This window comes from Triturus cristatus, chromosome 11, assembly GCF_964204655.1.
Source record: "Triturus cristatus chromosome 11, aTriCri1.1, whole genome shotgun sequence".
Lineage (NCBI taxonomy): Eukaryota > Metazoa > Chordata > Amphibia > Caudata > Salamandridae > Triturus > Triturus cristatus.
Window position 1 is genome coordinate 98,353,520 of NC_140594.1, and position 72,089 is coordinate 98,425,608.

The 72,089-nt window shown below is 46.6% G+C and overlaps 1 protein-coding gene across 2 annotated transcripts; it reads left to right on the top strand.

Moving 5' to 3' along the window:
• The first annotated feature begins 20,661 nt into the window (after window positions 1-20,661).
• LOC146783308 (chymotrypsin-like elastase family member 1) lies at window positions 20,662-49,339 on the top strand. Of its 2 annotated transcripts, XM_085633559.1 has the most exons (8): window positions 20,663-20,816; window positions 21,379-21,467; window positions 23,183-23,283; window positions 25,895-26,020; window positions 26,699-26,835; window positions 29,616-29,761; window positions 48,119-48,268; window positions 49,175-49,339. In XM_085633559.1, the coding sequence occupies exons 1-8, from the start codon at window positions 20,777-20,779 to the stop codon at window positions 49,190-49,192; spliced, it is 807 nt and encodes a 268-aa protein (XP_085489685.1). In that variant the 5' UTR covers window positions 20,663-20,776; the 3' UTR covers window positions 49,193-49,339. The 2 variants fall into 2 exon arrangements, with proteins under 2 accessions (XP_085489686.1, XP_085489685.1); XM_085633560.1 differs by lacking the exon at window positions 25,895-26,020 and having other exon boundaries at window positions 20,662-20,816.
• The last annotated feature ends 22,750 nt before the right edge of the window (window positions 49,340-72,089 follow it).

Genomic DNA, 72,089 nt, shown 5'->3' on the forward strand with positions numbered 1-72,089 from the left:
GGAAAATACTGAAAATACGCAGCTCGCATAGAAAAAGAACAGGAAAGGAAAGGCCCCCTTTACCCAAAATAGCTCTGTGTCTTCGTCTTAAGTTTCTGCGCTTGATGTATGTACTGTTACGCCCTATCTGGTATTTGTGTGTACGTGAACGTTAAATTTATGTTTTACCCCAGCTTGTGTTTTTGTACGTAAAACTGACCCGTGCTGCTCTATGTTGTGTGTACACCAGGTAGTCTATTATCGTGCACATTTGTCACTCTCTCTCTCTCGTTTTATGTCGTACGTGTACCAAATAACCTACTTGATGCGCACGTCTCTCTCTCTCTCTCTCTCTCTCTCTCTCTCTCTCTCTCTCTCCCTCGCTGAGGGCTCCCTTGCCCTCTTTCTGAATAGATGACGACACGGTACCTCCCCAGTATGTGTATAATTGGCCTAAACACGACATTGTTCGAACAAATTGACAGAAGCAAAACGACCGTATTTTACCACACTACTACCTCTCCTTTCTGTAAAATGATGAAACTTAATTGGCTGAGAAAGAAAGGACAGGTACGACGACTGATGTCTCCCAATCTGGCACTTATCACGGGAACTATATGTCAGTGGTTTTTGTTTTAGAGCTCTAACGACTCCACCTCCATCGCTCAGAATCGCCCCGCCCAATTGCACAGAAATAGAGCGTCTAAGCACCCCGTCCTTCCAGAATAGTCCCAGTTCTGTACTAGCCGTCCCAGGATATTTTAAGCAATACAGCTGATGACCTTGTTTTCTGAAGATACATCGCCTAAAACTGATAAGGGTTACCTATTGTCTCCAGCAAGAAAAATGTTTAGCTTGTGTTCCTCCCCGAAACAGATATTTGCGAGCCCATGACAGTAGCACCTCGCACATTTTCATAAACTTAGCAGTCCCCGGAGAAAAATATGAATCAACAGAGCTTGTGTTAGAAGAACGAGTCTCTACCGGAGAAGCCGGTTCGAATTTTGAAAGACCAGGAAGTTGATAGATGTCAGGCTTCTTGCCACGTTTATAAGGTACAGGAATCAACACCTAGCAGACCAGATGATGGAAATTTGCAGGAACACTCACAAACCTGCACCACAGCAATGGTTAATGAGTTAGTAACATACACCGACATAAGAGTTAATAGACATCCACCATAGAGCGACCGATAAACGTTTCCCCGATTACTTGGGGTTGGGAGAGAGAATGAAGTGTGTAAACGTCTTCCCTACCAGTTCTCTAAGATTTTGTTTCTTGTACTCATTCAAAGATAACATGCGGTCATCGGAGGAGAGGGGTCGGACGTGACGCACAGCCTGGCTGCGGATCATGGACCATCTACGGCCTTGACCAAGGGGGAGCCACGGAGCAAAAAGATACAGGACGAGGCACCATTCTCAGCATGGAAAGCGATAGAAAGAAGGGCTATCCCGAAGCCCCCTGCTCGCTGATCAGCTCGTGCCTGAAGTCCCAGCCCGTCGAGCCCGATTGATGGGCCCAGTGCTAAAAGATTCTGCTCTCCTTGGTCCGCTTTTTGATCCGATCCCACTCCACCCCCTCTTCCCTCGGCCTCCCAAAGCACCCCTATTTTGAACTTGACTTGACAAAAGAAGAATGAGAAGCGGGTACTCCGTCTCAAGGTACCTATGATAAGACCAGTCAAGGGACAGGACAAAACAGGACTGTGATCCAAGAGCAAAGAATGGTCACACCCTGCAACGTGAAAGCCTGGATTTGAGCTGGACCTTAGCTCCACCGCCGGTGCTCAACAGTGCCAACGAAAGAAGAAGAACAATGAGAGCTTACCAGTGATGGCTCACTGCAATAAGACACTGGAAAGAAGAACCCCCTTTTTTTTTACATTACCCCCCCTCCCTGACTCTAACTCATGTTGAGTTGTATTCCTCTCCCAACCACTTTTGAATTGACTATCTTCCAATCAAGTTTCCAAGGTCTTTTATCGGTCACTTCCAACTGCACACTAATAGTTAAGAAACATTAACTTAGTATAAATGACAATTGTATAGCATCAGCCGTACACATGACTATGCTGTTTAGTTTGATCCACACGAAGTCTAGGCCTTAAGTAATGTGCGTAATATTCCTTGTTTTGCCGGACCACTTTTTACGGTATCGTGTTTGTGTTCAAGCGAGCCTCCCTCCACCTATCTCCGGGTCTGACATATGACGCAGCTGATGTAATTTTGTATGCGCTACCTCCTCGCCTATCACATCAACTGCATGTAATTATGTACAATTGTGTCAGATTATTCCTGTCGGTCCTAAGGCTCTGTACTTTGAAAACAGGAACGCATGAAAGCATTTACGATGCCGTGGCTAAGAGGTTAACGAAAGTGGATGTCGGCTAGACAAGCTGGCTAGATATGTTGAAAAGGGAGGACTGTTAAAATCTGGTTTGCGATGTCAACATTATCGGCGCCATCTTGTCCCCTCTCAGGCCCGTACGCTCACTCAAGCAGTAGCCATTTTGAAAGCGCCATGGCCCCTCTGCCCCTCGCCGATCACCAGCGCGTTCCCTAGGCGCTGCAAACATCCCCCGCGCGCCGGCCACCCCCGCTCTCTCATACATGGGCCATAAACCCTCTCCTTCTGCGCGACCCTGCCATGGAACCACATCCCGCGCCTGACCAACACCCCCTTTCATCCCATACATGGTCATACATCCTTTTGGTAACCCCTTCCTCCACGCCTGATCGTCCGAACTGATCCCAGGCCATCACCTAGCCCTGCGGACGCAGTTTATTGCCACTACTGTAAAGGAAACACCTCACATCTAAGGGATTGCAGTAGATCAAGTGCCCCAACCCTTGTGACCCGATCAGTCGCGCACACCCCCGGGAATTGGCGGAATGCCCAGCTGTGTGATAGCCATCTCCTACTGTGGGTGGGGTGGGGACTTCCACTATAGTTATGTGTGGGAGCGGATCCGAGCCAGGGATTCCGAGGATGTTCTTTCATGTATCAAAGCAATCTCAAGAATGTGCCATGTACAATTAACCGATAATAAAACAATAAACCTGTGTATAAGAGGCCAGGCCTCAGAGATGTGGTTAGAGCACCTCGAGAAGATTCCCTGTTGGTCTGATCAGATGTGTTCTCCTCCGGAGAGAATAAACCTTTGTTTCCTGCCTTCCAGTCTCCAGCGCCTGCCTCTTTTGTTGGTTAATCATCGAATGGTATAAGAGGCGATTACCGCCGGGCAATACTTGAAAGGTTATCGACTGAAAATGCCGCTACCATTTAACAAAATGGCATGCGTAGGAATTGGAATGCTCCCAGGGGAGTAACAAAAGAGGTTAAGTGACGTAAGTTTGGGTGCAGCTCTATCTGGTGGTAGGCAGAGGACAAATCCATGACGCTGAAACAACTGGCACCTTTGATGAGGGTGAGGACCTTGTGATTGCGGGGCAGGGGGTGCCTATCCACCCAGATGTTCTCATTAAGGTCCCTGAGGTCCACACAGCCTCATTTCTTTACTAGAAGCTTTGGTGGTGAGAACAATGGGGGCCAACCACTGTGAGCATTCAATGGGTTTAATAACCCCTAAAGACAATAATCTGTCGAGTTCAGTGCGAAGGCAGGCTTGCATCATGTGTGGTATGGGTCTGACTTTGTGTGCTAATGGCTTGGCGTTAGATTTTAACTTTATGGAATGTTGGCAGTCCTTAAGTAAACACAAATCATCAGAAAAAACTTTGGGAAATTCGTTGCATACTTCCATCCCCCCAACTGAAGGATCCACCACTAAAACTTGATCAGGACTGTTAGGATCAAGTTTGATACCCAGTTCCCTCTGGTGTTTCCACCCTAACAGGTTAGATCCTTTTTGGGTGATGTAAATCTTGCCTACCGTGTTCCTGCCCTTAAACCCAATTTCCATGGTAGTCATGCCCAACAAGGGTATGGGATCCCCATTATAACCACCAGGTTGGATGTCAGGGGGCTGTACGGTTTTTTGCCATGAGGGAAAAAGTTGGGAGAATTTCTTGGCATCAACAAGGGTGTATGGGGAACATGAGTCAGCAAAGACAGTAACGGGTTTATTGTCAAGGGTGATGTCACAAGACGGAAATTTGGCTGAATCGTTAGTATCTTTCAGTTGAAAAGTTAACTTGGACTCAGAAGACGATTCTTGTTCAAAAGACAACACAGATTTGGAGTGCTGATGTAGGAGAGTAGGATCTGCTTCACATGGGTAACCCCACTTTTTGCTGGTGTGTCACTGTTTTTCTACCTTAGTCTGGCTGTTGCCCTGCTAATCAAGACCCCAGCCTAGCTGCTTCCTTTCTAAAATGGTTTCCATGTACATTGGGTACATCTCTAATTGGATTCTGGAGTGCCTTATAAGCCCCTAGTATATGGTATACTATGTACCTAGGGAATAGGTACCTCAGAGGCCTACCAGGGGCTGAAGCATGGATTATGCCACCCCTGGGAAGCACTCCAAAATAACACCACAGGTCTGCTACTGCAGCCTGGGTAAGGTGGTGCCTGCACCCCTTACTGTGGTATAGGCTACCTATATTACTACCATTGCACACACATATAAAACCTATAAGTTACTGCTATGGCAGGCCTTGACAATCCTGAAGGCAGAGTGCTTGGTTTTTATGTCAGAGGGTGCCCCTGCATGAGCAGAACCCCTCTGCAGCGTTCAGAGTACCTCCTCTGATGCTGTTTGTGGTGCAGCCTGACCATATACTCTTAAGTGCATTATAACCATCTCAGTAAATGCTAACTTTGGACTGGCTGCATGGAAACGTGTTGTGTTTGGTGTCAAACACTTTGTAATACTACCCCCCACCAGTTCTGGCGGCGGGGGTAGCATTCCACCCTTCTAGAGGGAGAGACATGTTCACACTGGTCTACCTGGTAAAGACTTTCTAAAGCCCTGGCATCACAAAATGGATGCCACTGCCACAGACACGCTTCTGGCCTCCTGCTGCTGACCGAAACTCCAGCAGGGGAGGCCTGGACAATAGGTTTCCTGTCCCAGGGAGGTGTAACCACCTCCCCAGACAGGCAGATGTGTATTGGGGCTGGGCAGGAGCACTCTCTGGTGTTTTGAAGTCCTGCACTGGGGGCACACTTGGTGTCCCTGTGCATAGTACAGTTCAAACCGGTTGCAAGGGCTACCTGCCCCTGATCTGGCACGAAACTGGACAAACGAAATGGGTGTAACCACCCCTCTTTCCAAACCCTCCCATAGGTGGGTCTCCAGAGTATGTCCAACCCCCTAACTTTGTATAAGTATGGGAACCCAGTCCTTGAGACTTTAGATTACCCTGGACAAAACTCTGCAACATATATCCTGGACCTTCGACTTTCTATTTTCGCTAGAACACTGAAGAAATCTCCCTTGGGGTCAAGGAGTAACTCCCCTGCTTGGCTGGCACCAAAGAAGCAACTGTCCGGTCTGCAACTCTGAAGTTCCCGCTGGACGCTGAAGGCCTTGCATCACCAGTGGTGAATTTCCAGACTTCCCCGAGGCTACCCTGAGTCCACAGCAAAGCTGAGGCCCGTGGCTATCGTGGGTGTCGTGGAACCGTGACCCCTGGACACCGTGATCTTTTGCCGAACCATCAACTTCCTGGTATTCCTTGAAGTTGGGCTTTGGGCTTCGAGTAGCCCCAGCCTTACGCACCTCTAGCACTGAAGATCTCTGGCCTCCACTCCCCGAGTGACCCGTGGACCTGTTTCAAGTGCGACCACTCGAGGCTCGTTTGCAATCACTAGCCCGTTGGCTAGTGGGTCCCCACAAAGGCAACTCCTCTCCTGATTGGGCTTTCCTGGTTGCTCCAGACGTGCCCTTACTTACCCTCGCTGGGTGAGTCCCCCAGTCTTGCTGGTCTGCACTGATGTCCTTTTTCTATTTCCACGTGACTTGCCGTTGCCAAGGCTTGTTGGGTCCATCCTGGTCGCCGACACCGCAGAACTCAACAGACTTTGTGGGACAGCTAGAATCCAGCTCCTGGTTGTCATCAACACCTCCTGTACCTCGTGGCTGAAGAGTCAATACACCAGTCAACTCACCTGAAGCACCCAACATATGTGGGCATTGGACTATCGTGCCCCTGGTCACTGGTAAGTGACCCAGACTCTGTTCCCTCTGCTTTCAGGTTCCTTCTATCCTCAATCCAGGCTTGGATCTCTTCGGACACTTCTCGTCTTCACTGCAGCAGCACTTCTTTGCCAGCTTCCATTGAAAACAGCGACGCGACCCAACACCAAAAGACACCTATGCATACGGCTTCCTTGGGTGAGGTAACTCAAGTGCTCCAGTGCTCCCGTGGGTGTGGGCCCTAGACACCTCTAAGTCCAAAAGGGTTCGCTTGTAGTCATCCTCTAAGTGTCCTTAAACAATTAATTTTCACCCGCGACTGTCCCCATAGAAGTTAACGGCGATTCGCGGCTGTGTTCTCCCATTGCACGCGTCCCCCGTGAGTCCCCTGTGGCACTGCCTTGGGTGGTTCCTTATGGTCGAAGCACATCTACAGGTTCTAGGCCTTGTGTCTAGTTCAGTCGTGGTTCTTATACCACTTTATTGGTATATGGTTTGGTACGCCCCTAGGGCCCAAAAGTGTATTTGTGCTTTTATTGTTGAATACTGACTTGTAACTTAAGTACTTCGAACTCCAGCCTCATAAAGAGACTAGAGGGGTGTGTTTTATCTTAAATACATATATTTTAAATATATACCTGGTGTGGTTGTCCTTTCATTTGGTCATTCAAGAGATTATAGACGTAAAACAAGCTGCTTTACATTCCTTCAAGACTTAGCCTGAAGGTTGCTCTCCATAGCTACCACTCGGATAGCTTTTAATAAAGGTCGTCTTTAACCTATCACCATAAGGGGTTTGTTTGGACTGGTACAAGGTGCCCACTTTAATTAGTGGACAGCATATACCAGGCCAACTACTCACAGCTGATCATTACAAACCCTGGACAAATGTCCCCTTTTCCCACATTTGTGGCAAATGACAGAACAAGCTTGATATATAGGGCTGTTGGCAAGGTGGCTTGGGCTCCCACACCAATAACACTTGAGTTTGGTACCAGGAGGTAATGTGTTAGCCGGCTTATTTCTGTTATCTTCACCTGTATCAGGTTTGCTAATGGCATTGACCTCCGTGGATTTGCCCCCTCCTCCTTTCATTGCAACCATACAATCTGCTGTGTACTCAATCCCCACCACTATGTCTATGGCTTCTTTGAAGTCAGGGTTGGCCACCAGAAGCCTCTCCTGTATCTTGGGATTGTTTGTGCATCTAATTAACTGGTCCCTAATTAGGGACTCTTGAAGAGACTCAAACTCACATGTGTTTGCTAGGCTCTTTAATGCAGCAATAAATGGTTTAATTTTCTCACTTTTCCCCTGTGTCCTTGAAAAGAACTTATGCCTCTCTAACACCACATTTATTTTCTTGCTGAAGTGTTTTCTAATTTATTAGCAGCCACCAAATACACATTTTCATCCTCATCACTATCACTTCCTCCATCTGCATTGACTGAAATATCATCATAAACTTTACGACCCTCAATGCCTAAGTTGTGCAATAGGGTGTGTAGTTTACGTAAATGAGAACATTTCTCTCCACCAATAGCAATTAGGTAAGACTCTAATAATCCAAACCATTGCTTCCATGGCAGTACCGGAAGGAAGGGTGGGGGTTGCGACATGTTGGCAGCTGCCATGCTAGCAACCGGGGACAATTTTATAATGTAGAGGTTAAACGTACAGTAGAATGGTATGCAGCATACAGGGAAAAATGGAACACAAGCCTAGAGTAATAGTCACTTGAATTAGTACAAGACTGTATACAGTAAAAATCAAATTACATGACAAACCCACTGTAGTAATCAGGCCAGGATCCAGGAAGTAGTTTCAAGCAGATTTATTGAGGTTGGTTACAAGATGTAGTTCAGATGAAGTAAGCCAGTGTTAAACCAGTAATTAGCCCCACCAGGAGCAGCCTTCCAGGTGCTCAGCCCTTCTCCAACTGTCCATTCCCACTCCCAACATTCCACCAGCATCACACTGTCAGCATTCCACTGGCACATCTTAACCATACCAGACCAGGATACTACACCCACCCAGCACAAGAACAATACTGTGCACACTGCAATTGTAGAGGAACAGTATGGTGAAGTCAGAGAAATTGTGAAGAGCTGAGCCTGTCAGCGTGAAAAGACAGGCAGGAACTACGGTGAAAATAACTGTGCACCTCAGTGTGACAATACAAATGTAAGGCTGTGCCCGTCAGCGTGAGATGACAGGCAGGACTGTAGTGCCCTTAGCTGTGCCCATCAGCGAAACAACACAGATGAAAGGAAATAGTGGGACTCCCCTTGAGTGAAAAGCACAAACGAACAGCTGTGCTCGTCAGCGTGAGGCGAGAAGCCTGAGGAGGGTTGAAGCAAAAAAAAACTGGCATGCTGAATAGATTGGAATTAAAGGAAATCAGTTGGCAAGCTGTGCTTGTCAGCGTCAACGAAGTGAGTAAATCTGTTGGACTGGGTTGATTAGCATTGAAGGAAATCATGCAGGAGGAATCAATGGAGTGCTTGTTGTACCTGAGGAGCTGTGCCTGAAGGTTGGCAGGCAGGAAAGGAAGGAGCTTCTCTATTAAGAAAAATTCCCAAATGAAGGTCTCACAATGAAAAGTATACTCGTAAAGTTGTGTGCCATAGTACCCCCAGGGGCACCCCGCTTACCCCCCTCCCCCAAATTAGGTTACCCAAAGAAGACACAAGAAACAGTTGTAGATGGGTAACAAATGCTGCAGGATTTATTACATAATTCCAGGATATGTAATAGGTGGGTTATCTTACGGGCGATCCAAGGGCAGGCGGCCATCTACTTCACCTGCCCCGCCTGATGAGCCGGGCAGCACGGGAACGACCCGCAGGTGCTGCCCCCCAAGTGATTCTTTTTCGATCACGTGCCGTTGAGATTCTACTCACACCCCCCCTCTCGGGGCGGAGCGTCGCATAGCAAACCCCCGGTTGTTCAGGCCCACAACCGCCCACAGGCCTAGCGGGGCGCCGACCGGCTTCCGGGACCTCTCTGGAGGCTCCTCGTTTTGGCTCAGGCACCACGTGGTGCCGCGCAGAGGTACCCTTTGTACCGGCCTGCTTCCAGATCGCCCTGTAACTCCGCCTGCAACGAAAAGAAAAACATTAAAACGTTCAGCCAAAAACCCCACCCCACCACACCACGCCGGGTAAGCGGTAGGGAGGGTAAAAGGGCGAGGTGGGCGACAAAGAGGTCGCCAGTGAGGGTGGGGGAAGGCTAAATAGCCTTCCCCTCACACCTGGGCCCGGAAGTGACGCGCCTTTCGCGTCACTTCCGGCCCCCGACACGGAGGGGGGCACGATCAGGAACCCTGCCCCCGCCCCCCCCGAAGTATGGAGTGGGGAGGGGTGACCGGGGCCCCGGGGCCACTAAGGCGCCGACCGCCGAGTGGCCCCCTGCGGGGGCCGCGGTCAGCGGCATAGATCAATGTGCATGACTTCACTGAGGACGGGCGGTGCAAACACCACTTCCCACGCTTTAGGGGCGAAAAAAATACTAGTACCATAAAGCTCAGCGCAGCTGAAAATTAGGTAAAAACAATATGACTGCTGAACTAAGATAGGCGGAGATAAGGGTTAAACACCTCTCACTCAGGTCTGGTAGCAAACTGGAAGGCAGCAAAGAACCAGCAGAGTCACGCTGCCACCTAGTGGAAAGAGAGCGTAAACGTGCCAAAATTCTCCTGAGCTGAAGAGCTAGTCAGCTGCACCGGTCATCAGCTGAATGAATGCGTCAGAGCTCCCAAATCAAGCTCTAGCCTTCAGTCAGAAGCCCCTTGTAAATAAATACGAGCAGGCACAACGATGAAAAACTAATGAGGAAGCACCACCTCAATGAAAATACTCCTGTGCTAAACGTGTGCGCTGACGGCAGATTTTCAGTCAGAAGCCACACGCTATGAACCAAAGTCACGCTCCTCCAAAGAATCAAAACCCAAGTCCAAAGTCAATAATCCACACAGACGGCAGATAATAAGTCAGACGCCTCACGCTTGTAATTAATTATACAACGCTCCCCCGGAGCTGGCGCTGTCGAACTATCAATGTCAAGGAACACAACAGCCACGGCAGCTGGGGCTATGTGAGGAAGCTTCAACTAGGCAGAGGCGGATGCAGGACATCCTCAAAAAACACAAAAAGGCACAGCAAAGCCGGATGAAGAGGCCAGGCTGGAGGAACAGGCTGTAGAAGTGAGGGAGGTTACTCACTTGTATTTAGTAGAAACTGAACAGCTGACCTGGAGTAAGCGTTGGGGGTGGTGGTGAACCGTCCCCACCCGGTGAATCGTCGCCAGTGTTAAAATGAAGAGGAAATGCAGGTAAGCGTGGAACTCTTCTTTATTAGTCTCAACACCACCGCAGGTTCCAGTCAGCTGGAGTGCGCTGTGGAATGTTGGCACACAGAGGACAGGACAGTACCAACTGGGACAGGGAGGAGAGGGAGGTCCGGAATGTACCGTGAAAAGGAGATTACAACAGCCCTCTTTTCAGTCTCACCCCCAAAATGTTTGCCTTCACTCCTCCTACTTTCTGAACCCATTATGTTGGCTTTAAGGACTCTGTGCAATTTACCACTGCTAATCAAAGCTAAAGGGCTTGGTCTCTCTCCTTTAAACTTGGAAATATTGGCTTACACCCAAGAAGCACATTTAATATTTACCTGCAAGTTCCTAGTAAAGTGGTACTGCAAAATAAATGCTACAAATGGGCCAGCCACTTATTGCGCCTCGCACTTAAATAGCCTTTTAAAACATGTCTCAGACCTGCCCGTGCAGCCTATGTACGGTTTTAAACTGCCAATTCGACCTGGCCAAGCAAGCCTTTTGCCAGGCCTAAATTATCCTTTTTAATCAATCACACGTAGGGTAGGCCATAAGCAGCCCCTAAGGCAGACCACAGTGTACTTAAAAAGTTGGACAAGAACTTTAAAATTTTAAATGCAGCCTGTATCCTGGGTCACATGGCTAGGGGTAGTTGGCCTTTGTGTATTCCTCCCACACAGTGATATAAAGGGGGGGACTAGGAGTTGTCAGGATGACCTAACTTGTCAGGATGAGAGGAGGGAGCTGTCACATACCCCACTTGCACTTCAAAGGGCTGCCCTACAAACTCACAAGGGACTTCACACTAATCTATTGTGATCCCGAACGCCTTGGAGCCAGGGCAGGGAAGTAAATTCCAGAACGAGGTGTGGAGAGAGGGAAGGAGGTAATTGGGGCGAAGGGGGTGGGGTCTAGAGGTTTCTCCCACTTCGAAGCTGGCACAGGTATAAATGTTGGACCCTCAGACCAACTCTTACGAAAACACCTGGACCAACAGAATCTACACATGAAGGACTGCCCAGCTGCTTGAGGCCTTCCTTGCTGTTTGAACCTAGGACTACCAGTGTGACTCCAAGGGTCAGTTCACTGACCTCCTGTCCTGAGTGACAGGGACAAAGCAGGCTCCTGACCGGCAGCTTCATCAGAACTAACTCAGAATGAAGCATCCAGAGGCAAGTCAATGCAATGCATCTCCAGATTCAGCCCAGTGGCTTCATTGGAACTAGTGCAAGGCATCTTGACACAAGTCCTTGCATTGCCAGCTCCAGCCCGGGGTCTTCACCGGAACAGACACATCTCAATGCTAGTCCTTGCATTGCCAGCTCCAGGCCTGTGGTTTCATTAGAACCGATGCAGCGTGCTGCATCTGGATGGTGTAAATATGGCCTTGGGTTTCCAGCAGTTCCTTACGAAAAAGCCAAATCTCCAGCTTTTTTGCTGAACGCCTTGTCACTGGAGGCGCACAAATGAACAGCGCTAGAGGATTCCACAGGGTGGAGGCCAGAGATGAGAAGGACAAGTGGTCACCTTCTTTAATCTTAACCCCTTCAGTGCCCATGACGAGCTGGACTCGTCATGGGCCGCGGTTGCGCTGTGCCCATGACGAGTCCAGCTCGTCATAGACCCCGCCCGCTAATGCAACGGTCGGCACAGGGCGGGGAAAGGGGCGGGCACTGAAGGGGTTAAACTTTATGAACATAAGATTAAAGGATCTTAATATGTTTGGCAAGGGAAGATATCAGTGTTCTGAAAGTAAGTAGGCTGTTTCAGAGGCGGCTTGACGTGTCACACACAGGGGCATATTTATCAATGTTTCATGCAGTGGAATGCAGCAAGCCACCTTGCATGGCAGGAATGTGCCGTATTTTACATTATATGGCACATTTCTGACCTTTACTAGAGCTGGTGGGCTTTTTACTGCCTAGCACCAACACAGGCACTCTTGTGTCATGGTGCAAGGGTGCCTGAATTGTGGGCAAGATTGTTTTTGTGAAGCACAAAAACAATTCTGAGAGGCATCTTTCCCTTTCAATGTAGGCTGCAGAATTCAGCACACATAGAAAGAGGAAAGAACGAGGAGTAATAAGTATATTTCTCCTCATTACACCTCACCTGGGAGGCATAGCTTTTTGACGCATTCCCAGGTCTACCAGCAAAGGTTATTCTGGGAATTCACCAAAGTCCATGGGTGGATGCCAGAGAATACCAACGCTCCACCCACGAAATGCCTCCCTGGGGCAGAGTAGCGCAAGGCAAATATTTGCGCAGTCCTGTGTAACTCAAGATTTATCAAGCCATGCAGCGCCATGCAAGTCGGCATTGCATGGCTTGATAAATCTCACTTAGGTTTTGCGTCGCCCTTGCGCACCCTTTCATGCCTTAAGGTCGATGAAAAAACCTTGATAAATCTGCCCCACGGTATCTTGAATTTGATGTACTCTGCTGCAGGCTGCTAGTGTGGAGATATAGGGCCTGATTTAAAAAATGTCTGCGCAATGTAACGCAGAAAGACAACGTGATGTGCAGCATGAAAGAGAGAGGGCAGAATGCAGCACACTTAGAAAGAGGAAACAAAGATAAGAAATAAAGATATTTCTTCTTATTGCACTTCTGGTGGGAAGGCGTGCAGTTCTGCTGTATTTCCAGGTCTATCAGTATTGGTAAATCTGGGAATGCATCCAAATCCATGGGTGGATGCGTGGGAACACCCATGCTCTACCCATGTAACACCCCCAACATGAAGAGTAACGCAAGGCAGCAACTTGAGATGCCTTGGGTTACTCCAGAGTTACCAAGCCATGCTGGCCAACGCAAGGTGACGCTGCATGCTTAGTAAATCACATGCTAGGTTTTGCGTTGCCCGACGTCCCCTTGCCTGGCGCCAGGGCAGCACACAACCTTAATAAATCTGGGCCCGAATGTCTACAGAGGTGCGTTCTCTGCACTTCAGTCCTGCCAATGTACAGGCAACTGCATTTTGCAGTTTCTGTAATCGTAAACTCACATTTTGTTTAGGGAGACAAAAACATGTATCACTGGAGAAATCCAATTATGACGGCATCAGTGCAATCACAGAACTGGCTGACATTTTGGATATGTCAGACTTCAGCAGGAGACTGTTCTAAATGCAATGTTTTTTTCTTTTTTCTGTGTATTGTCTATCAAATGGCGATCGTAAATGTTTTATTATTTGATTATTTATTATTCAAAGCTCGTCAGCCTTTGGCAAGGTTTGCACACAGACATTTTTGTTAAAATAAACATATAGTTTGTTAAGTGGCTGCAGATGAAAATAAACCACCTTTCATCCCTGAATCGGCTCCAATTAAAAATCCTGATGATAACACCCTTCCATCCACCCTCCCCCCGAAGTTACAATGCTCTTGCGTTGCTAGATTCGGACATATGCTCAAATCCGTAGGCAGTGTTACCTGCCACATTACGGACTCTGGGCCTACTACCAAATGCTCTGCTTTAGGTAGCCTTAAGGCAAATGTCTACCATCAGTGTATTTTTTATGTTCTATACATTTTTTATTGGTACGTACTAAGAAAACACATACAAATAAACCAATGTTGCAGATGCTCTGTGATACAAACAGAAGCTGCACACCCGATAAACAGAAACAAGAAACCATATAAAATGGCAATAAAGAAATACCTTCATGAGCACATTTCGTAACTAACAACCATTTCCAATTACGGTACTGTTAGACCTGGCACCATTGGCGTGAGTCTCCCTTTCATTTTTCGCTGTGTCTCCTCTGTTTTTTGCTGGTAATAGATGCTCTGGGTGCTGTGCCACTGCCATTCAGTGCCACAGCGCAAATGCTCCCTGTGTAAAGATGACATGTGAATTGGTGTATCCATGATTGGCTTATTTGGTTTGCCTGTTAGCCCCTAGTAGCGTGGCCTGTGTGTGCCCAGGGCTGGTAAACCAAATGCTGCTGGTGGGCCTACAGCGCTGGTTTGCGCCACCCACAGTAGCAGCTTGTAAAGTGTGTCTCAGACCTGCCACTGCAGTGTCTGTGTGCAGTCCAGAACTGCCATCTTGGCTGTGAAGTGCACCCACTTCCCAGCCCCTGAACCTTCCCTTGGCATCATGTAAGCCAACCCTATGGTAGGGTGCATTGTATGTGTAAGGTAGGACATGCTCTGATGTGTGTAGAATGTCCTGGTAGTGAATTACACCCAATTTCGTTTTTCACTACTGTAAGGCTACCTATTCTACATAGGCCAGAATGGGAGGTTAGGCTATTACATTCTATTGTCCTAACTGACCCCTAGAACATGGTAGAAAAACAAATTTAGTATGCCTGCGCTCAGAATATTAAAATACATCTTTTAGTGAAGTTTATTTTTATATTCTGTGTTTGAAAATACCACTTTTAGAAAGTAGGTATTTTCTTGCCTACGCCTTCCAGTGTGCTCTGCTGTTATGTGTATTGGCTGTCTGGTTTTGGAGGAACAGGGCAGGCTGAGTCAGACCTGGGTTGAAAAAAGAGATCTGCATTGGAGTATGGGGAGGAGTAGATCCTGGACCTGAATAGGGCTGTGCCTGGCAAGGTGAATGCTGGCTCCACCTCCCACTGTGCGTCTGATGGCAGACCCCCTCTTTCTGAAAGGAAGGATGCAGCCTGGTAAACAAAATGCTCCAGGGCTGGGCAGAACTGGTTCTGGCTGGGTTCAGTGACTTGTGACTCTTTAGAATAAAGACTTTTGGGGTATAAATATCTGTGCTGAAACCCCTTCAATTGGTATTGCTCCTGGACAACAAGAACAACCTCTGTCCGCGTAACTGAAGGAATCTGCAGGAGAAGGACTGTCCTTGTGCTTGTGTGCTTTTCCCTGGACTGGCCTGCAGTGGTTACTACTGGACTTGGAAGAAGAGGAAAAGGACTTTTAAGGAACTTTTATTTTTGCTACAGCAATCACCCAAGGGCTAGAAGAGAGCTAACCTCCTGCAGGAGTCTCAGGCACATCTGACCCCACCACCAGCCTCCTGTTTCCTCCCAGCGAGGATTTCTATCTGAAGGTAAGGCTCCTGTGAGTTCCAGGGCCTCAAGTTCTACTGTGGAGAAGAGAGTGCTGAAAACCGTCGCTAACGCCCATTAGCGAGGCGCCGCAGCTGAAGAGCGTAAGGAAAATCATTGCGCTTCTGCCACTGAGTGCTCGCTACCGGAGATCATCGCATCACCTGTCTGCGGGCTGCAAAATGCTCGCTAACCCGAAGATTATCGTATTGCATGTTTGCGGGCCTCAAAGCGCTCGCTAACCAAAGATCATCTCATCCAGTTCATCGCTTCACGACATCGCAGCGCGGACACCGAGCGTTCGCGATTTTCATCGCATCGCATCAGGATCGTCGCTCCCTCGCGGAGCGCCATTTTCTTTCATCGCAACAAGATCGCACACGCAACAGGCTTGGCGCATCATCTTCCCTTGCGGCAAGTATTTCAACGCATCGCCGGCTTAGCGTGGAGAAGTTTGTCACTTTTTCCTGCACACAAATCAGCGCATCATCCTCCCTTGCGGCAATGATTCAACGCATCGCTGGTTAGCGTGAGGAAAATCATCGCTACAACTCCTTAGCGACATTTTTGTTGCTTTGCTACAGAATCCAGGTATCTTGTGAGTAAAAGGGTCGCAGAGACCACTGCCTTGAACTGAACTCCTCTTTGCACACCTTGAACTATTTTTGCAGCATTTTAAGAGTAACCCTGTTTTTCTAGTATGGTGGATTTTTACTGTTATTGGTCTTGTGTTAAGTCTATATATAAAGATACTTATTTTTATAACTACTTGAGTGGTGTCCCTTTGTAGTGTTCTTCACTGTGTTACTGCGTATGGTCATAAATGCTTCACACACTGCCTCTGAGATAAGCCTAGCTGCTCGTGCTACGTTACCACAGGGTTGAGCAGGGGTTATCAAAGGGTGTAGTCTGCTTACTATGACTTAGGAAGAAGGGTCCCTACTTGGACAGTGGCCAGCCATAGCCAACTAGAGACCCCCATTTCTAACAGGTACAGAAACACAAATGTGGAGATTATGGTATATGATGTGGATGTGATCACTGAAAAGATAGTAAGATAGGACTCAATGAGCTTGTAAGAGTTAGTATATCATGCAGGCTCTGTCGTATAATCAAAATAGGTGTAGACAGCTACATAATTTATTATATTCCCAGCTGAAGGCCGTTTTAGATTTACTGCAATTTGTGTACGAGAATACAACAAACTGTGTTGCATGCTGATGAGTTGTGATGTTCACTTTAGTCTGTGCTCTTGTTACTCGTTTCCAAAGATAATGCAGGTCTCTTATTTTTTGCTTAAAGGCCCATCTCATCTTAAGTTCCATTTCTTAGTTCAATTCCTATTTCGAAAAAGTTGCAGAGCCCTGATCCTGCGCTGGTGGAATATATTTCTGCCTTGGCCTGTGTCCTTGAGTTTATCAATAAATCTACATTTAGCCCCTTCAAAAAAGAAAAAATACTCTTATCTGTCACTGCACATACAAGCTGCGCATCACCTGGACCCGTACCCAGGGATGCAGGTGGTGAGGGTCCAATGCATGGGGCGGGATTAACAACTTCCGCACTGGGCCCACTCCCAAACTGCTATGCATGACATTTTACACATATATTTTCCAATAAAGTTTGCCTACACATGTGTCTTGTGTCCTGTGGTACATGTTGGCCGCTGTTTATTTTGCATAACATGTATGAATTACTTTTGCGTTGTAGAACCGTGGTCATATCCCGCTATGACCAGCTGTGCACCAAAATGTACGACCACTGCTGCAAATATGGAAATACCAGTTGGGCCTCACATGTGGAGGTGATGACTCCTGTTCCATTCCTGGTCAAACATTCCCCAGAGCGTATATTTTTGCTCGTATTATTATTATTCTCTATCGTGGTATGATGTACACCCTGTGCAGCAAGCCAGACAACACATGGGCGCTACTTAGATTGCATAAGGCTCCCTTGCAGCCGGCAGTCGTTGGATCATACTACTCGCACCTGCAGTCCAGGTGCCAATTCCCCCTTTCCCCTAGGGAAACCAACCTTCTTAAAACTGCAACAAAGCCTGCCTGCTGGAGCATGCCAAGTATATCCACAATGGTGTGCGCCCTGGTCAGGGGGGTTGCGCTCTAGAAAGCCCACTTATACTTCCTCGCCTTGGCTCTGGCCTCCCATGTAGATGCCAATTCTCTCCCTTTTTTTTCTTTTCTTCTTTATCTATACCAACTGCATACCTTACAAGGTTTCACCTTGCTTGTGTGTGACTTTTCCCAAATTTCAGTGTAATCATAAGAGATATTCACGACCATGAGCAATATATTTGCAAACAAAATGAACCAATGAGCGTGTCATTATATAAACTCCACCCATTTGCGCAGCAGGAACAAAAAATACAAAAAAACTCTAATCATCCTGTCCAGGTTGTCTATGTGCATAGCTGCCAGGATAGCAGATTGCTTATGTGTTATATTTAACAGATTCCATTTCACTCATGAGTGTCCTTCAATTGTCCAGCCTGTGACACTCTCTCACTAGCCATCAGACATCAACATCTGAACAATGAAAAGCTCAAGGAGCCCTGCGACTACTGCAAACAAAAACCTGGCATGAACATGCCTTCTCCTCATATTCTGTATTGTTATCAATTCAAAGTCCCTCTCCTACTCTGCACACGACCTTCTTCAGTCAACAACCCCTCAATTTGGTCATTGCCATGCTTAATGGCCCCTGGCTGTCTTTCCCTGGAATTGAATACAAGTCCATTCGGCAATACCAGGGGTGGCACACTAGGCTAGCCAGACACTGAGTTAACCAAGCATACTTACACTAGACCGACTGTCTGCTTGGTCCCACAGTCCGACCACTCCCTGGACTGCCGACCTAGGGAAGACAATTTACCAGAAGCTACTCCGAGCTTCTAAGAAGGTGGTCAGGAAGAAGTGGCACGGGGCATTCCGAGGATATGTTTATCTTTGGCTGGGGCTCCGGGACTAGGCCTAATTCTATTGCATTAATGCAAACACTTTGAGGTTGCCTCAAATACTTTGAATTAGGCATTCTTAATCAGCACTGCAAAATCGTCCCTTTGACCATGAAAGGTGTTTCGTGATAAGAAATTGCGAACCATGCAAAAGCAGGCTTAAAGGTTCCCCCGCAATTTGCCATCTCTGTTTATCCGCCAATCTACGCTCTCACGCAGGCAATGTATCTAACTTAATGACTTGTTGTGTGGCTCCTTGCATAAACAGAACACTGGTTCGGATTATTCCGCCGCAATTTCAGCCTACGTGGAACAAGCCGTGCTGTTACAGCGAGTTGCGGCCTTAGCTGCTATCCTGACTAAACCAAGTGGGCACATGGCATCCCTAACACCGGTCTTTAAGTGGACCCGGTTCTTGCCTCTTCGTGGCCACATGCCACCAGCTATTGGTTTAGCTCAATCAGAACAAGCTGTGCTGCCACCGAACACCGGCCGACACAGTGAAGGGTTTGGATGCAAAAACCATTGTGGCATGATATGTTGAGAAGTCATTAATTCATGCTCTTCAACATTCAAATGTGCATACGCCTAGGCTTGGACACTGCTAAGGGATAGCACAAATGTTATTGAAAGCACTATTTAATATTTTACACCCGTATGATATTTTGATAGCATCGGTCTGTTCGAACCCTTGCTGAAGTGCCATCAGTGGCCGACACGAGCACACATTCAGAGTAGTTTCACATGACTCACAATGAAATTAGACGAAATAATCATCTTACTCCACGAGGCTGCCCAACACCTAATGCCAAAATCTAGTTCAAATCGCGCATGTTAGCACAGGGGCGGCATCGTTTCTCGGTTTAATTCCCTGTTTATTTTAAATGGAGACTAAGACCTGGGATAGTCACTAAAGCAGCAACTTCTATCTCCTGGAGACCCATGGCAGAGTGCCAACAGCGTCATGGTAAGCACGTCCATTTTAACAAAACTAAAGCCACATCAGAGCCCCTCAGAAACTGCAACTGGGGTGGGGGGCTGTTCGATTTTAAAATCCCATTCTTGCTATACACACTTTCCATGCTATATTAGGTCAGCAGTGTGCGGCTAAATAGACACTATTTGTATTCACGTTATGCAATCCACTGAGCTATTCCTGCAACATGCAAGCTTTAGTTAGCAAGTGTGACTCCATTTTGTATTTCATAATTCCTATTAGTCTGTGCCTGGACTAGGCCTCATTATTTGTACTGCTTGCCTCAGCAGAACACTGTATTTAGTTATTATCTTCTTTCCTGTCCAAGGCTGCACTAAGGAATAGTCCATTCTGCCCTTGCATACCTATCCGAGTGTGTAGTTCTGCTCCCACGTTAGGACATGCTGAGACCCAGCACAGTGGCCTTGAGCCACAGATAAGCCTGTACCCATCTGGCAGGTGGTAGCCATCCTTCTGTGCCTCCTTTGTTCATGTTCAACCTAAGCCGGTAACTTTCCACTGTGGGCGTGGTTGGAGGCTCTTGGGAGGAATGATTATGCGTTGTAGACTGTTGGGGGGTGGCAGTCCCTCGGCAGACATCTTAGGGTGCAGGTCAGATTGAACTCCTCTGCAAAGTATTGATAATACATTTATGTTTGTATTCACTACTGTCTGACCGACTCTTCATTTTTCAGAAGGTGAACAAGAGGTTTGTAAGATAACCCGGGAGGCCCCTAAGGGTCACATCCTTCAGGGCGGAGGTGATCCGAGCACAGGCAGGAGCACTCATTTTAGGGAGAGTGCCACCAACTTTCTCAGTTCACATTCTTGTAACAATCTGCACACACAAGTGTAAAATGACGGTAGGGCTGCACTGTCCCACTATGGTCGCACTGTAGTGTGCTTCAGAAGGTGCAGCCAAACACAATACTCCTTATCTTCTTAGACAGATCTTCGGAGCTCGAGCGTTGGTCCGCGCACCGCCCCCAGCTTCCAAAAGTGACCTGTGCTGGGGTGGCAGTACCCATATAACCCCCCATTGTCCCCTCCTGGCATGCGGTGACATCGCCCCCATTTGGGGGGGAGGGGAGGTTCAAACATCACCTGGCCACCTATTGGCCAGGCATTTTTGTGCCACCCATGGTGCGTGCCCTTTCTTGGGGAGGGGTAGAATCTCCCTTTGCTGTTGGGCGCACAGCAGCTGCCCAAACCGGTATTTCGGCTAAACCGTTTTTTCTGAGTCTCTTGAGGCTGCTATGGCACCGGCTCGCAAGGCTCCCTTCAGGCGTGGCCTCTGCTAGTACATGGCATTTGGGCTATAAAAAGGGAAGCAGAAGTTTGAGTTTTCAAGCAGTACTTCGCTGAGGCTTATCCACAATGCTCAGGCTCCTGGCCTTCGCTGGCCTTGTCCTATCAGGTGAGTGCATCTTCCATGCTGTCTGGGTTAATTCTCCTTGTAAATTATCTTCCCTGAGCCTGACCTTTGCTCAGGACATGCTCATTTCTGGCTTTAAACAAGGAAGGCACTTTTTACTAAGGTCACCCCAGGATTTGAACCCTACCTGCCCGGTGGCTGTATGTTCATGAAGGCTTCTTCCTGGAAGTGTTTTGCCCGGGTGGCCTTCAGCGCCCTTTGAAACTATTTGTTTTGATGAAGGTGTGCCTGGCCCTGCTGAAGGCGCTGTAGACTAGAACTTGTGAAGACTTACTGCATTGGGCGCAGAGATAACGGGTGTTAACAGAACAATTGAGGACAAGGTGGTGGCAAAATATACCAGTATGTGGCAGCGTTGTCAGAAAATGTGCCTTCTCAGCTGGCCTGGTCTTGCTGGCACAGAATTTCTGAAAGTGTGTGGTTGTGACTCAGGGTTTTAGTGTGGGTAGCCTTTGCGTGGAGACATCCCTGGCAGACCTCGCTGGCTTGGTAGGAGCCCCCCCTTTGAATGCCCACTCATCCTGTTCCTCTTCTGTTTCCACAGGACAGTGTTTTGTTGCAAACTTTGATCCCAAGGCCACTGTACGTGTCGTGGGAGGCACCGAGGCCAAGAAGAACTCCTGGCCGTCCCAGGTAAGACCGCCCCGAGTCCATCTTTCAAGTGTTACAAAACATGTTCCTTCTCGGATGTGCTTTCAGTATGTTTGTGACACAGTCATTAATATCACCCATATAGGGGGTAATTACTTAACAAACCAGCCTCACGGAAACAGACATACTAATATTAATGAAGGCAGAATGAGTAAACAGAGCCCCCGGTTTTGGGGAGTTGCATTGTTCCAGGCAGGGGTTCAGCCTAGAAATGCTTGGAGAACAATCCCCCCAAGCTTACCCACCTTCGCTCACTCAGTTCTGTAATTTATGTGCCTTCCTGGATTTGCAATCCTGCATTTTTAATGGAGAAGGTAAAACACCAAACAATGGTAATGCAAAGAAAAAACCAGGACGGGAGAAGCATATGACAGCCCACTTAAGAAAAACATGATAGCTCTGTAAGCAGAAGGAACCACTTCAACTCATCGAAGTTGGGCAGGCAGCCCCGAAGTTGGGCAGGCAGCTGCAGAGTTAGGTAGGCAGCCCCGAAGTTGGACAGGCAGCTGCAGAGTTCAGTAGGCAGCCCCGAAGTTGGGCAGGCAGCCGCAGAGTTGGGCAGGCAGCCGCAGAGTTGGGCAGGCAGCCCCGAAGTTGAGCAGGCAGCCGCAGAGTTGGACAGGCAGCTGCAGAGTTGGGCAGCAAGCCTCAGAGCTGGGCAAGCAGCCACAGAGTTGGGCAGCAAGCCTCAGAGCTGGGCAAGAAGCCGCAGAGTTGGGCAGGCAGCCGCAGAGTTGGGCAGCAAGCCTCAGAGCTGGGCAAGTAGCCGCAGAGTTGGGCAGGCAGCCGCTGAGTTGGGCAGCAAGCCTCAGAGCTGGGCAAGCAGCCGCAGAGTTGGGCAGCAAGCCTCAGAGCTGGGCAAGCAGCCGCAGAGTTGGGCAGGCAGCCGCAGAGTTGGGCAGCAAGACTCAGAGCTGGGCAGGCAGCCGCAGAGTTGGGCAGGCAGCCGCAGAGTTAGGCAGCAAGCCTCAGAGCTGGGCAGGCAGCCGCAGAGTTAGGCAGGCAGCCGCAGAGTTGGGCAGGCAGCCGCAAAGTTGAGCAGCGAGCTCGAGAAGTCACCGCTGAGGCCTCTGTCAGCATCTAGGTACCGGCATCATGTGATGGTTTTGTTTAGATCATGGCAGAATCTGAAATATTATTATCAGCAACTTAATCCTGGACCCCTGAGGACAGGTATTTCAACAGTGAGCCCGGTGTATCCCTGGGGCAGCAAAGGCCCACTCCCACTGAGGGAAGGACGCAGGTGCACACCAGCAGTTAGTGGCAGGACTCAAAGCACTCTGATTCGCTGAGCTAATCTCAGGGCTCCATACCAGACGTTGATAGCAAGTGTGACTTCACTTTCAAAAGTAAAAAACAGACATAAAATATATTAATATGAGAAATAGTAAAATGGCACCGTCAGGCAGGAATTCACAGGGCTGCTGCTGTAGAATGTGTGTACGGGTGGATGTTTTTCAATGTTACTGAAACTTTTCTGGGGCTACTGTACTACTGCGTGTTTGTGATTATGACTGGTGACTCTGCCGTTAGGAAGATTTACCAAGTCCCACCCTCCCCTTGCTGGAACTTGGAGACAGGTATTTGGGTTCTACAAAAAGAGTGGCGGTTTGAGCGGATCATACTGGTTGGTAAAATGTATACAAACAGGCTGGGTAACTTTCCTGCATGTCACAAACCTGGGTCTTCTCTCCTAGATTTCACTCCAGTACAGCTTTGGTGGCAACTGGTATCACACCTGCGGTGGGACCCTGATCAGTAACAGCTGGGTGATGACGGCTGCTCACTGCGTGGACAGGTAACTAACGGAGGCAAGAAACCAACCTGTTCCTACAGCCACATGAGCTGTGGTTGGCTCCTGGGACCCACGGTGGGGTAGAATCAACTTTCACAGGCACAGTCTTGGTGTCTGGTGGACAGTTTGGTCACTCAGACAATGATCCACTCTGTTTACAACGCATCTCACTACAACGCATGCCATTGCAACGCATGCCATTACAACGCATAGTTTTTACCCCTACACTATCCAACACTTACCCTACTGTTGCACTCACTAGAGTGGGAATAGTTATTTTTACACCTACACTATCCAACACTTACCCTACTGTTGCACTCACTATGGTGGGAATAGTAATTTTTACCCCTACACTATCCAACACTTACCCTACTGTCGCACTCACTGGAGTGGGAATAGTAATTTTTACACCTACACTATCCAACACTTACCCTACTGTCGCACTCACTGGAGTGAGAATAGTAATTTTTAACCCTACACTATCTAACACTTACCCTACTGTTTCACTCACTGGAGTGGGAATAGTAATTTTTACCCCTACACTATCCAACACTTACATTACTGTTGCCCTAAAAGTAACATGTGCTGTAAAGGAATGCGTTGTAATGGTATGTGTTGTAATGAATGTGTTGTAAGTGTAGTTTCTAAAAATGCGTGGTGTTGGCATGTGATGTAAAATCATGCATTGAAATGGATGTTGTGATGTAAAAACTGCGTTGTGAAGGCATGCATTGTAAATGTTTGCGTTGTAACGTGTCCTATTCGTTAGAAACCTCACTGTGCTGTTTTATACTGATGAAGCACATTTGCCCTTCTCCATCTATCTGCACGCTTAGACCTCTTACTGATCCATGCGTCGATTGGATGAGAATAGGATAGCTACATTGCTTTGTAAATAAGGAGGAAATCCGAAAATACAGAATTTGTCTATTATTGCCATTAGAATGGCTCATGTTATTCAGATATTTGATCACTAAAGGACTGTGTTCATCTTCTGTTCTCTGACTTTAGGGTTATTCCCTGGTACAATATGTAATCATCTGTGGTACTGCTACGAAATTACGGCACATTAAAAACATCTACGATTTCTTTCAAATAATCTGAATAGAAAACATAACACTTGAGGTGTCCCTGTTCCAAGTTCATTCACGAATGAATTTTAAATATAATGTGTGTGAGCAGCTCAGTGCTTACACTCCGCCACTCCCTCCAAGTGTAATCTCTCTCAATAGGAACCTTTTGCATCCCTCTATCAACACAGATTACCGCTGATAGGAACTTTGTGGGCCAAGTGAAAAATGCAATATGTACTAAAGCTTATTCCAACAGCAGTGCTTTGTAATTATAACCTTTCGTATGTGGGACCAGCAACAAAGAACAAATGCTACAAAAAGAGGCCTCTTTAAATGACTGTCCCATTACCAGGACCACATGGGAATAGTGGCAGGAGTGATACATCCAGATACAAAGGAACAGAGTGGATTCAGACTATTACATCTGTCCGTCCAATTAGCCTTCACTAAAACAACAAATGACCACACACTTTTGCCAACACCCCAACAGGCAGACAAAGGCAAATATTCCATGGGTCCACCCTCACAAAGTGCTTGCTCTTCACCAAGGGGATTCTGTTTTCCATGGACGCCCCTAGCATGGCAGGGGGGGTGGTCCAGTGGTTCAAACGCTGGCTGCACACCTTGTTCCCGATCTATATTCCATGCCCCGGGTTACTATTTTGTCAGACCCTGGGTGAAATGACTTGTGTTATTCATTGACCTCATTCACTTTAAAGCCACAAGTAACCACAGTGCGAACGCGGTTAGCTATCCAAGCACAAAGAAAACAAGGAAGAACTTGGCATTCGTATTCTTAATGAAAGATCAGTGCTGTGAAGAAGACATGCCGGTCTGTGTAAGAATGGCGCCGTGGCCCTCAGGTGTGCTTGGAGTTATACCCGTGGTAGGGAGTGGAGGGCTGTGGTGGTACCGCCGGGGAGCTGCCGGTGAACGCCAGCCTCAGCAGCAGGACCTCGGTATGGCACTTCTCACGCTGCCGGTGAGCCATCCCGTGCACTTCATGCAGAACAGACACCCAGCAGATAAAGGAAGCATTATTAGCAGATTTTCACTTAGATTGGTGGAAATCAAAGATTTAAATACTACTTTCGAAGGAGAATTTTCCCACATTAAGGCTTTTTATGCAAAGAACTGTAAACGGCCACAAAGTGTAAAATGATAAACATCGCCTAGATCTGCAGAAAGAAGAAAGCTTTACTCCCACCAGGTCCAGCCCACTGGTGTATGCACTGGTTCGTGTGAGCGAGGGGTCCAGTTCTGCACACAGAGGAGGCACAGGGTCTAAATTCACACACGACTCAATCACGACTTGGTGACTCGATTCATTTGGGTTACCATGGGTGAGGAATTACAGGCTCACCTCAACGTCCTCTTTTCCACAGCCATACCACAACGAGCGCCAAACAAGACAGCAGCTCCATGCTGAATAACACCTCTACATGCAGAAAAGCATTAGCTCCCACAGCACCGTCCCAACTTTGAGCCAATCTCTACCAATGAACAGAAATGATTCGTGTTGCCTTCTTGTGCCTCTACAGCAATCTGAACTTCCGCGTGGTTGTGGGCGACCACAACTTTCGGTTGCACGAAGGGACCGAGCAGTACATCACCGTCTCCATTGTCATCAGGCACCCCACCTGGAACATCAATAACCCTGCTGCTGGGTAAGACGCATGTATCTTCTAGCGTACGTACCACGTCACTAGAATCCTTTTTACGCAGTATGGCAGCAGAAGAGGCCGGTGTTTGCGACTAGTGGCCGGGCGGGCGGGAGGCTGATAGATGGAGGAGGGGGGATAGGGGTAATGAGCTAAACAGTGGGCAGGGGGTAACGCAAATGGACATTACTTGCAGCTAGCAGGGGTAAAAGTTCACACCCCTGACTTCCTCTGCTATACCTGGCACTGCCCTTCCTGATACTGGCACAAGGGGCCATAAAAGCAGCAGTAGAATGAGAAAGTAATCCTTTGGAAGTGTTCTCTCCAGGCCTCTCCTCTAGCCCCTTGAGCAGCACATAGCTCACTGCTCAGTACTAATGGTTGGGCAAGGGTTCAACACTGTGATGTAAATGAGGTCAAAGGGTTTTTGATTTGTTTTTATCCTACCATCAACGTTTCGACAAATTAATGTCAATGGCTGCATGCCCGAAAACTATGGCTTATCCTTGGGTATTTTTTAGTTGATTCCCATTGAAGGAGAAATTGACTGGAATAGTTTGTATCTTCTGCTTAATGATGTTTCTGTGTGGCTTTTAGCGGCTGGGCATTCTATGTCACATCGTACATTTCCTGTACAGTCTCCTTTAATTTCCTTCTGCTTCTAACTTAGGTGATCTTTTCCAGGTATGACATTGCTCTTCTGAAACTGTCTTGGAACGCTGTCCTGAACAGCTACGTGCAGCTTGGGCGTCTGCCTCCAGATGGACAGGTCCTTCCCAACAACCATCCCTGCACCATCACCGGCTGGGGCATGACAACAAGTGAGTATTTCTTGCCTCGGGAGCATCCAGCGGTGTCTCAGGCTCATGAAGCCACTAGGAGAGCACACTCTGGCTGATTTACTACATGTTGGCGCAATACAGCACAGCACCCAAACTTGCTATACTGGGTTGCATCAAAGGTTGTGAGAAAAACAGCCCCATATCTAATAAGATATGGGGCTGTTTTTCTCTCCCCCAGCACTAGCTCACTTTAGGCTGCCATGCAACAACACTCCAACTTTGCACCATTGTGCAAAGGAGTGTGCATTCTGTCAAGCACTGGTTCTGTACTGGAAGATGAATCTTCCAGTGCAAAAACGATGCTTTAATAGTGCTGTCACTCTGTATGTGAGCTGTACAGTGCAGCACACATGCAAACTAAAAAAGTCTAGAGACTTTTCAAAGTTGATCCGCAGTTAAGCATTTTTAGTGCAAATTCCTGCATACAAATGTTTGTAGATAAGGTTGTGTCAAAACCGATGGGTATTTGCGTGGGAACACCCATGCACGCCCCTTGATTCAAAGTAGCACAAAGGTGCACACATTAGCACATAGAGCTTTACTTTAGGCAACCTTTCCATGCAACTCATGATTCGCGCTTGAAAGTAAATCACACCGCAATACTTTGTGCGAGGTTTGTGCAATTTTTATAATGCAAACCCAGCACAAAATGTTAGTAAACCTGGGCCTTAGTACCTAATTCTGGGAAGCTGAGATGGGCAAGAACTCCCAGCAAAAATGAGAACTAGTTAGAAATCGTTAGTTTCAACATTCTGTTACTTTTGCACTTGATTTCTTCTTTGTTGAAAATTGGTGTCTCCACTACGTGCACCAAGACCTTCCTAGACTGCAGAGATGTTGAAGCAGATCCCCTATATACCAAACCCTCACATAACTACACACCTTTAATCCACAGACAGAAAATATGCTCTTCCGGTCCCCCCATCTGTGGTGTTTGCATAGAAGCATTATGCCAAATATGGGATGCGTGCTCAGATCCGCTCAGACCCAGAACCACGGACAACATCCATCTGGTCAAAACATGGCCCTGGACATCATTTTAATTTTAGATTTTCATTATTATGGGAACATGATAACTGAGTGTGGGCATCTTCTTTGCTTCATGTTTTTTAGCCGGGACCCATACAACCCTACTGATGTCCTAGTGAGCAGCTAAAGGAAGTGAAAGTGTTCTACCCGGGCACTCATTCTTCCCACCTCCAGTTCATCCTGTAGTCTTGAGATTTCATCACCATGGATGATTCCGCGCACCCTGCAGATGCGGAATGGACCATTCCCCCACTTCCCAAATTAACAAGCCTTAATCTGGAAGAGGAGACGAGTAGTTAAACTGTTCCATCGGCCCACGAATGCCCCATCTAAACCATGGATAATCCCACTTTGCTTGTGAAGTAGAGCCCTCTGTCTAAATTCCTCACTAATGTGAAATTGATCACATTGAAAACACAATATAAACATTAGACTTTCTTTTTTAATTCTAAAAAAATGACATTCACGCTTTCTATTCATGTGAAGAACAGGAAGACAACGTAGATTGACTTTGCAGAAAAAACTGTACCCGGCATGTAAACAAGGAAGAAGGAACTAAGGGCAATAAGCAACCCCATTCCTTTGCCTTTGTTGGAGTAATTGGACTCTAGATCCCATGATATATCTCTGACAACAGTCGCAGGAGCGTCGCCCCACTTAAAACTCCCCCAAAGATGAAAAATAAAAAGGTAATTAATTACCATTTCATTTTTCATCCCCCGAGCCGAGCGTCAGGATGGGGGCGGACCGCTGCTGAGTGACAGAAGCATGTCACTCAGCAGGGAGGAGGGTGGGAAGGTATGGCACGGTTTAAAGTGCACATGTCTTTTTGGCCGGCCGTCTTGTGACGGGCAGCCACACATGCATACTTTAAACATCTCTGACCCAGTTGTCTTAGGGTTAGAGAAAGCTGAAGCCTCCGGAGCGCTGTGGAGCGCAGAGTGAGGACTCTCTCACCAATCCTAGGGCTGCTCTCATTCAGGTGAGAGAAGCCCTAGGATTGGCTGAGGAAGTTGCTGCTTCTGGTTCCTGTGTTGAAAGAAGAGGTCCGGAGTGAGGACAAAGCTGAGTTCAGGTACATTTTATTTTATAATATATATTATTTTCAGCTCGCACACGCCCGGCCCCCCTCCTCCCGTAGATGCCGGCTGCCGCTGACAGTAATGATCAAATGGGGGGCTTGGGGGGCAGCCGAGCCCGGGAGGTCTGCCTCCCGGGCAGTTTGGGAGGGGGAGGGACGGCCGGCACCGGCAAATTTTTGGTTAAGTATTTGGGCTCTGGGGGAAATAGCCCAAAAGTAGCCCAATGCAGTTTATAGCCCAAAGGCTATGTGGTGTTTGTCCTCCCTCTCCCAGACACCATTTTAAGTTTTGGTGACCTGGTGGCTGGAAAAACTCAAAACCGAGCAATGCACTGCCCCGTCATTGGGATTATGTCACATGTAATATCTTAGCATTCGGTTAAATTTGTATTAGTACAGCCAAGGGATAGTCACTAACAAACAGGCACTAGCCTTTATGGCGCCAATATATCTGCCTCCTCTGTTCTTGGGGCAGGGGAACGGTGATGAAAGATGACCAAATATATTCAAATCACATATGTCTGTCTCAAAAGGGAGATAAGGAAAGATCTGCAGTCATCTTCTAAAATGCTACAAATCATGAGTAATGAAAGTCTTGCTCTGCTTAAATAAAGATAAAAAGGCTATGTAATTGTGCCTTCTCTTGCAGGCAATGGCCAGGTGTCTGCCACCCTTCAGCAGGCACCTCTTTCAGTCGTGGATCAAATGACCTGTACCTCTTCCTCCTACTGGGGCTCCATAGTCAAAAGCACCATGGTGTGTGCCGGAGGAGACGGAGTGCACTCTGGATGTCAAGTAAGTACTGAATGTATCAACATAACATGGGTTGTGTGTGCTAGAAGTCTTCTAAAAAAAGGCCTTTGGCAAGCAGACACCACCCCTCATCCAAGATATCATGTATCCCATTGTTATAGTCTTCCTAAATGCTATTGACATGTTTCGATCAGTTAACTGCAAGGTACTGATCTTACTTAGGATTAGATCTTCTATAGTTCTACATATCCAATACCACGAAGAATTTGTAGGATTTTTTCTTTCATTTATTTAAGGACATTGCCTTCCTCAACCAGAACTCCAATTATTAAATTTACAAAGCTATAAATATAAATTAGTTATTGTTGTGTTGAAATATTTATTACGCAATCGTCTTCTGTCTATGATCAACTGCAGTCAATGGACTCTTATTCATTTTAGACCCCGTCCTTGAACCCCAAGTGCGTGTAATCCAAAAACCACGGGGTTGAATCATGGAGTGCCATCTGAGCCTGTTATTTTTCAAAGACCGACAAAATGAGCACCTCCAAGTTGGGTCAAAACCAGTGTTAGAAGTGGGCGGGAACGGAAGGGCACAGCGTGCCCCTACTTTTAAAAATTATTTCAGTCCGTTCCCTTACTTCTTTGTTTTAAAAAGGCGTCCTGGGACTGCAGGAATAGCCCTACTTTTAAAATTGCAACTTTTGCTTTCAGCCTGTGTGGTGCACATCGAGGAAGGCCTCTGCAGTGCCCACGACCTCCTCCCCCTTCCCCTCTGTGTCTAGGGGCCTGCAAAACATCACCAAAAGGGCCATCAGTCTTAGGTTAGCACGAAAACTGCTACCTCTGATGGCCCTGCTGCTGCTGTGATTCACACCTCATTTGGTGGGGCCGCTACTTGCCTTAGAATGGTCACATCAGGATACTTTGGTGTCCCCGCCCTTGACCTCCTCTGCCCTTTATTTTCGGGCTCACGCAGACTGATGGTCGCCACCAGGAAAAAACAAGCATTTGCAATGCAACAGGTCTCGCATTTATACGAGTTTAGCTATTGGCATTGTAAATGAAAATGCCGTTTATTTATGTTTGTTTTTGAAACATAAATAAAAAGCATTGTCATTTACAATGCCACTAGCTTACACTGGCGTAAATGTGAGACCTATTGCATTGCAAATGCATGTTTAAGATTGCTGTGGGTAATTTACTTCTCATTTTTCTATTTTGGTATATCTGTTTATATGGTGGGGAAGCCATTAGTATTCCAAGCCATATGTTTTCAGTTGTGTGTTAACCAGAAGGGTAGGCCAATGGGAACTCACCAACAACCATTCCATTCTCTGACAGGACTGTCCAAGGCAAATGATGTGTACTTTATGTAAGATTTGATGGAGGAGTTATGAGGCACCAGTCTATTTTCTTTGCAGTCTGGAGCCAAGATAAATCTATTATGGTCCCTGAAATTTCAGCTTGCAGCAAAGCCTTCTATCACGCTGTGCAAGGGGTTTCTACTATAAGAGGCCATGGATGGAATGGGCATTGATATTCTACTCATTCTCCGCTTTGAATGTGAGTTCCTCAGCAAATGGGCTCAGTTGAGTATTAAATGTACCAGCTCCCCAATGCAGGAATGAAAATCTGCATTACTCCAAGTCTTCCTTGTCCCAATCTTTGGATTCCATCCCTCTTGCTCAAGGACCAGTTTCAACCTTTCCCAGATTACATATTGCTTGGTAGTGAGTCATTACTGAAACAGGATGACACGGTTAACAATTTAAAAAACAACTGAGTTATTTTCTTTTTCTAAAGTTCACATCACTCAGTAATCCTTTGGACACTCCGATTCGCCACACCTAACAAAGTAATCTTAAACGGAAGTTCAGATTTGCCAGTAATCACGTGGGAAGCCCTCAAGAATGAGAGAGAGTATCGAGTGAGAATCAAACAGGACCAGGTGATAGAAACACAAACTACAAGATAGCCCAAGGCTAGCACCTGCTGTTCATGGTGACTGTTTTTTCCCCCAGTTCTAAAAAAAAATTCCTCCACTTTATAGCCTTTGACTACTAGATGTGAATGGACGTACCAAGGAGAGGCCAATGACTGTATGGGTGCCAGCATTCTGCTCTGTTCTCTACTTCGAATTCTATTTCCTGTGCATAAAGTGTACATGAAACCTACATCTATTCATCCATACAGCCTTATGTCCATCTTAAAATCATCTCTCGAATACCCCTTGAGCTTTATCTGGTACTGTACGTATACTTGAATTCTCTTCATATGAGACACTCCGGGTTGGACTGTACGCGCCTGCGCCTCTGTTCAGCTGTGTACATGGGTGACAAATGCTGGCATTCTGCACGCAGGGTGCATGAAGGTTTTTGTGCAGAAAAACATTAGGGTTTTGTGTTAGTCTGCGTAGGTCATAAGGGGGGTGTTGCTAAACGTGAGGGGACACCTAAACTATTGCTAAACATAGAGGTCGGCACCCCCTCCACAGGTCAGCATCCAGTGCAGCCGCACCAGTCGCACTGCCCTAAAGCCGGCCCTGCATACGAATCATTTAAAGCAACGTCAGCGTCCTGCATCACTGTGGGAATGAAAGCGCTGTAAAACGACAACCTGCATCGTGGTTTCTCTAATATTCAACAGTTTTGTTCAGTGTTACAAGTTAGTTACAACACACAGCCTCTCATCTTCCCAAGTAACAACCTATCATCACCTTCCGGCTGATTACTCCAAACCACCATGGTTAAGAAAACAAGCATCGATCTATTGTCTTTATAGGGCCATGTGTTTCTATCCAGAAACACATGGCCCCATAAAGATAAGAAAGTGCTTTGCGACAGCAGCAAAGCAGGCGACCCAGTCCGAATCGGAGGCCAAAGGGCGTCAACAACAAACCCTAATTTCCAATAGCAGGCCACCGTTTAGCATAAACGGTGACGCCAGCCAATAAAAATGAGGGGCGGGGCTTCAAGTCCCCTTCTCAAATCTACTCTCCTACAAAATCTCACGCCCATCTGTGAGAAGTTGGCCTGATATATGATGTCACTAATTCTAGTGTACACCTTGTATCAGTCCAAACAACCCTCATGGTGATTGGTTGTAAAGTCAACCTTATAGACCAGCTATCCTAGTGGTAGCATGGACAAGAGCAGTCTTAGGCTAAACTCTGAATGGCATGTGAAGCCAGCTGTTCTACCATGTGTAAGCCCTTGAATACCAAATGAAAGGACACCACAACAGATATATATAAAAATAGAATGTATTTATTCTAGTCAAACACTCAGCGCTCTTTATGAGATTCGAGGTAAGTACAACACAGTCTTAATTATGCATACATTAAATCACACAGGTAAGTAATACAGTTAGGCCCTAGGGGCCACGCAAACCATATACTAAGTAAGTGGTATAAGGACTACTGTCACGGAAATAGGATAGGCCTAGGGAATCGCTGGGGCTACACTACACTAGCAACAGTTAGGAAGTGGGAGGCCCACGGGATTTAGGTGCAGAGTGGAAACACTCACGCGTTATGCGTACAAGTCGATAGAAATAGTACAGTTTAGAATTATTAAGATTTAGGACACTTCTGGAGTAACTAGGAAGTCGAGACTTGAAAACTAGACACTAGGATAGTCAATACCCTGATCAGCACCGGAGTACCCAAGTTACCTAGTCCACGGGCTGCGGGTGCATAGGTGTGAACTTGCGTCGGGTTTCGTCGTTGACTCCTATGGATGCCTGAAGGAAAGATGCTGACAGGCAGTCAGTGAAGAGTGTCCGGTGGATCCCAAGGCCGGGATCAAGAAGGAAGGGTACCTGCAAGCAGAAGGGACAGAGTCTGGGTCACTAGCCAGTGACCACGTGGAACCAGGAAGGAACCAGGCGATGTCGGGAGATTGCAGGTGAAGAGGTGAAGCTTGTCGCAGCAGTCACGGGGACCAGGAGGCGTCGAGGACGACCAGGACCAGGAGGTGAGCTGTCCCACGAAGGCTCTTGCTGTCGGCGGCGTCGATGTCGAGTCAGGACCCAACAAGCCTTGGCAAGCGGAACCCACGCAGGAGGAAGGACTTGCTTCTGGTGCAGACCAGGAAGGTCTGGGGTGCTTCTCTTTTACAGAGGAGCGGGGGCCAGTCTGGAGGAGCCAAACCAGCAGTGGAAAATTGAAGGTGTGTCGTCGCAAAGGTTGCTAGCCAACGGGCAAGCAACCGGACAAACGCGGCAAGCAGGAAAATGCAGAAGGGCCCCACGCAGGACTCGTGGAGTGTGGGGGGCTGATCTTCGGTGCAGATGGTGCTTGGGGTTGAGGCTTCTCAAGCCCCGGAGCACAACTTCGAGGGTGCCTCAGAAGCTGCGCTGGAAGATACTCGCCACTTTTCCCAGGTAGCCGGTCCCACGTCTCTCGTCGCCTCCACGAATCTCGGCTCGGCTGTGGATGTGGAGCAGGGTCGGAGAAGTCTGGAAGTCAAGGCTCTGGTCGGGCTCTGCAGTCGGTCCCTCGTAGAACTTCAGCAAAGCAAATGGTAAGTCTCTTGATGGTGCCTGTTTGCACAGGGTGGTCACTCCTTGGCCACAAGGGAGATTCTTCAGTCTTCTTCTTTCGTCGAATGTCGAAGGTCCAGAGTTTCTGTTCAAGATGCAGGTTCAGGATAATCTACTTTAGCAGGGCTCAGCTACCTACTGATATACTGGGCTAGTGGGCTGGTCTACCTGCAAGGTCCCTCCTATTGGTGGGACCAGGAAGGGGAGTGGTTACACCCCCTTTCCTTTGTCCAGTTTCGCGCCAGAGCTGGGGCTGGAGTGCCCCAGCGCCGGTTTGAACTGAACTATGCATGGGACACCTTGTGTGCCCCAGGCATGTCTCATTCCTTTCAGCCCTCCCTGCCCCAATACACTAAAGTCTGTCTGGGGAGGTGCTAGCACCTCCCCAAGCAGGAAACCTATTGTCCAGGCCTCCCTGGCTGGGAGGACTCCCAGCTGCAGGAGGTCAGACTCGTGTCTGTGGCAGCAGCATCCATTTTGTGATGCTGAGGCTTTGGTGAGAGTTAAACAGCAAAGTAGGATTTTAACATGTCTCTCCCTCTAGAAGGGAGGAATAATATCCTCATCACCAGAAATGGTATGGGGGTATTATTCCAAAGTGTTAGACACCTTACACAACATGTTTTGATAAAGCCAAACCCTAGTTACCATAACCGTTTAAGATTATAAGGTACTTTAAGAGTATATGGTAGGCTATATCATAGAACAGCTATAAGGACATGGTTCCGAAAGCTGCACTCAGGCTCAGCTCATGCTAGAGCACCATCTCACATGTTACCAAGCACTCTGCCTCCAGGATTGTTAAGGCCTGCCATAGGAGTGGCTGATAGGTACACATGTGTCTATATATAAGGTAGGTATAAGAATACTACACCTAAGCAAGGGGTGATTACACGACCTTGCCCCAGCTGAGTGATCAACCAGTTGTGTCATAATGGAAGGCCAGGCCAGGGGTGGCATAATACATGCTGCAGCCCCTGGTAGGCCTAGGGTACACCTATGCCCTGGGTACCTAGGGTACACTGTACAGGGTCCAATAAGGTGATCCTTACCATTTGGGTATGTACCTAGGGTACATGGAGTCCATTTTAAAGAGAGAGCAGACAGCCTGAGACCCTGAATGGCAGGTTCTCAGGCCAACTAAGTCGAAAAACCAGCTAGACACTAGGCAAAAAGTTGGGGGTAACCATAGTCAGATATTCACCTTCCTACACACCCCCCCCCTCCCCAAACGAAAGGAGATAAGGCTGTCCTTGACAAGGTAAGCCTATATTGCCTAAGTGGCCATATAAGGAAGAACCAGCACTGGCATGGTTACCCCCTGTCTCATGGTCCACTAAGCAATCCCTCACCCTAAAGGTATCTTAAGGTCTCCACAATGGGGAATCTCTACCTTTGGTGTGTCTTTGCAAAGTAAAAGGCTGGTGTTGAGATGGAGTACTGAAGTGAGTGTCCTCAAAGTGAGGCCTCAGCTTCCTCCAATCATCCTCCACCATGGATGCCTTTCTTTCTTTAACTGAGTTGCACTGTGCTCTCAGGGTCAGCCTCTGGCTACCTAAGGCTGGAGGCTGGGTCCCTTTGGTGGGCTTACTGGAGGGACAGGTCAGGTTTGGGGCCCTAAGGTCCCATGTTTGCCTGGGCCCAACAGAATCCCTCTGGGGGAGGTCCCTAACTACCTGTAAAGGAGATCCCTCAGGAATGTTTTTAACCATCACCTGGCTAGGGCTACTAGCCAGGCAATCCTCATTCTTTTGATGGGGGGGTTCTTGTGGACAGGGGCCCTCTTGGGGTCCACTGGCCTCCCTGTCCTCTGCAGCCCTGGGCTGACTGAGGCAGGGTAGAGAGAGGCAGGCTACCTGCCCCAGACTGGGTCCCACCTTGGAAGGGTCCACTGACATCAGAGGCTCTGCCAGGCCAGGCCTGGCTACCTCTGGGGCAGTTCCTTCACAAGGGGTGAGGTCAGATCCCTGAGGAAGCTGACCTTTTCCTAATGTCTGGGGAGAGGGAGACTTTTCTTCCTCCCCACTACTCTCTGTTTGTGTTGAGTGATCCATAGTTTCAGGCTTCACTACACCTATGTCAGTCTGAGTATGGGCTGAGACCATTACAGCTTTGCCAACCTTTTCAGGGAGGCACTCAGTTTGGGTTTGAGCTCTCACTGTCACAGCTCTGCCAATCTCTACAGGGAAGTCTGTCTTTGCCTGGGTTGTGGCTACCACTGCCCTTCCAACCTTTTTAGGGAGGAAATCTACTTGGACAGGGGTTGTGGCTGGCACAACCCCACTACCCTTTTGTGAAAGGTCACCATTTTAGAATGGGTGTTTTGTTCAATTCCAGCCCATGCTGAGAGTTCTAAGTCATTCCCCAGTAAGCAGTCTACAGGCAAGGTTGGGGACACTGCCACCCTCTTAGGCCAGTGACACCTCCCCAGCTGAGACATACCTCTGCCATGGGATGACTGTTCTGTTTGCCATCAATGTTAGTTACCTGGTATGAGAAACCAGGCAAAAGTTGCTCAGAGGGAACTAGCCTATGGGCCACCATAGTGATGCTAGCTCCAGTGTCTCTGTAGGCCTCAGCTTTTCTACCATTGATGTAGGGCTCCTGTCTGTACCTACCCAAAGTGTTGGGACAGGCAGTGAAGTTGGCAAACCCCATGCCACCATCACAGACAAGAGTAGCTGCTGTAGGGGAATTGGCTAAGCCAGGGTCCCCCTGTGTTCCCCAAGAAAACCCAACCAAATTTTTGGGGGCACTCCCACCACCTGGGGGATTACTGCTGACAGTAATAGGTGGTGTAACAGGAGTAATTGGAGGAACAGTTTTGTTTTTAGCCTTTGGGCAACTGCTGTCAGTTTTCCAATGCCCAGGAATTTTACATTCATGGCAGTAAGGCTTTTTAACTGTGGTAGAGGAGGGAGCTTGGGACCCACCACCCTGTGTGGAGTTTTGGGGCCCTGAGGAAGATTTCTCTTTTGTTGTATCCCCACCCTTCTCTTGAGGCTTGGTGGTATCTTTCTTTTGGTCACCACCCTGATTTTTAGGCCTAATCCTGGTCCTGACCCATTTATCTGCCCTCTTTCCCAATTCTTGGGGAGAGGTCAAATCTGAATCTGCCAGGTGTTGATGGAGAAGCTGGTTCTGACAATTACTAAGGATCTGCTCCCTCATAATCAAGTTGTACAATCCTGTATAGTCCTGCACCTTGCTGCCAGTTAACCAACCCTCCAAAGCCTTAGTGGCACAATCCACAAAATCAGACCAGTCCTGTGTCTGTGTCTTCTGGGTGTCTCTGAACAACAACCTATATTGCTCAGTGGTTAAGCCAAACCCATCTATCAGAGCACTCTTCAGGACTTTGTAGTTGTTAGCATCCTCAACACTAACTGTGAGGAGCTTGTCTCTACCTTTGTCAGAAAAGGAGCGCCACAAGATAGCTGCCCACTGACTCTGGGGTACCTGCTGTACTTTGCAGGCCCTCTCCAAAGCAGTCATCCACTTGTGGATGTCATCCCCATTCTGATATGGGTAGACTATCTTGCTTAGGTTTCTATGGTCATAAGACCTATCCCTATCTCTAGGAATGTTGCTGCCACCAGTGGGTTCTGACCCACACAATTTTTGCTCTCTGGCCAGAGCAAGCTTCTCTTTGGCAAGGGCAAGTTCTTCCCTTTCAATCCTCAGATTGGCTTCCCTCATTCTGGCCTTATGCTCTCTCCTCTGGGGGGATGTCATCCCTCTGTGGGATGAAGCATTGGAGCTTCTTGAGTGATAGGAGTGGAGAGAGTCCCCTGAGGGAGATCTACCCCTTCTATCTCTCTTTTTAAGATTACTTGGGGGCCTGTAAGGGAAGCTCCCATGCAAGCTTAAGTTAGCCTGACTAAGTCTTCTGACTGGGGTCTTGCTACCTCCCTCTTCCTCTGAGATCTCTTCTGGCTCATCTGTATCAGTTAAGTCAGGGGTCTCTTCTGTGGATGGGAGGCCCTTATCTACAGCTATGGCACCATACTTGGCAGCTCTTTCAGCATCATAGGCCTCCAGAAGCTCCACTAGCTGTCTAAGGGTAGGGTTGGAACCCTGTTTTAATCTCCTGGAGGTACACAGTTGTCTCATCTCCTGGAAAGTGAATGCATCATATCTAGAGGGAATCTCTCTAGGATTCTCCTCTCCTGAGGGAGTATCAGTGTGATCTCCATTCAGGGACATGATTCTAGTGAGGGTGTGGTGTGCACCTACCTACACTAGTTGTATCTACTAAACCTTACTAGTAGTTGTAGTCAGGGTGTGTTAGGCCCTTCAACCTACAACAACTAAGTCCAGTAGGACTTAAGTATTTTTAAACTATGTTATATGTACCTAAACAATATCTGTGTGATCTTTCAATTTAGTATCTCAAGATTACAATGGTATTACAACAGCAAGCTCAGATCCCAACCGCTGCTCACCAATGTGAGAAGTTGGCCTGATATATGATGTCACTAATTCTAGTGTACACCTTGTATCAGTCCAAACAACCCTCATGGTGATTGGTTGTAAAGTCAACCTTATAGACCAGCTATCCTAGTGGTAGCATGGACAAGAGCAGTCTTAGGCTAAACTCTGAATGGCATGTGAAGCCAGCTGTTATACCATGTGTAACCCCTTGAATACCAAATGAAAGGACACCACAACAGATATATATAAAAATAGAATGTATTTATTCTAGTCAAACCCTCAGCACTCTTTATGAGATTCGAGGTAAGTACAACACAGTCTTAATTATGCATACATTAAATCACACAGGTAAGTAATACAGTTAGGCCCTAGGGGCCACGCAAACCATATACTAAATAAGTGGTATAAGGACCACTGTCACGGAAATAGGATAGGCCTAGGCCTATGGAATCGCTGGGGCTACACTACACTAGCAACAGTTAGGAAGTGGGAGGCCCACGGGATTCAGGTGCAGAGTGGAAACACTCACGCGTAATGCGTACAAGTCGATAGAAATAGTACAGTTTAGAATTATTAAGATTTAGGACACTTCTGGAGTAACTAGGAAGTCGAGACTTGAAAACTAGACACTAGGATAGTCAATACCCCAATCAGCACCGGAGTACCCAAGTTACCTAGCCCACGGGCTGCAGGTGCATAGGTGTGAACTTGCGTCGGGTTTCGTCGTTGACTCCTATGGATGCCTGAAGGAAAGATGCTGACAGGCAGTCAGTGAAGAGTGTCCGGTGGATCCCAAGGCCGGGATCAAGAAGGAAGGGTACCTGCAAGCAGAAGGGACATAGTCTGGGTCACTAGCCAGTGACCACGTGGAACCAGGAAGGAACCAGGCGATGTCGGGAGATTGCAGGTGAAGAGGTGAAGCTTGTCGCAGCAGTCACAGGGACCAGGAGGCGTCGAGGATGACCAGGACCAGGAGGTGAGCTGTCCCATGAAGGCTCTTGCTGTCGGCGGCGTCGATGTCGAGTCAGGACCCAACAAGCCTTGGCAAGCGGAACCCACGCAGGATGAAGGACTTGCTTCTGGTGCAGACCAGGAAGGTCTGGGGTGCTTCTCTTTTACAGAGGAGTGGGGGCCAGTCTGGAGGAGCCAAACCAGCAGTGGAAAATTGAAGGTGTGTCGTCGCAAAGGTTGCTAGCCAACGGGCAAGCAACCGGACAGACACGGCAAGCAGGAAAATGCAGAAGGGCCCCACGCAGGACTCGTGGAGTGTGGGGGGCTGATCTTCGGTGCAGATAGTGCTTGGGGTTGGGGCTTCTCAATCCCCGGAGCACAACTCCGAGGGTGCCTCAGAAGCTGCGCTGGAAGATACTCGCCACTTTTCCCAGGTAGCCGGTCCCACGTCTCTCGTCGCCTCCACGAATCTCGGCACGGCTGTGGATGTGGAGCAGAATCGGAGAAGTCTGGAAGTCAAGGCTCTGGTCGGGCTCTGCAGTCGGTCCCTCGTAGAACTTCAGCAAAGCAAAGGGTAAGTCTCTTGATGGTGCCTGTTTGCACAGGGTGGTCACTCCTTGGCCACAAGGGAGATTCTTCAGTCTTCTTCTTTCGTCGAATGTCGAAGGTCAGAGTTTCTGTTCAAGATGCAGGTTCAGGATAATCTACTTTAGCAGGGCTCAGCTACCTACTGATATACTGGGCTAGTGGGCTGGTCTACCTGCAAGGTCCCTCCTATGGGTGGGACCAGGAAGGGGAGTGGTTACACCCCCTTTCCTTTGTCCAGTTTTGCGCCAGAGCTGGGGCTGGAGTGCCCCAGCGCCGGTTTGAACTGGACTATGCATGGGACACCTTGTGTGCCCCAGGCATGTCTCATTCCTTTCAGCCCTCCCTGCCCCAATACACTAAAGTCTGTCTGGGGAGGTGCTAGCACCTCCCCAAGCAGGAAACCTATTGTCCAGGCCTCCCTGGCTGGGAGGACTCCCAGCTGCAGGAGGTCAGACTCGTGTCTGTGGCAGCAGCATCCATTTTGTGATGCTGAGGCTTTGGTGAGAGTTAAACAGCAAAGTAGGATTTTAACATGTCTCTCCCTCTAGAAGGGAAGAATAATATCCTCATCACCAGAAATGGTAATGGTGTATTATTCCAAAGTGTTAGACACCTTACACGACATGTTTTGATAAAGCCAAACCATAGTTACCATAACCGTTTAAGATTATAAGGTACTTTAAGAGTATATGGTAGGCTATATCATAGAACAGCTATAAGGACATGGTTCCGAAAGCTGCAGACAGGCTCAGCTCATGCTAGAGCACCATCTCACATGTTACCAAGCACTCTGCCTCCAGGATTGTTAAGGCCTGCCATAGGAGTGGCTGATAGGTACACATGTGTCTATATATAAGGTAGGTATAAGAATACTACACCTAAGCAAGGGGTGATTACACGACCTTGCCCCAGCTGAGTGATCAACCAGTTGTGTCATAATGGAAGGCCAGGCCAGGGGTGGCATAATACATGCTGCAGCCCCTGGTAGGCCTAGGGTACACCTATGCCCTGGGTACCTAGGGTACACTGTACAGGGTCCAATAAGGTGATCCTTACCATTTGGGCATGTACCTAGGGTACATGGAGTCCATTTTAAAGAGAGAGCAGACAGCCTGAGACCCTGAATAGCAGGTTCTCAGGCCAACTAAGTCGAAAAACCAGCTAGACACTAGGCAAAAAGTTGGGGGTAACCATAGTCAGATGTTCACCTTCCTACACCATCGACAGCGCTTTGCGCTGCAACGCCAATATCGCTCTTGTTTTTTGTGAGTAGAAGAGTTGGCCAAGCAGGACAATTCAAAAGGTATCCTTTGCAGGACACTTGAATACATATGTACTATACTATGTTTGAGCAGCTAGCTAGCTGACATGAATATAAAGGAGCCCTTGTGGATTTCCGTAAATCAGATTAGATTCTCTTGAAGAGGCCCTTTCTCTTCTGAGCCCTGCTTAACACATGTATACAGGATGAGCCCTGTATTCATGTCCTCAATGTTTGAGACAAAAAAATACTCATTGATTTCTGAACAATGAGAGTAAAAGTGTTAAGGTAACATGTCGTTCCTGATTATATTTCGCATGCTTTACATAATCCTGCATTCCCTATGAGTGTTTGCATTTTCACATCTGAGTCACATCCAGGTGTTTATAATGGGACAGAATTGGGTTGCAGCTGAAGTGGGACAGAAGGGTGTTCGGGGGGATAGGATGTGGCACTATGGCCAGAGCTACAGAATTTGGAACTGGGAAACCTGATTCAGCCTTCATGACTAGTCCATCAGACCACTCTCCTGAGGGAGCACATTCCCCTACTAGACCTTAGGAGGCCCTACTAGAACTTAGAAGCCCTGGTCTCTTAGCACCAGCAGGTGGACCTTACCGGTGGCCAGTGTTGGTTAACCTTAAAGCCCTGTCCACCACAATCCATACTGAAGATCACCTCCAGTCTTGCGGGCAGGCCTACAAAGTAGCACACCGTAGAGCAGCAGTGACTTTGCCACTAAGCTCACAGGACCCTTGAGGCCAGTCCGCCTCACCCATTTGTGCCTCCATTTGCCTTGTTCCAGCAGTACTAATGCAACTCACCAGGGATTGGCAATGCAGGATTTGCATGGATTGCATGCACACCAGACTAAGGGGAATGTTTGCAATGGTCTTGCATCATGCTTGCACTTTGCAACATGGTACATGCACAATGCAAAGTTCCAGCTGGGTGACCTATCCAGAAGGCTGCTGCGGCGTGCTTTGACCATATATGAGGTGGATCGTTCAATACAGATGCAGATTTTAGTGCTTGAATCAATGGCTGGTTCACCTGGGCCCTTTGCTACAACCGCATTAAATGCTGCTGAACGGATGCAGTTTGCTGGTGTAGGACTGCAACAGAACAAAGGCTGTGTTAGCATCAAAAGGGCACAGTTCTTTAGGAGCTTAGCAAATAACCTGCGAAAAAGAATGACAATGACTAATGCATCAAATGTTTCTAGATGCACAACCACAAACAATAACGAAATGGAATACAAAGAGTTGGTACATAGAATTACAACCAGTTTATTGGTCAGATCCAGTAGACATCTTATATGGTGAGGCAGAATTTCTAAACCGTTGTAGCAGGTTGCAGGTATTTGTACAGTACATCCTTGGTTTCAGAGAGTACAAACAAAATAAAAATTGCATCCCTGGAAGCCTGAAACCATTAGTGCACATTATAGACACCTTTTGCATCTCCACTGCTGAATGTGAACGGGGCTTTAGTGTAATGAATGAGGTGCTCACACCACTGCGGAACAGAATATTAATCAATCGTCTGTCTTCTATAATGTTCAGAAAAATCGTGGGGTCTCCTGTCATAGAATTTAAACCTGAATTTTATGTTCAGAAATGGTTAGAAAAAGGGAGGAGAAGCGCCAATGAAAGAAACTGCATGGCTCGGTCACAAATGTCTTATGATTCCACTTATAAGCGTATTTGGAACATTCTGTGATTGGAAACATGTCCCAGATTGTAAATGTATTAAATGTAAACAACTTATATATTAAACCTCAAATAAACTTGTTTATCCATTGTTTGAATTAAATAACATTATAAGCTGTAACTGGTCAGTGCAATGCCAAACGTACTAAAAATTGATATGTTTTGCTATTTCTAGCCACACCTTAGACTCCGCCCACTGAACCAATCTTCGGTTTATTCCCGCCCTCTCATTCTCCGCCCACAGTTCCCCTACTTTTTTTTCCCCAATTCGACCACTGGTCAAAACAATACCTGGTAGTTACAGCCTGACAAATATCAAAATTAATGCTAAGGAGTGCCATATTGATAGCAAAAAATATGCAAGTATGTGCTTCTCATCTCATTTATTTTGTTGGGGGCGGTGAGACTAATGTGCACATATCCTTAGGGCTAAAAACACATATGACCAAAATCTAGGATGCGTGACCATTCTGAGGTTGTTTCCAAGAATTAAACTGTTTGGTCTTGAGCATGCCAGTACAGCATTTGTTGGTAAGAATTGTTTCCACCAATACCCAGTCAACGTGACAAATGAAAAGTATTACTATTTTACACAGCATTGTTCTCATGGGGCTGTTTTGGAAGATAGGGCATTTTCCGAAAATGCCTAATGGGACAAATCAATCAATCAATCAATCAAAGACATTTCTAGAGCGCGCTACATACCCGTAGGGTCTCAAGGCGCTGGGGGGGGGGGTGCCGCTACTGCTCGAACAGCCAGGTCTTCAGCTTCTTCCTGAAGGAGAGGTGGTCGTGGGTCAGGCGCAGGTCGGTCGGGAGGGAGTTCCAGGTCTTGGCGGCCAGGTAGGAGAAGGACCTTCCTCCTGTAGTCGCTCTTCGGATGCGGGGGACGGCGGCGAGGGCGTGGCTGGCGGATCGGAGGTGGCGTTTGGGAGCGTAGAAGTTGACTCGGCTGTTGAGGTAGCTCGGGCCTTGGTCGTGTAGGGCTTTGTGAGCGTGGGTGAGGAGGCGGAAGGTGACTCTCTTGCTGACGGGGAGCCAGTGGAGGTCTCTCAGATGTCCGGAGATGTGGCTGGTTCGTGGGATGTCGAGGATGAGTCTGGCTGAGGCGTTTTGGATCCGCTGGAGTCTCTTCTGGAGCTTGGCGGTGGTGCCGGCGTAGAGGGCGTTGCCGTAGTCCAGTCGGCTGGTGACGAGGGCCTGGGTGACGGTCTTCCTGGTCTCTGTGGGGATCCACCAGAAGATCTTCCGTAGCATGCGTAGGATGTTGAAGCATGACGAGGAGACGGCGTTGACTTGCCTGGTCATGGAGAGGGAGGAGTCCAGGATGAAGCCCAGGTTGCGTGCATGGTCTGTCGGTTTGGGTGCGGTGCCCAGGGCGGGAGGCCACCAGGAGTCGTCCCAGGCGGAGGGTGAGGAGCCCAGGATGAGGACCTCCGTCTTGTCTGAGTTCAGCTTCAGGCGGCTGGTCGTCATCCACTCGGCTACCTCTTTCATCCCTTCTTGTAGGTTGGCTTTGGCGGCGGCGGGGTCGTTGGTCAGGGAGAGGATCAGCTGGGTGTCGTCGGCGTAGGAGATTATGCTGAGGTTGTGTTTGCGTACGATGGCCGCGAGGGGGCTCATGTAGACGTTGAAGAGGGTGGGGCTCAGAGACGATCCTTGGGGGACGCCGCAGATGACTTCGGAGGCCTCTGACTTGTATGGTGGTAGGCGGACTCTCTGTGTTCTACCGCCGAGGAAGGAGATGATCCATTCTAGCGCCTTGTCCTGGATTCCGACGTTGCTGAGGCGCCGTACTAGGGTGCGGTGGCAGACCGTGTCGAAAGCCGCGGAGAGGTCTAGGAGGATGAGGGCCGCTGTTTCTCCATTGTCCATCAGGGCTCGGATGTCATCGGTGGCGGCGATGAGGGCGGTCTCGGTGCTGTGATTGGCTCGGAAGCCGGACTGAGAGGGGTCGAGGGATCCGTTTGTCTCGAGGAAGGCGGCCATCTGCTTGTTGACGGTCTTCTCGATGACTTTGGCTGGAAACGGGAGAAGCGAGATGGGGCGGTAATTCTTGAGGTCGGTGGGGTCCGCTGTTGGTTTCTTGAGTAGGGCGCTGAGTTCGGCGTGCTTCCAGCTCTCCGGGAAGGTGGCGGTGTAGAAGGATGTGTTGATGATGTCTCGCAGGTGGGGTGCGATGACAGCGTCGGCCTTGTTGAAGACGTGGTGAGGGCAGGGGTCAGTCGGAGATCCGGAGTGGATCGAGTTCATCGTGCGGATGGTGTCTTCGGTACTGATCGGGGTCCAGGCGTGGAGGGTGGTGGTGGGGGGTGGTTGTTCGGTCATGCTGTGCGTTGGTTGGTTGTCGAAGCTGCTGTGTATGTCTGTGATCTTGTTGTGGAAGTATGAGGCGAGGGAGTTGCAGAGGTCTTGCGATGGGGTGATGTCGTTGTTTCCTGCGCTGGGGTTGGAAAGCTCTTTCACGATGTTGAAGAGTTCCTTGCAGTTGTGTGCGTTGTTGTCCAGCCGGTCCTTGAATGCTGTTTTCTTGGCGGCGCGGATCAGCTGGTGGTGCTTCCGGGTAGCAAGCTTGAAGGAGGTCCTGTTGTCCGGTGTCGGTTCCGCTTTCCAGACTTTCTCGAGGGCTCGGCAGTTCTTCTTGGAGCTCTTGAGTTCGTCGGTGAACCATGGGGCCTTCTTGCTGCCGGGTCTGCTGGGCGGGGTCCTCAGCGGGGCGAGTTCGTCCGCGCAGTTGCTGATCCACTTCGTGAGGTTGTCGGCGGCCTGGCTGGGGTTCGCTGAGCTGGCAGGAGGGTGCTGGCTCAGGGAGGTGGCGAGCTGGTCTGCTGTGATCTTGTTCCAGCTTCTGCGGGCGGCCTGTTGTTGGTGATGGTGGGTCGGCGTTCTCTTGAAGGTGAAGTGGACGCAGCTGTGGTCCGTCCAGTGAAGCTCTGTGGCGTGGCTGAAGTCGATGTCTGGGCTGGATGAGAAGACGGCGTCGAGAGTGTGTCCGGCAAGGTGGGTGGGGGTGGACACCAGTTGCTTGAGTCCCAGGTTGGCGAGGTTGTCGAGCAGGGTGCTGGTGTCGCGGTCGTTGTTGTTCTCCAGGTGGAAGTTGAGGTCTCCCAGGAGGATGTAGTCAGCGGAGGGGAGGGCAAGCGGGCTGACGAAGTCGGCGATGTCCTCGCTGAATTGGGTGCGTGGTCCAGGGGGTCGGTAGATCACGGTGCCTCTGAGGGTGGTGGTCGGGTTGGTGTGGATCTGGAAGTGCAGGTGTTCGGCGCTGGTCAGGGTGTTGTCGGTGCTGGTCGTGAGACGGATGGTGTTCTTGTGGATGATGGCGATGCCTCCTCCCATCTGGTTGGTGTTTCGGTCCCTCCGGACGATCTTGTAGCCCTCTGGGATGGCGATGGCGATGTCGGGAGCTGAAGAGGCGTTCATCCAGGTCTCCGTGAGGAAGGCAACGTCAGGGGCTGTGGCGTCGAGGAGGTTCCAGAGTTCGATGGCGTGTCTGTGGACGGAGCGGGTGTTGAGCAGGATGCACTTGAGGTGGGTACTGCTGGTGTTCGGCTTGGTGGGTGCGGGGCAGGATCGGATGCATGAGAACTTGCAGGCGTGGCAGCTGAAAGGTCCGTTGGTACGTCCAGGAGTGGCTTGATGGCATTCTGGGTGTCGGCCGGTGTTGAGAGCGCTGAGGGTGGCGGCTGAGTACGTCAGACGTGTAGGACGGGGTCTTCGAGGTCCAGGGGTCCTGGCACTGGGCGCGGTCCTGGCGCGGACGGGTGTAGACGGGCTTACCTTTGGCGCACCTTCGGCGCGCAATCGGCGCGCCCGCTGCGCGTTCGCACGGTCGCCATTTAAGGCGAAGTGCGCGGGTGGGCGGGGCAGCTGGGAGGCGGGAGCAGAAGGGAAAGGGGGCGTGGTCAGCGGTGGTGGCGGGAAGCGGGGAGCGGGGAGGGAAGGCGGAGGGCGGCGAGGTAGGCGGGCAGACAGGAAGGAGAACGATAAAAACGGGCAAAAGTGACTAAAACAGCAGGCACAAATGCTCAAACAAGACACTGACACAGGAAGTCAAATACAGTGAAAACAAGCACAAATGTTGTACAGAGGCAAAGCACAAAACAGACGGCAGCGGCGTCAGCCGGCCACGAAGCAAAGGAACAAGCACAAATGATTTACAAAACGAGACAGACTGCAGCGGCGTCAGCCGGCAACGAGGCAACGGAACAAGCACAAATGATTTACAAAACAAGACAGACTGCAGCGGCGTCAGCCGGCAATGAGGCGGGCAGCGAGGCAGAGGGCAAAGCGGAGTGGCACACGCAGCAGCTGGTGGCCGTGCGGCGCGGGGGTGTCCCACAAGTAAACTCATCTGTGTGTAGTCCAACAGCCACAGGGTCGCAGTGGCCTGCACAAGTCTATAATCTGACTGACAGTAAGAAAATGAGTAAAACCAAGTTGGGTAAAAACAATATGTGGTATTTTATGGCCACATTAAATTAAAGATTAATTCGAAGATTTGCCATGTTAAAAAAACATACACAGATAAAAATGTAAGCCGTGATGCCCATTCTGACTTTGCTCGAAGTAATCAAACTCTGTTTCTTTTTGTTTGGTTTCAAAAAAGAATTCCAGTACACTTTCATCGATGGTATGGTTTTCTTTTCATCATTGCTGGGGTAATATGTGCAAATTAAAAAAATTACTTATTTGATAGCGTATTGTCCTCAGAGAGCAATGGGGGTATTTTTCAAGAAGGTCTAGGGAGCCAAAGTTATCCCCATTCTCAGTGGGAATCCATGGCATGACTGTAGGAGCATCTGTAATCTCCAAGAAATGTGGACATCTTTCAACCCATGACCTCAATATGCCACAACCATACTGTATGACTTGAAGTTCATAACAATCTGTGTGCTTGATTCTTAGGGAGATTCTGGTGGACCTCTTCACTGTGTTGTCAATGGGGCTAGCTACATCCATGGAGTTACCAGCTTTGTGTCCTCCAGTGGATGCAACGTAAAGAACAAGCCAACTGTGTTCACCAGGGTGTCCGCCTACATATCTTGGATAAACAACGTAAGTTTGATGCAGAAGACTCATGTTGATTAGCTCACTGTGGCATCAAAGAAATAGTCCTGATCATAAATGAAGGGAGATGAGGGCTAGTGGCTAGGTTGGGGACTGTAGAACAAGGAAACCAAAAATCTTGATTATAATCCTGGAGGCAGCATTTGACCAACTTGTGTTATCCTGGGCAAATCAAAGAATGTACTGGCACATCTTTTCCATTACCTTTATTCCAGTGTATATAGCTAACCATTAGGTTGGATGTTATGACTTGAAGGGAAAAAAAATGGGTTAAAAAGAAACAAACTGTGGGATATAAAAGGGTTCTTAATATAAAAAAACAAAAATTACAGAGAGAAAATGTTTTTGCTGGCAAATATTGTTTTACTCAAAGTATCTGAAAATAATAATAGGACTCACAGCTTCTTCTAGAATAATTTTTGTTTGACTAGTCACACATTCATAAATTAGAATTACATTTAAAAAAAAAAAAAATCGAACCTGAATTACCTTAATTTTGTTATTATGCTTGGTATACATTAGGTCCTGATTCTTGGAGATTTTTGGAATCCTAACATCTGATCTTTTGTTTTGGCAAATGCCATTTACTATGTTTGCACTTATCCTTATAGCTTTTCGGGTAGCATGTACAGAATGCTGCACAGTGCCAGGCTGTGTAACAGTGTAAGGAGGGAAGTAAGGTTAGATTAGTTCAGCAGAGAAACACAACAGATCTTAATGGCATGTACGTAGGCAGGTCGGTTGCAAGCAGGCTGCCATCTTGTCAATAAACACTGGAGCAGTCGGGCTTCACTGGGGCAGTTACTGAGTGCTTCAGGACAACGTGTATGATGCCCTTGCATCTATGTGCAACACAGTTATAATTTGCTGATAAATGCCCTTCTTTTCTTGTAGGTTATGAGGACAAACTAAATGCAATCAAAGTCTGTGACTGTTGAGTGACTTCTCTGGATACTTGAGTCTGGCTGATCGGATGTTCCAACATGTATGGATCACTGTGTACTAGTGAGAGATGTGTATAGCTCTCAGTAATGATTATAATAAAGTGACAGACTCAGATGAATGTCTTCTCTCATTCCTTGTCCAGCTGCTCTTGGTGCTATTAATTGGTCGCTATGCAGTAAACCCATAAAACATCTAACAAGATACCTTTTAAGTATAGTCAAACTCAAAAGGTATCTCATTTTCTTCAATTACCAACATAAATTGGCTTACCAGATGGATACGGAAACTAAAATTAGGATACTTACAAAACGATATGACATCTAGCAGAGTACCAAAAAAGACTGATGCAGTCTGTTTATATTGTGTCTCATTTCTCTTCCACTACAGAAATACATTTCATCAGTCTGCTGATATCCCCTCTAGGTAGATCCATAGGCAGTGGTTAATTTGTAAAAAAATAAGTGCCAACCATTTTCTGTTAGTGCCGCCTAAAACAGAACCAACTACTAACCATGAAAGTGCAGAAAGGATGTGGCATAATGGCCAGAGGTGCTGGCTTCAGAGCTAGGGTACGAGTCTTGGCGTCGGCTCAACATCCTGTGATTCTTGGCAAATCGAAATCCCCCCGTACCTCCCCATAAATAAATGTGTCCTTAACTGGTGCTCATGAAACGTGCCGGTGCTGAGCACTAGAAGCCACCAGCTCAAATTAAGCACTGTCCATGGGGCTGCATTATGGATAGAGTGCACTCTCTGACTCTACTCTGTGGTGCACATGCTGGCCACAGAGCGTGACAGTGCACCGTATCACAGTAAATGCACGGTTCCCATTGCAGGTGCAAACCCATCATTGCACTGGGGCCAGCTCCTTAGTCTAAGACGAAGTGGCTGCTTAAAGCTGCTGGTCCGAATTTCACTGATCAGGATGCTGCAACAGATGTGCCTTTCAGAGGGGGCAGAAATCTCTTAAAAGATTTCCATACCCCACTGAACTGCAGTAAAGCATGTACAGCATTCTGAAGCATAAAAAATGGATCTTGTTTTAAGCGTCAGGTTGGAATCCATAAAACTTCAGCACTTAGCATTGTAATATTCCATTAAATGTGTTAAGTTCTGGGGCCGTGACTATGTCACAATGCGGGATGGCCGCGTTGTAGAAGACCTCTGCTAACACTTAGATTTTCCCCATAAATCCACTATGCTAATCTGACTCCTGTGTGGTGGGGGTGCATTGGAAGTCTTCAGAAACTCGCAGCTGCAACATCCGGCTTCGGCGGCACCCACGGATTGCAGCCACAGCCGCGTTGACATTGAGCCTGGGAGAAGACTACAGGCGGGACCTGCCGTGGTGAAGGAGGGGGCGTGGCAGCGTCCCGACACCCGCGTTTGTCCAACACAAGGCCGTGGTTAATGGCCTGTGCCGGCATACGGCCTCGCCGTCAACAGAACTGCAAATTTTCTCCCGCATCCTGAAGATGACTCTTTAACTTACATCAGGGTTGAAACGCCATTGAACGCAACATAGACACATTGAATGTAGATAAATACATAGTGAAAAATATGAACTGTATGGATATTAACAATAGAACACTATGGGCCATATGTATGTAATTTCTATTTACCGATTCCTAAATACCGAATTTTACCGATTCAGTATTTAAGAATCGGTAAATAGAATGTAGGTAAACAATCGGTAAATTTTACCGATTCGGTAATATTCATTATTACCGATTCGGTATTTACCGAATCGGTAATAAGGAATACCTTCCGATTCATTCCTATTGGCCTGGAGGCCCATAGGAATGAATGGGAAGCCATTCACTATTACCGATTCGGTAAATACCGAATCGGTAATAGGGGGAGCATATTCAAGGGTGGCAGGGTGTCACATTGACACCCTGTTGCACCCCTGAATCGTGCATGTGTGCACATGTGGCGCACATACATGCCCTAAGGGCATGTATGTCTGCCACATGGCACTTTTAAAAAAAGCACAAAATTGCTTTTTAAAAGGTATTTGGTATTTACCACCAACTTGTAGTTGGTGGTAAATAACGAATCCTTAAACCAAAAATGCACTCACTTGAGTGCTCCCTACATAGGATTTAAGTATTCGGTAATTTTCCGATTCCTTAAATTAAGGAATTGGTATTTTACCGATTCCTTAAAATAACGAATCGGTAAATTACCGAATCCTTAAATCCAGCCTCCTACATCGCAAAGGGCTACATACCGGTCGATAACGGGAAATTTACCGATTTTCGTCCGTTACCGACCGGTATTAGCCCACCTACATATGGCTCTTAGTGATTTTGTTTTTGCCGAGTCTGTCACTGTGTTCTCCATGTTGAGCTCTTTTTTTCATTATTAGCACCATGTAATCACTCCCCACACTGAATACTGTAGTTGAGCATGATTATTGTGTAATTTTTTCTTTGTTCTCTGTTTGAGTTTCACATAAGTATGTTTTTGTTCAATTCCAATTCTAAAATGGTCATTATTTCTTTTTCATTTACTGATTGTTGAAGTATTGAATATATCAGAATTGGACAGACTTTTTCAAGGAGATATCTGTTGTGGGCATTGTTGATGTACACATTCGATTTTCAGGATGAACACTACAGGCCTGATTACAAGTGAAAGTACTATTTATCGCACCTCGTAAATAATATATATGGATATACTGAAAATAGATTCTATATTTAAATATGGACTGAAAAACAAATATTTTGCAAAGAAATAGATTAAAAAATAAAGACTACCAAAATCTTGACCGTAATAAATATCTCAATAGAAACATGTTCATCTTTATTCAACTCCTAAATAAATCCAACCTCAATTGCTACAGATTTTATTTAGGACTGGGTCAATTTACTGTTCCTATTCCTGGTCATATTTCTTTAGCCCTTTCGCTGCTAGTCCTCCCCCGTGCTAAGCTTTCTTTTGGCTATTTGGGGTAGTTTGCACTTCGGCCCCTGTAACGTTTTGACCACATAAGGTATCCATGGAGTGGATGAAAGAGTGGTCGAGGAAGCTAGGAAGAGTATTGATTCAGGAGGCACAGCTGCTATCATACTCCTGGACCTAAGTGCGGCCTTTGACATGGTGAACCACCAGATCCTGATTCACCGTCTAATGAAATTAGGCGTATCCAGCAAGGTACTATCGTGGCTCAAATCCTTTTTGGAGGACAGGTGTTTTCATGTGTTCTCAGGTGACGCTCTGTCTAAATCAGTCCCCCTCAAATGTGGAGTCCCACAGGGCTCGTCTCTGAGCCCTACCCTTTTTAACATTTATATGCACCCACTGGCAGAGACGCTCGCCCCCTTTGGAATCCATATAGTTACATATGCCGACGACACCCAGTTGGTGGTAGCTCTGACTCAGGCCAACCATACTTCCCTGAATATCCACCACTGTCTGGAGGAAGTCACCAACTGGATGAGTCTTTCCAAATTAAAACTTAATGGCGATAAGACTGAACTCAGGCTACTTGGTAGCCAGCTCACCTTTAAAGACAACACCATGTGGCCAGCCTGTATGGGCCCAGCACTCACACCGAAAAAAGAAATAAAATGTCTGGGTGTTTGGCTGGACCAAGATCTTTCTTTCAAAGTCCAAGCCAGAAAAACTACTGCACTCTGCTTCGGCCTACTTAGAATGATTCGCGAAATTCTGCCACTGCTACCAGAGCAAGCCAAAAGAATTCTGGTCCAAGCACTTATCCTAATAAGGATAGATTATAGCAATGCCCTGTACCTGGGCACCCACCTTTATGTAATTTCAAAACTGCAGATCGTGCAGAATTTTGCTGCAAGGCTGCTAACGGGAAACCAGAAACTAATTGTGATGTCTCTTCTCCTGTTCCATGAGTTCTGGGTTTATAGAACATAGAACCTAGAACTCCGCTTGTACTTGAAAGTCAGTTACCCTTATGGAGCTGATGGATGGGGTGTTAATAAAAAACCTCTGCAATAACCTAAATACGTGTTCCTGTGGTTCTATCTTGAATATTACACTAAGCTCCGCTAAACCGGCACTTCACGCGCTCAATTGGTCACCAGTACAAGAAAGAATCCACTTCAAGGCCTTGTGCGTCATCCATAAGTCTCTAGGGGGTAATGCGCCTCCTATTATCTAATCCTTGATTCGTCCTTACAAGGCCCCTAGAAGCCTCCGCTCGGATGAGATGCACCTCGCAGTGGTACCAAGGATAAGGAAGACCAGAAGTGGAGGTCGTCACTTTGCCTGTAACGCCTCCAAGCTGTGGAACAGCCTTCCGTAGCAGCAGCGGAAACAAACCAATCATCTCGTTTTTCGTAAACAACTCAAAACCTGGCTCTTTCCTTAAAAGGCAGTTCCGATCCTAGTGATCATACAGCACTGGGATGCTTCCAGGTAGCCATGCGCTATATAAAAATCCCTTCTATTCTATTCTATTCTATTCTATTCTATCCATGCCAAATTTGAGTCCTTTTCTTCCAACATCATGAGTATTCTAAAGGTACTCAGGGTTTGTGGATTCCCCTGGAGGGGACCCAGAAATCAGCCAAAATACAGCCAAATTCATTTTTTGGGGGGGGGGGGTGAAAGTGCTGGAAATGAAAGCGTCTGGTTTATTCCCTGCAAATGGCATCAACAAAGGGTTTGTGGGGCTGAAATCACAATTTTCCCAGCTTTCAGGTACTGACAGACCTTTGTCAGAAAACTAACATTTTGTAAACAGTTTTGGCATTTTACTGGGACATAGTCTATTTTTGCTATTTTTTGTGCTTTAAACCGTCTTCCAGTTAATGGTAGAATTGGGTATGAAAGCAATAATGGATCCTGGAAAGCTATACATTTTAGAAAAGTAGACAAAAATCTGAATTCACAAATGAGTCATTTGTGTAGATCCTTCAAGGTTTCTTTATAGAAACTAACAGTTAAAAATAGGAAAAATTGAAAATGAGTTGAAGAAGACAGCCATTTTGCCAACGTTTTCACCTGTAACGTCTGCTAATTATGACAGATATTTGAAAGCAATATACCGTTACATCTGCTGGACCTTTCTGGTTGTGGGATATATAGAACTTGTAGGTTCACCAGGAACTGGACGAACCCAGAGCCAATAAATGAGCCGCTTCTTGCAATGGTTTTTTATTATGTACCGGGTATATAGCAATTAATTTGGGAAAATATGTCTATTGAAAAATAAGGATGAAAGACACCTATGTATTTCTGAAATTGGAGCAAAATATAGAGTTTAGAAACATTAGCTATTTCCGAAATTGTGAGTTCCCATACTAGCATGAGAATTATAAGAAATTTTTTGAAGAGACTTCATTTTTACACTTCGTCTTTCATTTGGAAGGCAGAAATGCATCAAAAGTCAATAGGTAATAATAATTGCTATACAATTCTGTATTACTCTACGTCTCCCAATAACAAGCATTTGCAATGCAATACTTGGTCGGTTACCCACCCGACCCATCTTGAAACACGGACCGTGGAGTATAACACATGCGCAAATCGTAGGCCTGAGCGAAACCCTGTGGCGCAATGAAGGTGAGGGCCGGCGTGCGTGGGCTAAGATGGGATCCCGCCGCACTGTCAGCAGTGGGCGCACCACCGGCCCGTCTCGCCCGCTCCGTTGGGGAGGTGGAGCATGAGTGTGCATGACAGGACCCAAAAGATGGTGAATTATACCTGGGTAGGGAGAAGCCAGAGGAAACTCTGGTAGAGGTCCGTAGCGGTCCTGACGTGCAAATCCGACGTCCGACCTGGGTATGGGGTGAAAGACTAATTGAACCATCTAGTAGCTGGTTTCCTCCGATGTTTCCCTCAGGATAGCTGGCCCCTGAAGCCCCCAGTTTTATCTGGTAAAGCGAATGATTAGAGGTCTTGGGGCCGAAACGATCTCAACCTATTCTCAAACTTTAAATGGGTAAGAAGCCTGGCTAGCTGGCGTAGAGCCGGGCATGGAATGCGAGTGCCTAGTGGGCCCCTTTTGGTAAGCAAAACTGGCGCTGTGCGATGAACTGAATGCCGGATTAAGGCGCCCAATACCGATGCTCATAATACCCCAGAAAAGGTGTTGGTTGATATAGACAGCAGGACAGCGGGGATTCTGGGCACGAGCCGTGTTATGAAAAACCTAAACTCAGTAACAAAAGAACCTCTGCCATGTGATTATAAATAACACACATCCTGTATTTAGAGTTAAAATACGTTTTCTTATCAGTTGCCTCATTGTAATCATTACCTTGTTTTATGGCTTGACACCTTTGTGTAAAAGAATGCAGTCAAAAAATTAAACAGAACTGATGTACACATATAGATAGGTTTCCTTGGAGTTACCAATGCTTGTTTCTAGGATTTAGGCATTTGGGAATCGAACTAAAGAAGCAGCTGTTGTGGCACGCATCAGGACACATTCCGCGCATGTGTTAACCGCCTTTGCAGCTACACACGCGATGTAAATGAACATCAGCCTCATGCATCAGGACACATGTAAACTGTCTCTGCAGTCACACGCGCTGCAGCTGTTTAAACCACACCCACCTTGCCCTGATGCTTCGCTTCACGAAAAGCAGCACTCACCCAACTCCGGTTCAACTCGGCTCCGCACCTCTTCTGGATTCCTCATCTTGCTCCTCGTCCTTCCCCAGCGTCCCCGGCTTCGTCGGAGGTGTCCCAGTCCAGGGCATCCGCCAAGATCCTCTTCCGCTTCCTGCTATATTTCCTTTCCGGTATTCTACAGAAAAGAGAAAGGACAAGAGAATCAACAATGGTTGCTAAGCAACCCCTCAAAAGACACAGTAAAACAGTTTTGGCTTTCCTGAAGAAGGTAAGAGCTCTTATGTTATATTTAACTAAAGACTTCCTTGGGAAACAAATTTCTATACCTCTCCACAGTTAATTAACAAGCAAAAAGACATTGAATTAAAGAGATTTTGAATCATTTGAAAGTGGTGCAGATCAGAACTTCCGAATCCCCTCTACTTCCACAGACGGAATGATTTCACAGTCACACGCACACACACACATCATACGCTGGTGGGGCCCATAACACCAACATTCATTCTACCACTCTATCCGTGCCTTGAAAAGGGGAAACCATCTGTTTCTAACTAATCTGCATTACTTTGATGAAAGAACCACTATCCCTAAAATCACCCTAACAGTCCTTCCATCAAATAGGTCGATTGAATCCTCTAGTTGCTGGTTAAATGAAGCCTTAACACTCTAAATATGCATAAACATTTCAATAAAATAACCACCCGACACAGTAATTCAAACAGTATTTTCTTTTATCTAAATCAAATGCATGTTAAAAGCCTAGTAAATTCAAATTCATCTTTGTCATATTTACCTATTCTGGCTAATAGTCGTTTTCTAAGTCAGAACTGGTCCTCGGGAATTTCGTCTGAGTTTTCTGTGACGTCATGTAAAGTCACCGTCCTCTCCGTCAGCGTTGGGACCTCTGATCATCGATTCAAGAAGAAGTGGCTCTAAACCTCTCTAGTCTACCAATATTTATACCAATTTGTTCATATACATAGTTGCATTTCTTTATTCTCATGTCTCTGATTGGTTAATTCAAAATGGAAGTCCGGATTTTACGGCAACATTAGCAAATTCTCCCATACATTCCAAATTTTGTAAAGTTCTCCAATAGCGAAGTTCATAGTAACAATTTTTGTTTCACCGGGACTTGACCCTGATAATTGTTGCAAGTTCGTCCTGTACAGGTCCGGTTCATCATCTTTATGTTTTGATAAATAAATGTTTTCTTCACATTTCAGGGGCATCTGGCTCCTTTCCCGGAGAAGTCATCATGAACATGGCGTCTCAGGTCACCCAAAGGACAGGGTCGTTGTCAGTGCAAACGCCTTTCTCCATTATTCAACTCGGGAGCTTTTTAAATACTGCTAGGCTTCTGTCAGCGGCCATCTTGCGACAGGCCACAATGGTCAACTTAAGCAAAGAAACATAAAATCGTAATTAATACATGGAAATAATTAATACAGTGTTATTCCCCTGCTAATACCCATATGTGTGTGCATTTATCTAGCCATATGCAACATCTAAAGCCATTAGTGCATGTTTATTTTAAGCGCAAATCACAATAACATCACATAAGCAACGTTTATGACATTAATATGCGTACCAATTTAATTCACTTATTATTTTAGCCATGCAAATGCATTCCCACGTGTAATTCTTCTGTTAATAAGGTTGATTAGTCTCAGACTCCACAAACTATCAATTATTATAATTAATTACTAAGTCATTTTAATAAAGATATACGAAAATGGAATAGGTATTTCAATAAAAAGTATTATACCTGCTCCAGCAATCCCCCCTTTGGTGATTTTATCACCACAAAAATCAAAACCCCCCAAAAAATAAAAAAATAAAAATTCCCTTTTGCGGAAATTCAAAATGTCTTCTTGTTCAAATTTTATAACCTTGTTTCTTCTTCATCTTCTCTTTTTGCTTCTATATACATACTCTCCCTCCATTCTTCTAATTCTATTTCTTGTGGATCTCTTTCTGGTTTCTTTTCTCTCTTTTTAATATTTTCTCGTCTAATTTTCTTTTTATTTCTTCTATATCTACAACACATACATCCTAGTCTAAGAATTAATAATGCAAAAATTACACACGTTAATAGAAATAATATTTTACCGAAAATGGTACTACCTATTTTAGATATGAAATTCTTAATAGCAATCATCTTATTAGCTATTTTAGTCCAGATACTTTCAGCTTCCAGTGGTACTATTTCATCATGCAAATCAGTAATATTTTTGATATAGACTTTTAGATCTTTGCTTTCGTCAGGAATATAAGTGCAACAATGTTGAACTTTCAACATTCCACAGACTCCACCCTCTTTTGCCAATAAGATATCAAGGGCAAGTCGATTCTGCATTGCCATAGCACGCAGAGCAACCATTTCAGTATTCACCAAAAGAAAGCCTCCAGCGGTGCTTGTTGACAAGCGATCCACTACTGTTGACAGCTTCCGAATGCCATATGCATTCAAGGATATTCCCACTGCTGGTATCAAAGCTCCAAAAATATCTCCTACAATTTCTGCCCAAGTTTCTCTTCTACTGTGTATTAGTGGGTTAGTTTGTTCAGTGTTTTCTACTCTATCCATGTGAAAGATTTTTGGAAAGACCAGGCCAACATAACATGTGCCATACCAATGGTCAGGCAACCTGTAATAAGCCTTGTTCCCACAAATATAATACACTCCACGAAAGACTGGATCTTCTCCACCTCTAAATCCCTATCCGGTTGCAATAAAGTACGTATCATGGCACTCACTAGTCCCTATGAAATAATAATCATACTGGGATTTCTTTCTTGTAATGCATAGTTTGCCTTTCTGTGGTGCATCTATAGCCATTGTTGGACTGGCTCCATTCCTCAGCTCCTTTTCGTTCTCAATGTCCCACATTGTTTCACTCATCTTATTTCCTTCTGCTTTCTTGTGCATGTTCAACTTTCTTCTCTCAACCATGTCTAGGAAGGTTTTCTCTTCTTCCTTCAAACTGCAAGTTAGATTGTTTCTAAAACATATTCTAATGTTAATTCTGTAGTTTCTATGAAAATCTCACCTAACGTGTTAGCTTCTTTAGCAGGATTCAGTTCTTTATTCATAGGCAATTGCCCAAGAATATTATCTACATTTGACATATTATAGGCTAAATTCCCTAATTGATAGAATATACTAATCAGCACACTACATGTAATTCCATACGTAGCTGGAAGGTGATGATAAGTCACTCCTTCTGAAATAGAGGCAGGTAATTGCATGCAAACGTAGCAATCCCTTACATCCATTGTCTTTACGTATTCATACAGCAATTTTGAAAACACATTGCTGGAAAAATCATTAATAGACCTATCCTTATGTATATGTACATTGCTAGTTCTAGTGGTAATTACCTTCTGTGAACTCTTCCCTATGTTAGTCATGTTCTCAGTATGCCCTCCTAAGGTGTCTATCGTTACTTTAAAAGAGATCAGTAGAGCAAGCACGCTCCAAAGAAGCATTAATAGTCCTGTACAACAGCAGCACATCTTGCACCATCTTTTCATGAAGTTACATCTACTTTTGTTATTCTCTGTGTTAGCCATCTTGTTAAATTGACCGTGTCTTTTGACTTAGCCTCTTCTACTCCACTACTGTACTTCTAGGGCAGCAAGTACCCAACAGGTTATTACAGTCTGTTAGTTTCTATTTTACATTTTCACTTTCTTTTCCAAATGACTTCTTTGGATTTACTCAGTCTGGTCTCTCATCACTTTTCACTCCTTCCTCATTATCATCGAAATGCAGAAAGTCCTGAATATCCGCTTCTTCTCCAATATCGGACAAGATAACTTTCAGGATTCCTACTGTTTCTTCTTCTTCAACCACTCTTAGTAAAGTCTCCTCTGGATTTCCTTGACTGTCTGCCTCTTCTTGTTCAGGCAGTGCCACATACGTCCATTCTGGCGACTTATACTTCTGGTTTGGTTTTCTTATTCTTTTGTTTTCTTCAGATATTTCTGTTTCTCCTTCTTTGGCTTGGTTCTGACTTGACACTTCGTTCACCTGTTCAGCTTTTGATGAATTAACTTGTGTCAGTCGATATCTCAGTCTCTTTATTTTGTTGGGCCAAAGGTCTCCTTTAGCATTTCTCTTTTGTTTTCCTTCTTTATTGTTTTTCTCTCCGATCCAAGTTCTCTTTCTCAGAACTCGACCTTCATGTATCTCGTTCTCACTCTCATCTGATTCTGTCTCAGTTGCCTCTTTTTCACCAACTATTTCTTTTCCACCAACAGCTTCTTTCTCACCAACAGCTTCTTTCTCACCAACAGTCTCTTTTTCCACCGATTGAGATTGCCCTACTTCTGTCCCTCCTCGGGTCTACGACACGCAATCTTCTTGCTGTCTACTTGTCCCTTCACCTAGCTCAGTGTTGGTGATCCCTACACCTCCTCGGGGGTTTTCCGCAGAAATCTGTCCCTCTCTTTCTACTTCTGTCCCTTCTTCTTCTGCAATGATTATCTCAGGTGGAACTTCTCCAACTTCCTCATTTGGTTCAAGTGTCACTTCTGTTGGAATGTTCTTTTCTTTTCTTTTCTTTCTTTCTTTTTGTGTTCGTTACTGGTAGTTGGGATTTCAGGCACTTTTCCAGAATCTGGACTTGTCTCTGGAATCTGCAATGTTCTTTTCAGGATTCCTCCTTGTGGGATTAAAGCTGTTCTTGGCCCACTCTCCCCCCTTTCAGGATTTCTTTTTCTTTTTACAGTCTCTTTGTCTGAATCGTCACTTGATTCTGATTCATCAAAGTTTTCTTTTCCAATGCCGTCACCTGGATTTGGAACTCTCAGAATGTGACTTGCATGTATCCAGTTTTTCACTCCAGCACACTTCACAGCAGTTGTTGTGGTCAGGACGACTTGCCTTGGCCTTCCCCACCTCGGGACCAAGCAATTTCTTCTTCTGTGGACCTTTATTCTTACCCAGTCCCCTGGGCTCAAATCATGGGCTCGTGTGGTGGCATCTTCTCCAACCTGGTGAAACACAGAATGGACTGCGTCAGCCAGGCCTTTACAGTAATCCAAAATCATGTCATCAGTTATAGTCATCAGCTTGTTGACTGGTACAAACGCGCGTCTCATGGCACGTCCCATAATAATTTCATGGGGACTTAAACCTGTTGTTCTGTCTGGAGTAGACCTAATCATCATCAGGACTAGAGGCAAGACATCAGGCCATTTCATTCCTGTGGCTAAACACATTTTGCCAATTCTGTTTTTGATGGTACCATTCATTTGTTCAACCACACCAGAAGCCTCTGGTCGGTAGGCACAATGTAGTTTCTGCTTTATACTTAATGCTTCACAGATCAATCCCATGATTTCATTATAGAAGTGTCCCCCTCTGTCTGATTCAATGGTCACTAGGAACCCGAACCTTGGGATGAACTCTCTTAACAATAGCTTAGCTACTGTTATCCCATCATTTCTCCTTGTCGGGAAAGCTTCCACCCACCTGGAGAACAAACAGACTATCACCAGTACATACCTCAATCTATTGACTTGGGGCATTTCAATGAAATCTACCTGCATTCTGGTGAAGGGTCCTCCCTCCCTGCCTATTGTGCCTAGGCTCACTACTGTTTTTCTTCCAGGATTGTATTGCTGGCATATCAGGCATCTTTGACAGAGACTTTCTGCTACCAACCTGAATTTTGCATTGTACCAGGTCTGCTTAAAGGCTCTTATCATGGCATCTCTCCCTATGTGTCCCTGGCCGTGATACATCCGTGCCATTGTTGACATCATGCTGTTTGGCATGACTGGTCTTCCATCCCTGTAGACCCACACGTGGTCTTTCTCCCTTGGTGCACAGCCTGCTTTCACCCATTCCCTCATTTCCTCATCTCCTGCTTCATCCTGCAACTGCTTTAATTCCTCTCATGTTCCCACAACGTTAGTAAACATTAAGGAACAAGAAAACATTTCCTTTTCCTTGGATCGATTTATTGAATAATTATTCCTAGCACAATACTGTGCCATGTCATTCGCAAATCTATTTCCGGTAGTGATGAAATCACCACCTTGATTATGAGCAGCACATTTTACGACAGCCAGTTCTTTGGGCAGCTGTATCGCCTCAAGTAATTTTCCAACCACTTCTGCATTCTTTATGGGAGTTCATCTTGAGGTCAGGAAGCCTCTCTGTAGCCATAATTGGCCAAAGTCGTGGACAACTCCAAAGACATACTGGCTGTTAGTCATCACAGTCACTCTCACATTCCTTCCAATTTTGCAGGCCTTTGTTAGTGCCACCAATTCTGCCACTTGAGCGGATTTAACTCCTTTCAAGGGTGATGCTTCCACAACTCCTGGAACTGTGCACACTGCATATGCTGCACTCAGCACTCCCTCATCGGGTCTCAGACAAGATCCATCCACAAAAAACACATGATCACTCTCGGGCAGTGGCAGATCTCTTATGTCTGGTCTGGGTTTTGTACAGTAATCAAGCACATCCAGGCAATCATGATCAATTTCATCTCTTACCTCCACACTTTCAGCATCTGGCAACAACGTTGCTGGATTCACATTCACGCATCTCTCAAGACTCACATTCGATGCACCTAGAATGACTTTCTCATATTTAGTCAGCCGACTATGTGACATAAACTGTGTCCGGCTCCTTGTTAAAAGGATTGCCACATCATGAGGTACAAATACCCTTAGAGGATATCCCATTACGATTCCCTCACTTTGTTCCAGACTTCTGCATGTAGCAGCTACTGCTTTCAGTTAACCTGGTAAACCCGCAGCTACTGGGTCAAGTGTTGATGAGAAGTCGTCCATGTTTCTGAATTAACACTGAGAGTGCACATCCGTTCCTCTCACTGCAGTACAACTCAAATTCCTTCTCATAGTCTGGCATACCCAGGGCAGGTGCTTCACATAGCCTGTTCTTTAATTCTCTGAATGCTGCTAATTCTTCTTTGTTTAACTCAAGGGGGTCTTTTACCTCACTTTTTGTCAATTTTATCAATGGTTTGGCAATTAAGGAAAAATTACTTATCCACTGACGACAATAGCCAACCATTCCCAGGAACATTCTCACTTTTCTTTGTGTCATTGGGGCTCTCATTCCTGTAATGATTTTAATTCTGTCTATGGTCACTTTTCTCAGGCCTTTCTCAATATTATGTCCTAGGTATTGGACTTCTTTCTTGCAGAATTGCAATTTAGCTGGGGATACTTTTAGTCCTCCATCTGCCAAGTGATTCAACAAAGTAATGGTGTCTATTTCGCAATCTTCTCGTGTTTGACGCCACAAGCAGGTCATCGATGAACAGGACCAAAACAGAATTTTCAGGCATTGTTAAACTTTCCAGAGATTTCTTCAACAACTGATTAAATGAGAAGGGGATCTCTGTGTACCCCTGTGGGATTCTGCACCATGCCAAAATACATTCTCCAAACCGAAATGCAAAAATCGGCTGGCTGTCTTGATGCAACGGGATTGAAAAGAAAGCATGGCACAAATCAATTACTGTGTACCATTCTGCATCCTGGGGAATCTGATACAAAATCACTGAAGGATTTGGCACAATGGGACAACAGGATACCACAATTTTGTTTACCTTTCTCAAATCCTGCACTATTCTGAACTTCCCATTAGGTTTCTTCAGTCCCATTATAGGTGAATTACATGGACTGCTCAGTATTTCCCTTAACACTCCCTGCTGGATCATTTTTTCAATTATAGGGGTTACTCCTTCAATTATTTCAGGTGTCAACCTGTATTGTGGGATGTTTGGGAAAACTACTCCATCTTTCACAGAAATTTTTACTGGGTCCACATTTCTCATCAGGCCTACATCTTCTCCAGTGAAATCCCAGACTGCTGCTTTCACTGTCTGTTTTAATTTTGGGGGCAATTCATCAGGATTGAATACAGCATATGTTCCAGCAACATCATTCTCACCATTAGCTATGGTCATTTTATACAGGACAACTTCATCCGGTGTCTCAAAAGCTATTCCATCTGGAGTACAGAAAATGGTGCAATTCATCATGAACAGCAAATCCCTACCTAACAGATTCACAGGACTGGTGTCACACACCACAAATCGGTCCATGTCTGTAAATTTCCCTATTCTAACCCTTACTGGTTCAGTAAGATAAGTCTTGATCTGTGTGTTAGACACACCAACTACTTGGATTGTTTCATCCGAGAGGAAGATTCTTTATATCAGCTGACCTGACAGTTGATCTGGTAGCACCCGTGTCAACTAGAAAAGTAATGTTTTCCTCATTAATTTTTCCATCTACAAAGGGTCCTGTCTGGTCTATTTCTAAAGTTGCGCCAAGCACGCACTCTTCTTCCTCCCCTCGGCACCGTCAGAATTCTCCCTCAGAATAACTTTCCTCATTCCTCAGCCAATATTGTGACACAGCGCTCGCGCGTTGCGATTGGTTTACCTGTTCTTCGTTGTAGAATCTCGAATCTTGGTTATACTTCTGGGGGCCTCTGTTATGTTATGTTAAAACTTTATTTCTGTAGCGCACAGCTACTCCAAAGGAGTGTCCCGGCGCTTTATCGGGGCAGCTCAATAAAACAAAACATCACATCATAAAACAGACAGCGAGCAAGAGAAAGAAGAAACCTCCTAAAGGTTAAAAAGCCAAGTCTTAAGGCTCTTCCTAAACAGAAGGAGAATAGAGGAGGACCGTAGGTCCAAAGGCAAGGAGTTCCACAACTGAGGGGCTCTGCTTTGTGGCAAGGGCGGTTTTGGCACCTGATTCTGCTGCTTAACAGCCTTCTGCTGTTGCTGCTGCTGGCCACACCCCTCACTCTGCACCTGTGGATTCAATGATGGATTTTCACTGTTAGCACACGGAGGATTCTTACACTCGGATTTCCAATGCCCTAACTTTCCGCAATTGTGGCAAGGGAATTTCTTCTTGGCCTTCTCTATATTGCCTTTTCCCTTTCCTGGGCCAAATCTTGGTCTATTTCCTGGGTTATTTGCTTGTTCGACTAACTGAGCTTCCTGCCTTTCTGCAACCTTCACTTGTGCCCACATTGCCATTTCTTTCAGCTTTCTTTGTTTTGCCTCAATCTCATCACTAAAGTATTTAGCATGTCTCAGGATCTCGTCAATCTTTTTGCTCTGCCAGTCTACAGTGTGCTGCCTGATCATCTCACTAATTTCAGGTCGCAAGCCATATACTAATCTATATACAAAATGGCTCAGGTCCTTCTCACCCAGATGTTCATCTCCACTAAACTGCTTGAAAGCCAGTATTAGTCTTTCATAGTAAGCATGGACTGATTCTTTCACTTCCTGATGTGTTCGTTCTATTTTAACCTAGTCTGTTTCTTTGGGAGGTACCTTGTTTTTCAGGAAAGCCATGACTTGTTCATATTTCTTCATTACCTCGGGATCTGGTGCTCCTGTTTTGGGTTCTCTGGGATATTCTTTTGATTGCCAATCCATAACTATTTTGCATTCTGCCCACAAGTCTGCTGGTACAATTATATCAAACAGACTATTCAGTTCAATCCACAATACTATTGACAGCTTCACAAATCGGTCTACCTTTCTATACCACTCGACGGGCTTTTCTCTCAGTCGAGGGAAGTCATTGGTAAATGACAAAATATCCTGTCTGGTCCATGGGACATGTACATATCCCCCTACTAGAATCTCTCTCATGGGAAATTCTGTCACTGCTTTCTCCTTTTCTCTCACAGGAAATTCTCGAAAAGTTCTGTCTGAGGCATCCTCTCGTTTTCTATACCACCTACTTTTCCATTTCTCGACATCTCCCCATTTTCTCATTAAAGTGATTATGTCCTTAATCTGTCCTATTCGGCCTGTAGTATTCAGGTTCTCAATGTCCTTGTCTGTGAAATCCACCCGGTATGGCTTTTGTAAAGCTTTTACCCTGTCCATGTCAATTCCCATTTCACTCACTATTTCTTCCAGCCTGTCATGTGTGTTCTTTGCTCTCCATGTGACACTCTTGCAAAGGAATAGTAATTCCTCATCCTGGTAATTTTTCAGCTTTTCTGTAGGGATCGTTCCTACTATTAGCTCTTCTAGTACCATGCGTAATTTAGCCACATCAATTGTTTGGGATTCTCTTTCCTTCCCCTGCAAGCCTTTCAGCCATTCACTCAATTCATCAGTGGTTATTCCTGTGGACTTCTCTACACTCACTGGTTCTGTCACTCTTTGGGGTTCTAATATTGATCCTCCGGTCATCCAGTTTCTTTCTATGCAATCAGGATCCAAAAACGGGTTAGTCTGCACATTCAATTCACCTTCACACATTGTATGTCTCCACGGATTCTCTCTTGTTCTCATTAGAGTCTGCTCTGGCTGAACAACCTGCCTATTGTTCACATACGGAACTGTTAGACCATGTTCACTTTCTCTCTGCTTCTCAAAAATGGGCATAACGGGACCTATTGTTACAAGCACCGTAACCGCTTCAAGATTTTTTGTCAATTCCCTTTTTTTCTCTGTCAGTTCTAATGTGGTTTTTGCTAGTTCCCTTGAGTTTTCACTCTCAGCCTTGTTTTCCATTTCTTTCTCTCTTTCCTTAAGGGAATTACTTCTTTTTACTTCAGGTGTCATGACCTCTGTTTTGATAATTCGCAGGGTATCTCTCATTAGGGTAACTGGTGTTCCTACCTCTGCTTCTCGTCTATACGGTGGTGGACTCTTGAAGAACATGTCATCTAGGACATCGTCCTCAGACTCATTCGCCCCATATCTCCTGGTTTCTACATTATGTTCTTTCTCTGCACACTTTTTCCCTTCAGTCTCTCCTGCAGTTCTTACAAGAAATAGTCCTTCAGTCATGCTAGCGTCTCGCCACCTTCTCATTCGATCATGATGAGTCTCACGATCATACTGTCGTCCAAACATATACCTATATCGACCACTGCTTCTCTGTTTTTCCCGTTCATGCATTTCGTCTTCCCATTCAGTTAATGCTTCGAACTGCGTCGGCCTAGGCCGAGGCTCTAGACTCATCATCCTCTCTCGCAGGTTTCTTAATATGGCCAGATTAAATGAGCCATGTTCTGGGAAAGCTAAAACTCCGTCCTCCTTTGTGTACTTCAACCAATTGTCCAACCAAATACAAGTATGATACCCATATTTCGCAACCGTGAAGGATGCGGGTGTTCTCGTCGGAGGAATTAACTGTCCTTACCTAGTCATAATCTCTTTGTCCTTCTCAAACCAGTTTTTGACTTTATTAAACAATGACTTCCTCTTCTTTCCCTAAGCATGGTAATACATTTTCCCGTTTTCCGTAACTCCCTAGTCCTTTCTACAACTGTACGATCTCTTATCCAATTGCAGCGCGACTCACACTAACGCACCAATCCGGAGCGTCTACGTCACTGTCTCAATCCACAAATCCCAGCGCGACTCACACTAACGCACCAATCCGGAGCGTCTACGTCACTGTCTCAATCCACAAATCCCAGCGCGACTCACACCAACGCACCAATCCTGGAGCGTCTACGTCACCCTGCACGTCTTCCAATCCTTGCGCGGCACACACTAGTGCACCAATCGGAGCACTTCCACGGTTCTAACCCACTGTCCAATCCCAGCGCGGTCTTTCTGATGTCAGCAGTCGCTGCAGCAGCTCCTGCTCCTGTCTCCTGTCTCTCGTCTACCCCTCCTTTACAAAACTACTCGGTAGACTTTGTTTCAGTTTCTACGATTCTGTTAGTTACAACATATAAACATCTCCATTGTCTGCTCCGCTAACTACAGAATAGCAATAGACCTTTCTCACGAGAATCCCGCCTTTCTCGGGAGCAGCGCTTACCTCTGCCCCACTACGGAATCGTTACTTCCGTTGATGAAGTAGCACATCCCTCTACTTTACCCTTCTATCAAGCATCAATTAACTGTTTCCTCCGGAATGCTCCTAAAAGTTTTACAGTTAACCAAAATGCCTTTACATTCACGCACTTTCACACCAGAAAATGTAGCACATTCACACAGAATTCTGCCTTTCCCGAGAACAGCGAACAGTCTGTCCTACTACAGAATTATGACATACGTTAACAAAACAGTGCTTACCTCTGCCCTCTCCTTCTAACAAGCTCAGATAGTACCTATTACCTTTCTAGTGATAAGCGTTATCGGAATGCCAATAGGATCCCTGGTACCTAAGACCAGAATTTCACAGGTAACCTTTGCTATCATACACACTTCTTTCACACAGAATTTATGTCTCTAATGGCAACACACGGCGATGCTACCGAATCGAACCCAGACAATGCGACGCGCAACTTCTATTGTCACACGTTTTCCCCTGCATGCATACAGGGCCAACAATTTCGCCTTTCCCGAGAGCAGCTCTGGCCTCTGCCCTACTACGGAACTGTCACCGACTTCCTACGTCCCAGAAGCCGTACACACTACATAAAACTCAATACGACTTCAACATATAGTGTTAGTACACATATCAATACAAATCAATAATCAATAAGCTTATATACACGCAAATTCATTAAACCAAGACAATAGATAACCATCCTACTGCTACCAAGAAACTGGTGTAGATCAGAACTTCCGAATCCCCTCTACTTCCACAGACGGAATGATTTCACAGTCACACGCACACACACACATCATACGCTGGTGGGGCCCATAACACCAACATTCATTTTACCACTCTATCCGTGCCTTGAAAAGGGGAAACCATCTGTTTCTAACCAATCTGCATTACTTTGATGAAAGAACCACTATCCCTAAAATCACCCTAACAGTCCTTCCATCAAATAGGTCGATTGAATCCTCTAGTTGCTGGTTAAATGAAGCCTTAACACTCTAAATATGCATAAACATTTCAATAAAATAACCACCCGACACAGTAATTCAAACAGTATTTTCTTTTATCTAAATCAAATGCATGTTAAAAGCCTAGTAAATTCAAACTCATCTTTGTCATATTTACCTATTCTGGCTAATAGTCGTTTTCTAAGTCAGAACTGGTCCTCGGGAATTTCGTCTGAGTTTTCTGTGACGTCATGTAAAGTCACCATCCTCTCCGTCAGCGTTGGGACCTCTGATCATCGATTCAAGAAGAAGTGGCTCTAAACCTCTCTAGTCTACCAATATTTATACCAATTTGTTCATATACATAGTTGCATTTCTTTATTCTCATGCCTCTGATTGGTTAATTCAAAATGGAAGTCCGGATTTTACGGCAACATTAGCAAATTCTCCCATACATTCCAAATTTTGTAAAGTTCTCCAATAGCGAAGTTCATAGTAACAATTTTTGTTTCACCGGGACTTGACCCTGATAATTGTTGCAAGTTCGTCCTGTACAGGTCCGGTTCATCATCTTTATGTTTTGATAAATAAATGTTTTCTTCACATTTCAGGGGCATCTGGCTCCTTTCCCGGAGAAGTCATCATGAACATGGCATCTCAGGTCACCCAAAGGACAGGGTCGTTGTCAGTGCAAACGCCTTTCTCCATTATTCAACTCAGGAGCTTTTTAAATACTGCTAGGCTTCTGTCAGCGGCCATCTTGCGACAGGCCACAATGGTCAACTTAAGCAAAGAAACATAAAATCGTAATTAATACATGGAAATAATTAATACAGTGTTATTCCCCTGCTAATACCTGTAGGAAGGTGGATATCTGACTATGGTTACCCCCAACTTTTTGCCTAGTGTCTAGCTGGTTTTTCGACTTAGTTGGCCTGAGATCCTGCCATTCAGGGTCTCAGGCTGTCTGCTCTCTCTGTAAAATGGACTCCATGTACCCTAGGTACATAATCAATTGGTAAGGATCACCTTATTGGACCCTGTACAGTGTACCCTAGGTACCCAGGGCATAGGTGTACCCTAGGCCTCCCAGGGGCTGCAGCATGTATTATGCCACCCCTGGTCTGGCCTTCCAATCAGACACAACTGGCTGATCACTCAGCTGGGGCAAGGTCGTGTAATCACCCCTTGCTTAGGTGTAGTATTCCTATACCTACCTTATATATAGACACATGTGTACCTATCAGTCACTCCTATGGCAGGCCTTAACAATCCTGGAGGCAGAGTGCTTGGTAACATGTGAGATGGTGCTCTAGCATGAGCTGAGCCTGTCTGCAGCTTTCGGAACCATGTCCTTATAGCTGTTCTATGATATAGCCTACCATATACTCTTAAAGTGCCTTATAATCTTAAACGGTTATGGTAACTATGGTTTGGCTTTATCAAAACATGTCGTGTAAGGTGTCTAACACTTTGGAATAATACCCCCATACCATTTCTGGTGATGAGGATATTATTCCTCCCTTCTAGAGGGAGAGACATGTTAAAATCCTACTTTGCTGTTTATCTCTAACCAAAGCCTCAGCATCACAAAATGGATGCTGCTGCCACGACACAAGTCTGACCTCCTGCAGCTGGGAGTGATCCCAGCCAGGGAGGCCTGGACAATAGGTTTCCTGCTTTGGGAGGTGCTAGAACCTCCCCAGACAGCCTTTAGTGTATTGGGGCAGGGTGGGCTGAAAGGAAGGAGACATGCCTGGGGCACACAAGGTGTTCCTTGCATAGTCCAGTTCAAACCGGTGCTGGGGCACTCCAGCCCCAGCTCTGGCGCGAAACTGGACAAAGGGAAGTGGGTGTAACCACCCCCTCCCAGGTCCCACCCATAAGGCGTGACCTAGCAGGTATCCCAGCCCCCCAGATTAGTATAAGAGTGGGAGTTGGGCCTCAAGACTTTAGATTATCCTGAACCTGCAAAACTGAACAGAAACTCTGGACCTTCGACATTCGACGAAAGAAGAAGACTGAAGAATCTCCCTTGTAGCCAAGGAGTGGCTACCCTGTGCAAACAGGCACCATCAAGAGACTACCCTTTGCTTTGTGAAACGTTCGACGAGGAACCGACTGCAGAGCCCGACCAGAGCCTTGATTTCCAGACTTCTCCGACCCTCATCCACATCTGCAGCAGAGCTGAGATCCGTGGAGGCGACGAGCGACGTGGGACCGGCTACCTGGGAAAAGTGGCTAGTAACTTACAGCGCAGCTTCTGAGGTACCCTCGAAGTTGTGCACCGGGGATTGAGAAGCCCCAACCCCAAGCACCATCTGCACCGAAGACCAGCCCCCCACACTCCACGAGTCCTGCGTGGGGCCCTTCAGCATTTTCCTGCTTGCCGCGTCTGTCCGGTTGCTTGCCCGCTGGCTAGTGGCCTTTGTGACGACGCTCCCTGAAATCTTCTGCACTGGTTTGGCTCCTCCAGACTGGCTCCCGCTTCTCTGCAAAGAAGAAGCACCCCAGACCTTCCTGGTCTGCACCAGAAGCAAGTCCTTTGTTCTTCGTGGGTTCCGCTTGCCAAGGCTTGGTGAGTCCTAGTCCAACTTCGACGCCGCCGACAGCAAGAGCCTTCGTGGGACAGCTCGCCTCCTGGTCCTGGTCGTCCTCGACGCTTCCTGGTCCTCCTGGCTGCAGCGACAAGCTTCACCTTCACCTGCAACTCTTCACGACATCGCCTGGTTCCTTCCTGGTTCCACGTGGTCACTGGCTAGTGACCTTGACTCTGTCCCTTCTGCTTGCAGGTTTCTTCTCTTCTAGATCCCAGCCTTGGGATCCACCGGACACTCTTCACTGACTGCCTGTCAGCATCTTTCTTCAGGCATCCATAGGAGTCGACGACGAAAACGACGCATCTTCACCCCTATGCACCCGCAGCCTGTGGGCTAGGTAACTTGGGTACTCCGGTGCTCATCAGGATAGTAACTATCCTAGTGTCTAGGTTTCAAGTCTCAACTTCCTAGCTACTCCGGAAGTGTCCTAAATCTATCTATTTCTAAATTGTAACATTGCTATTGACTTTTACGCATTACGCGTGAGTGTTTCCACTCTGCACACGAATCCCGTGGGCCTCCCACTTCCTAACTAACGCTAGTGTAGTGTAGCCCCAGCGATTCCCTAGGCCTAGGCCTATTCTATTTCCGTGACAGTGGTTCTTATACCACTTATTTAGTATATGGTTTGCGTGGCCCCTAGGGCCTAATTGTATTACTTACCTGTGTGACTTACTGTATGCATTAATAAGACTGTGTTGTACTTACCTCTAAACTCATAAAGAGTGCTGAGGGTTTGCTTAGAATAAATACACTTTATTTTATATATATATCTGTTGTGGTGTCCTTTCATTTGGTATTCAAGGGATTATATATGGTATCACAGCTGGCTTCACATGCCATTCAGAGTTTAGCCTAAGACTGCTCTTGTCCATGCTACCACTAGGATAGCTGGTCTATAAGGTTGACTTTACAACCAATCAC

What these genes read in the sequence shown, in the direction of transcription:
- LOC146783308 (XM_085633559.1), top strand. Translation starts at nt 20,777, where the DNA reads ATGCTCAGGCTCCTGGCCTTCGCTGGCCTTGTCCTATCAG. An exon ending in CGGCTGGGGCATGACAACAA is followed by an intron (nt 26,836 to 29,615) that starts GTGAGTATTTCT and finishes CTTCTCTTGCAG; the next exon opens with GCAATGGCCAGGTGTCTGCC. An exon ending in GAGTGCACTCTGGATGTCAA is followed by an intron (nt 29,762 to 48,118) that starts GTAAGTACTGAA and finishes CTTGATTCTTAG; the next exon opens with GGAGATTCTGGTGGACCTCT.